This window comes from Castor canadensis, chromosome 18, assembly GCF_047511655.1.
Source record: "Castor canadensis chromosome 18, mCasCan1.hap1v2, whole genome shotgun sequence".
Taxonomy (NCBI): Eukaryota; Metazoa; Chordata; class Mammalia; order Rodentia; family Castoridae; genus Castor; species Castor canadensis.
Window position 1 is genome coordinate 43,272,197 of NC_133403.1, and position 72,089 is coordinate 43,344,285.

Below are 72,089 nucleotides of genomic sequence, written 5' to 3' on the forward strand. Positions count from 1 at the left end.
TCTGCATTTACCTACAAATGGGCAGGAAGCTGGGTTTAATTATTTATTATTTTAATTGTTGTGCTGGGGGTACATTGTGGCATTTTCAAAAGTTCTTACAATATGTCGACTATATCATACTTAAATTCATCCCTCTATCATTCTCCTTTATCCTTCTCCCCATTCCTGGAATAGTTTCGACAGGTCTTATTGAAGCTGGGGTTTTACTCATTGATTTTCATCCCTTACTGGGTGAGGGTCAGCCACAAATTGGGATCCCTGTTAGTAGGTCAGAAAGAGTTTGGATTGCAAAGTAGTAGAAACCACAACTTGTAAATGAACAACTTCAAGTAACCTGGGAGGGAATTGTGGGGTGGATTCTGCAGGTCAGTGTCCATCATCAGGCCAAATGGGGCTTCTAAACTCCATGTCACATAGGCATCAGACCAGCTGCCTGGTGCAGGTCTTGATTGGGATCTGTGCTGTGCCCGGGATTTTGACTTGAACAGTTGGGTGAGTAATGCCTTGTGGCAATTGCTATTCTGTGATGATTTACTGTAAATCTGCCACTGACTGGGAAGAAAGGACTTTTGCTAAAACCATGTACCCTCTTGGGGAGAAGAGGGGCAGAGCTCTTGAGACTTCAACCAGTGTGAATTCTGGACTTCCTTCTAGCATGTGACTTCTGGACTGCCACCATCAGTCTTTGTCATCTTACCAATTGTTGAAGGTAGCATTTGAAGTCCCAGCTCCATTTTTCTATATTACAAGTGAAGAGTTGGGTTTCAGAAGACAAACTTGACTCTTCTTATAAGGTCTTCTCCAGAAGCCTCTTTAAATGATGAGTATCTGTTTCTAACAGACACTTAGGAAATTGAATTTGCTAAATCATCTCCAGTGTTTCCAAGTGTCCAGATCTCAGGCCTCAGGGGGCCTAGGGGGTGGTGTTTAGTGGTGTGGAGCAGACTGGCTGCCCATGGAGTCTCTGGGCTGGAGGAGCACCAGCCATGAAGCACAGTTGAAAGGCTTGAGCGTTTTAATTTTCCTAAAGGTTCAGAAATACATTAAAAAAATAAGAAACAACAGTTACTCAAATTCTGGTATCATTTAAATATTTACAACAAACACATTGGTACTTTAATATTCATATTAACAATCATTTCTTAAACATATGCAGTTTTCAAGGCTGGTCTTGATGATATATGCCTGACTATAATCCTATCCACAGAAAAGGAAGATCACAGTTCCAGGCTGAGCCCAGGAAAAATGCACAAGAGCCTATTCAAATAAATGAATGAATAAATAGAAGTGTTGGGGGCATAGCTCAAGTGGTAAGAGCACCTGCCTAGTTAGCACAAGATCCCAAGTTCAAAACCCCAGTACTGCTTAAAAAAATACAAATTCTAGAAAGTGTTAGGTTGTTTGGGTCTTTTGAACTGGTATGTCTATGCTGCCTGACTTAGACTTGGTGTTTAAATAGTTCGGAGTACTACCTTGGCAAACACGCAGTTCATATCTGGTGATGCAGCAACAGGGCAGAGTTGTATGGTGACTATGTTCTTGCACCAGTTCTGTCAGGATGCCTCTGTAGCCGTGTAACCTGGTTCGGAGACAGATAAATACATGGTAGTGGACTTTGGTCCTCCTGGCTCTAACCTCTAAGCAATAGGCTTTGCTTGGGGATTGCTCTGCTCCTGGGCCTGACCGGAGAGACCACAGGTCAGGAAGAGCTGGATAGCATAGTAGCCAAGAACCCAGTTCCTGAAGTCAGGCTGCCCAGGTTCAAGTCCTGTCTCCTGTGCTACTAGCTGTGTTACTCAGGACAAGTTATTTTCTTTCTCTGAGAGTCTGTTTCCCTTGGTACAGTTTTACAAGTCTGCAAAAAAATGTGTTTGGAGCACAACGTTCTGTTGGGTAGGCAGTGTAACTGGCCATTGATGTGTAACCAGAAGCCGACTGTGTCCCTTTGGGGCTGTGTGAAGGCTCATCCTACAAAAGATTCATTCTTGTCACTCATCACTGAGTGGAGTCCAGGGGCCATGGGAAAGAGGGAAATACTTGGGTCATGCGCATTGAGACAACAAATCACAGCTCAGAATGGCACCTCACTCAAACCCAGCAGTTGCTCAGTCTCATCACCTATGGAGAGACTCTCCAAAACTGTAGCTCAAGAAAATGGGGACCTGCCATGTCCCCTGATGGAAACATTTGGAGTGGGGCAGAATGTCTCATGGGGCTAGATAGTCATGTGTTCACATCTAGGTTCTTCTAATCCCTAGCCCTGGGACCCTTGTAAAGTTGGCCAGATCTCCTGAGCTTTGTTTTCTTCACACAAAAAATTCATAATTGTTTCAAAAAATTCTTCTTTTGTGCTGAAATGCTCAGCTATGTTCCAGGTACAGGGAATACAGCAAAAAACAAGGCAAAATTACTCATTGTTGTGGAGTTTGTAGTGAAGTGCTGTACAATCTGAATTTACTTTTGTTCTTTGGATACTTTTGGTGGTTGGAGGCAGCCTGAAGACCCTTCTCACATTAATTTTAAGTACATTAAGGTAAAAATGCACAGAATTGCAAAAGAGTCATATGAATTATGCTGAGGTATTGTTATCACAATCTGTGAATTAGGAATGTGCACATTTATTTTTGGGAGGGTGGGACTAGGGCTTGAACTCAGCTTCATACTGGCTATTGCTTAGCAGAGACATACCTCCAGCCCTTTTCTTGCTTCAGTTATTTTTCAGATAGGTTTTGTGCTTTTGCTTGGAATGTCTTAGAAATGTGATCCTCTTACTTTCTCCCAGGGAGATGAGATTACGGTATATGGCACCATGTCTCTCTCCATATATATATATATATATATATATATATATATATATGATTATATAATATATATGTACTATATTATTTATGTACATAAAAAATATATTTTAGTTGTACTGGGGTTTGAACTCAGGGCTTTGTGTTTGCAAAGCAGTTGCTATACTCCTTGAGCCACGCCACCAGCCCTTTTTGCACTGGTCATTTTAGAGATATGGTCTCACTTTTTGCCCAGGCTGGCCTCTGGATTGATCCTCCAATTTAAACTTCTCCAGTGTCATTGGAATTACAGATTAGCACTACCATGCCCAGTTTTTTCCCATTGAAATGGGGTCTTGCAAATTTGTTTTTGCCTGAGTTGGTCTAGAACTCTTCTCAGCCTCTGATATAGCTTGAAATGACAGGCATGTGTCACTATGCCCAGCTATTGGCTGAGATGGGGGCTCCTTTACTTTTTGCTTAGACTTACCTCAAACCATAATTCTCCTGATTTCAGGTGTGAGCCACTGGTGTCTTGTTACCTGCTTGTTCTTTGAGACAGGGTCTAAGTAACTTTTGCCTAGGTTGGCCTTGAACTGTGATCTTTCTCTCTCCATCTACCTCCTGAGTGTCTGAGATTACAGACATAAACCACCACACCTAGCTTCTTGCAAATTTCTTTATTACCATACCAGTAACAAGATGCATTGGTGACTCTAATGAGACTGGTTAGTGACTGGAATGAGCCATTGAAGTTTATTTGGAGTCTCCAGATCTCTGTTTGAATTCTATTTCTGATCTAATCTGCAGTCCTTAGTTATGACCTTATAAAGGACACCTTGACTTAAAATATCTACATTCTTAACTATAAAATGAATAAGGTAAATACTATACACAGAGATATTTGAGACATGGATATGGTGTCTAGAAAATGTTTGTGCATCAGGCATGACGTTTTTGCTTACAAGTAAAAGGACTCTCACCCAGATAGGCTGACACTTGAGCATGTGCCAACCCCTAAATCTCTTACTAGGGACAGAAGAATACCAGGTGCTGATTGGATGCAGACCTAGGTCCAGGCAGCACTTCTGGGACTGGGGTGATGTCAACTCCAAGTAGAAGAAGATAAATAAGAGGAAGTGGGTGAGAGAGACTTTCACAGAACTAGAGGAAATTGAACCTAGTAGTTATGAAGTGGAGTCCTCTGTGACCACAGCTACATAGTCAGTGCTCTGTTTTTATGGTCCTTCAAGATTATACATATATACATACATATATATATATATATATATAGAGAGAGAGAGAGAGAGAGAGAGAGAGAGAGAGAGAATGAGAGAGAGACTACTAGAGTTTGAACTCAGGGTATCACACTTGGTTGGCAGGCACTCTTTCACTTGAGTTTCACTCCAGTCCATTTTGCTTTGATGTTTTTTCTTTTGAGATTGGGTCTTGCATTTTGCTCCACCCTGCCTGGACTGTGATCCTCCTATTTTCACCTCCTACATAGCTGAAATTTTAGGCATGTGCCACCTTGCCTGGCCCTAAGATATAATATTTTTAATGCTACAGTTGAAAGTCATTTCCAGATTCCATCATGGTATGCAAATGTGGATGATAGCTTAATTCTGGTGTTGGCAATCTCTAACCTTTACTCTAGGATTGGGAGCTCTGCCTCTTTCTACCAACCATGCTTCATCAGCCTCCCTCAGGGGACACAAGTCCTTAGATTGAAGTCTCACATGAGAGATAGAATTTTTCTTGTCTCATAACAGGATCAGTTCAAATCAAATCAAATAAATTGCTTGCCTGATGTTCCACAACCTCAATAGAATTTACAAGAATTTGTGCCTACATACAACACACTTGGCAGAAATTATAACACTGCTTGTAACACTCTAATTCTTCTAATTTTCCTTCTCTGTATGATGAGAACACAACCACCCTATGCCCTGACATCATAAAACTTTAAGAAGCCACACTAGAGTGGAGAACTGAGCAAAGTTGCTAAAAAAACAGTGTCAATGCCTGTGTCCCAGCTGGTAGCATCTTTCAGAAAAACTCAATAACTGCCAATATATAAGAGTCACCTCTTAGAAAACACTAAACAAACCATATGTTTCTTCTGTGAAAATAGACCAGCACCCTATTCCAGAGTGGAATATTTAAGAATAAGAGCAAAACTTTTAGGATTTCTAAGGGTTTGTAGCTGGCTGAACACTGATTTCACTTGCAAAAAAACGAGTCACCTATCCCACATAAAAATCAAGTGAAAACAGACCAAAGAATTTAATGTAAGACCTAGAGGCAAACCGGGAGAACACATCAAGATGTAGGTATAAGCAATGATTTTCTGAATAGGATTCTAATACCTCATGAAATAATAAGAATGATTGATAAATGGGATTACATCAACCTAAGTAGTGTCTGCACAGCAAAGGAAACAATTAACAGAGTGGAGAGACAGCCTACAATATGGCAGAGAAAATTATCTGCTGTTCATCTGACAGGGGATTATTACCCAGAATGTATGAAGAACTCAAAAATTAAACACCAAATAACAAAAAAATCCAATCAACAAAAGGGCAAATAAATTGAACAGACACTTGAAAGGAAGAAATACAAATGGCAGATGTAGTCATGAAAAACTGTTTACCCTCTTTAGTCTTCTTGGAAATACAAATGAAACCACATCTCAGTCCAATCAAAATGCCACTTGTCAAGAAAAAAATACTGGCCAACGTGCAGGGAGCTTTGTACACTGTTGATGGGGATGAAGATTAGTGTAGCCAATGTGAAAATCACTCTGGAAGCTCCTCAAAAAATAATAAAAATAACAGCAGATTTACCATGTGATCCAGCAGCACCAATCCTGGGCACATACCTAGACAAGTCAGTCAGCGTACACTAGAGACTCCTGAATACCGATGTTTAGTGCCTCACTGTTCACAATAACCAAGTCGTGGGGTCAGCCTATTTGCCCATCAGAAATCATGGCATACATACATAGTTCATTAATAACAATGAAACTATGCCATTTATAGGAAAGTGGGTGAAACTGAAGAGTCCCATGTTTTCTGTCATGTGTGTCACCTAAAATGAAAAGGACATGCAAATTGAAGGGTAAGGATTAGAGAATAGGAATGGGATCGGGGCAAGGGGGAGTAGAGATAAATGAAGCTGATGGGGGATAAGTATAATCAATGTACCTACATGCATGTACATTCTATACTTCTAGTGTCATAATGGAACTCAACTCACTCTTTTGTACAATTAATATACACCCATACAATTTTTAATAAGAATCACCTACATTGGATAATTCATCAATATGCACTTTAAAAGTCCTTTGTAAAAAAGAAATAAGAAATTAAAGCAAATCTATAAATAGGGAAACACAATTGTTTTCCTCCCATTAGGGAGAGATTTTTTGAAGAATGAGGAAAAACAGGTTTTTCTTTCAATAATCATGAAAGTAATAATAACGGTGATGATAATGGTAAAGACATAGCATTTCTCTTGTGTTTGCCTAACAAGGCTGATGTCAGGGATCATTACTATTCATTTTCAGTGGTCATTCAGGTAGTCTTGGGGGAAAACCCCATTCACATAAAACTGGGCTGTCCAGGAGTGCAGCCACTAGCCACATGTGGTCTTTAGAAGTAAATAATTTCAAAATTCAGCACCGTGGTTGCACCAGTCATGGGTGAGGTGTTCTCTGGCTGTGGTGGGCTGTGTGGATCAGCACAGATCACAGAAGGTTCCTTCAGTACAAAAAGTTCCATGTATGCTGCTACTCCCAGACCTAGGTGGATAAATGGTGGAGTTCGGTTTGATGTGACACAGAAAAGCAAAACCAGTTTTGCACAAGCAACTCCATTAATATGGATTCATGTCCTGAAATATTGCATATAGATGTTGGAAAAGAACATCAAGAATGCTGTGAATTATAATAATTTAGTACAGCATCTGATTTATACATTCAGCTGGCTTAGTAAATTAATATTGATTTACTGTCTGTCTGAAGATAAAGCCAGTGAACAATTTTTCAAATGGAAAAAATGACCTGTCATAATTGGCCTTATAATTTTTATTGTGTAAATGAGGTCCTGGGAGAATTCTCCCAGATTCCTTCTGACATGGTATCTCTTGGTTAGCCTGGACATTATACATGTCCTTTTGATGAATCTAATGTAAAAGAAATAGATGCATGATTTAAAATACAGAATCATATGCAATTTATATGTGTGAATATACATTTCAGAAAGCCTGCCTGACATTTTCTTACCCCCAAAGAAATTAAATATATCCAGGGGAATTATAGTTGCCTATGAATTTTCCCTAAAGGACTTTTCTTCTTGCAGAAAAATGGATGAAATGAGAGACCACAGCACTGGTGGAGTGGGGGATTCCATAACAGTAGAAAGGGGGGGGACCATTTGGCAGTAGAAAGGGGATGAGTGGGAAGAGGAAGGTGGTCTTCACTTCCCTTCATCTCCTTTCTCTTCCCTCCCCTCCCCTTTTCTCTCTTCTCCCTCCCTTCCCTTCCCCTTTTCCCCTCTTCTCCTCTCCTTTCCTGTCCCCTCCCCTCCTTTCCTCTCCTCTCCACTCCCTTCTCCCCTGTCCCTTCTCCTCCCCTCCTCTCTTCTCTCTTTCCTTTCTTCTCCTCTCTTTTTCCTTGTTCTTTATTTTTAATTGTGGGGTGTTTCATAAAAGCGTCTTAACTAGACATGCACCTCTAAGATTCATGTTGGATCTTGGGTTGTGTTCATGGTGGCAGATCTGAAATTAAAGAAGGGGATACAACATGTCTGCCCTCCCTCAAGTCACTTTAGCTAAAAACTGTCAGGCAGTCGATTTTATGAGACGGGAGTTCCGTGTGCTGTGTTGTGTTTTGCTTTCATGAATCCTTTCAGTTTTAAGCTTTATACTGTCACATGGGCATACAGAGTTGTTTTAGAGCAGCTCTGTATCTTGAAGGATCTCCCGGACAGTCTGGAGACAAGGTTGGGGCTTGAGTGAGAGATGGGGAATTGAGCCAAAGACCCCAGCCTTTGGAACCTGTGTGATACCAACAAGCCTATGGTTTCCGCTGTACAAGAGGGTTTGTTCAAATAAAGTCTTTATTTCTGGCTTGATAGTTAACAGTTTCATGTCTTCCTCTGAAGTGCTTCTCTCTGTAGTGCCATCTCATCAAGTTGAAGTTTTAATTAAACAGCTGCCATTTGCTTGTTAGTCTTGTGGCAACCTGATGTTTTATTAAATTTTAATTCAGTCCAAGCTGAATAAGATTTCTTCAGACAACAAAGGAGATCTGTTAATGAGGTACAAGTGAGATGAAGCAGAACTTGCTGAAAATGCTGATGAATTCAGGAAGAGAGAAGGAATGAAGATACACACTCAAGCAATTACACCCTCAAGCAACTATTACTGACCCGAGCGTGGGAGCGGGGTGAGCGAGGTCAGACCCAAGTGGTAGGAGCACAGGACAGGGAATCAGGAAGAAGCACACAAAAGTCACACTTGCATGTCTCTGCATTCTTTTCCTTCCACTGTTAGTATTGGTCATTTTGCCCCAAAGTGCATCTCTCTCTCTTTCTCTCTCACTGCCCCCATTGCTGTCTTTCCCTCCATCCCTCTCCTCTCTCCTTTCTGTTTCTTTCTTGGTCTTTTCCCCTCTCCCTCTTGTTAATCTGTAGCTATCTGCCTACCTCTGCTTAAGGTGCTCCTCTTGTCTATTTCTGCCAGTCACAGCAAATCTGTTTGTATTTAATCTTGTGGATTCTCAGCTTTCATTCGTCTCTGTGTCTTTCCTTCTGCTTCATGTCTGTCTGTCTCTCTCTGTGCTCTAATCACCTTCACTCTCTTGCTGTAACTGCTCATCTCTGGCTTTTGTCTGTCGTGGTTTAAGGTTACCTTCTTTCTCTTTCATGTTCTAGTTCTTCTAGTTCCTTGTTATCTGTTTCTCTCTCTAGTTAAACTTGTATGTCCTCTCACCTTTTTGTCTTACTGTCAGTCCCTTTAATTCTCCAGCTTTCTGTCTATATTTACCATTTCTTCTCTCTTTCCCACACAGAGAAGGGATCCTTACTTCTCCCTCTTTGCTTTTGACAAAGCTGTTGCTCTGTCTCTAACAGACTGATAGGATCCTGTCTCTTGAACAGCACCCTAAACTCAGAAGATGGAGACCAAGGATCTGAGATCATTGTTGACTCATTCACCTACTCTTTATCTTTACTGAAGGTAGAGGGCAGGCTATGATGTGGTTTGTTTGAGATCATTGTGCTTTTCTATATACCTTCAAACAAGGTGATTCCAACATAGCAAGAGCCACTTATTATTTATATCTGATCTCTGAGACTGTAGCCATCACGTCTTCTCTGAAAACAAATTCCACCTGGCGTTTCTGGGCATTGGCTAAGAATATGTGCCTTAGAACCAGAGTTCCATGAATGTGGATTCTTCTTACTACATGTGATCTTGGGCACTGTGTGACTCCATGTCCTCTTTTGAAAAACTCATAATTACAGCTCCTTCTCAAGATCTCTGCTTTGGACCCAGTGCTCACTTGGACCACTTTGGTCTAATTATTTCCTCGTTTCACTCATGTGTGTATTACATTGGTGAATTCTACTTCCCTTGGACTTCCAAAACTGGCTTTTCTCCTCATTCAGGTATATCACGATTTTAAAAAATTCTTCATTGATCATTTCCAAACACACACGTGCTCATGGTGGGGGGCGTTGGTAGGCTGTGTGTTATTTCTACTTTTATGGATCAAGAAACAAATTTCAATGTGATGTCGACCCATTGTCACCAAAAATTTAGTGACAGAAGTAGAACTTGAGCCAGGTGCCTGTGTCTCACACCTGTAATCCTAGCTACTCAGGAGGCAGAGATCAGGAGGATCATGGTTTAAAGCCAACCTTGGGAAATAGTTGGCGATACCCTATCTCAAAAATACCCAAACCAAAAAAGGGCTGGAGGAATGGCTCAAGTGGTAGAGTATCTGCCTAGCATGAGGCCCTAAGTTCAAACCCCTGTACCACAAAAAAAAAAGAAGTAGGATTTGAACACATGTCCCCTGACATCCTTCACAGATAGGAGTGGAACATGTGTACAGTTGGAGGAGTCTTTGGTTTGAGGTTTATGATGAAGAACATAGTGCCTTTTGATCAGCAAATCTCTCAATGAGCTCAAATTGTAAAAGATACTATTTTTTTCATTAGAATCCCTTGGCTGGGACTTTTCTGGTTACAAATAAGAAGTCACTGGGGTGAGTTTGAGCACAGTGGGGGTTACTGTAATAGCAGCATACCTCACGTTGCCTACAGACAGGAAAGTAGCTACCCCTCAGAATGTGCTGGAATTAACACTGTGAGTCCACAGGAGGTCTGCTCTGCCTCTCATCTCTGCTCTGTCTGCACACCTGCTTAATCCCACCATCTTTCTCTACTCCTTGCATGTGGGAGGAAATGGCCACTAATGTTTCTGGTGTGGACCTCTTCCTGTCAAGAGGGAGGCAGACCACAATGCTGGAATCCTTTATTTTCTACCCAGTTTACCCATGTAAATAGTTCTTAGGTTTACCTTGTGTCAGGTGCTCATCCATGAGCCAATCAATGGCAACCAGGGAGTACACGCTGACCGCCAGGCACCCTGCTGATGCTTCTGAGCACAGTGCACTGTGAATCACCTTCCAAGATCCAAGCCCCCAGATCTCTCACTTTGGACAAAGCTAGATTCTGTACCACATAGGCATTTATTCTCAGGGCTGCTGGAGGATGAATTTCAGGTTTTCCTCTTGTGTTCATGGAGAATGGGGTTGACTTTTCCTTTGGTAAAATTTTAAACATTCATAGATATTGCTGAAGTCATATTGCCAAAGAGCTGTGTAGATTCTGAAAGTCCTTTCTATTTCATTTCATTCCTTGAGTTGCTTGCTTACTGTCCACCATTTACAAAGCTGAATTCACTGCTAACGTCAAGGAGAAAGTTTTCCTGCTGCTGCCTGCTTGTGTGTTCCGTGTGCTTTGGAGAATCAAAGAAATAAATGGTCCTACAATTTGACTGACATAAAGACTCCCTGGTAATTGGTGCACTTAACTGAACATAAATAAGTTTTTAAAGCATAAAACTCAGACTGATACAAAATGAAGACCTGAATGAAAGATGTCTCCTTTGAGGTTGGCAAACTCTGGCACCAACATTTGATTTAAATGCAGCCTTTAATTTAGAGATTAATTCTTTCTTTGTGCCAAAGGTGGTAGGAGATGTCCTTGGGATTTGGGGGAGGTTATTAGCAGAAAGGCAGGTGCAGCTGGGCACTTGGTAGCTCACACTTATAATCCTAGCTACTCAGGAGGCAGAGATCAGGAGGATTGAGGTTCAAAGCCAGCCTGGGCAAATAGTTCACAAGGTGAACTCAAGGTGAAAGCCCTGAGTTTGAAGCCCAGTATCACAAAAAAAAAAAAAAAAAAAAAAAAAAAAAAAAAAAAAGCAATACAGAGACGCTTAAGGAGACAGTCTTGGTGGAAAATATAGTTTAAAAATTTAAAAATCATTTTATTAATCTGTATTAATTGTACAAAGGAGTTTCATTGTGGTTTTCCCATACACACATATAATGCACTTTGATCAAATTCATATGCATTCTACTAGTATGTGAACATTCACCTCTCTCCTTCACCCCCTCACTCCCTCTTAAGGTTTTTAGTTGGTTTTAGTATGCTACTTACATCCACATATATAGTGTACTTCAGTCATATCCACCTCCCCATCACCATCTCCTCTCCACCTCCGGTCTCTGGCTGGTTCTCCTCACACATGCCCCCTGTCCATTCTTGTTTATTACTATGGATATTTTTAGGCCTAGATTTTCATATGAGCAAAAACATGTGACATTTGTTTTTCTGAGTTTGGCTTATAAGAAAAGCAGAACTTTGGCCAGGTCTCATTAACTATTTCACAGAATAATGTCACTGTCCTTTGAGACTCCATTGGGGAAAATCAGTGCAGGGTCTTCATTGTGGTAGTCCTAGAGGTGGCTGTGGGGGTGTCATGGACATCTGTAGACTGCACATCAGTGGGTGAAGATGTTACTGACACACACTGGGGTTTATTTACACAGCTCCTCTCTGCTCTGTCCTTTTTGTCACACCTTCTTGATTCCCCAGGGTCTTACTCCCCCCCCCATAAAACAGGAGTTTATGAAGTCTTATGAAGTTGTGTGATTTTAATGGGGTTTACCATATAGAAATGGTTGCATTCTTATTTACACCATGATGGCAAAGTACTTTTTTCCAAAAAGTACTAATGAAACTTGCAGCAGAAATAACAATGAATATATATCAATGTTTTAACTCCATTACTAAAATTTGGTAAAACTGAAATTTTTATAAATTGGCTCATGCTTATTCCATTCATTAGACTAAATTTAGAAACATTTTCAACTACAAAAAGTATTCCTAGAGTCTTTTAAAACGCAGTCATGCTTGTAATGCATTTGTCTAGATAGAGAGGGATAGAAATACTTCACTGGAAAATTCACTGTTTCAACTAATGAGTCCCCAGTCGATAACTCCCCTGCTGAAAATAGACTACTGTGCCTGGGTTGTTGAGTAAGTTTTAAGGATCTCAAATTCTGGAGGTTAATGGTAACATAAGTAAAACATCTTATTGATAGTACCTAGCAACAATGTTACTATTTACTATAAGGAAGGATACACTGTTTGAAAAACTGGATACATGAAGAGACTCTGGCAACTGCTGGAATAAATTTTGGTATCAATAATAGATTTTGATATTCTTAAGTCTACTCTAAGTAAGCGAGAACCACAGTGTTTAAATGTATATCAGGCCTTCTATTTGTGTGGTTTTTGTAAGATTACACTGGGACTCACTGTATGCGTGTGAACTTACAGTCTATATTCCAGAACTGACACAGCATTCCATCAACAGAGACATAGAGCATCTCCATGAGGAGGTTTTGGCTTTGCTTTCGCTGTTAGAGCAGGTTATGTTCCAGCTGAGCTTCTGATTCTCTGAAGGACTGCAGGACAGAATGACCTCACTGATGAGTGAATGGCTGACAGCAGAGACTCACCTGGGTCAGGAGGAGGATGTAGCAAGTGATGCTACAACTGAGACCATATCTTATTTCTAATCTTGAGCAAAAATAAGCCTTTCACAGGACAGCATTTTCTAAAGTGCATTTATACACCACCATCATGATTTTTGCCAAGTGAACATAAAACTTGTGCTTTTATACACTTACTATTTTTCTTTAAATTAATTCACCTTTTGACTTAAAAAATAACAAGCAAATTCAGTCATACTGCAAATCTTTATTACCTGAACTCATGGGTTTGTATGAGTTACATTTCTTAAGGCACATTATTATGTTAAAGTGTCAAAAATACCAACTTCATCAACATAAATCATCATTTATCAATGACCTAAAATAATCTTAGTATCAGTGTTGCAAATTGCACAGTTGTGGAAAACTTCTAAAGAGTTTCTTTCATTTTTGGTTTTTATTTGTTTGCTTTTCCTTTAACTATGTTCCACTCAATCTGAATATCACAGGATCCTGTTCCTGGCTCTGCCATGCTATTTGCAGAAGACTGTATGGACTTCATGGTAAGTAGATGAAAAAAAATTGACTTTAGCATCTTGATGTGTATTCAGATTTCTGCATGCTGTTGACACACTGGTTAGACTTGTCCTTTTGTGGCACAGAACATGAAAGATTCAAGGGTAAACATTGCATCTTTAACACCATCTGTCCCCATCTTGGGATCCCTGCAGTCCAATTTATTAATTCTTTTGGAACAACAATAAAGATACTGAATTCTGCCTGCCAACTTCCAGCCCTTTTTGCCTTGGTTCTTAATGCTTCCTGCAGAGCTGGGGTGACAGGTGTGCACCACTATGCCCAGCCATTGGTTGAGATGGAGATTTCTCAAACTTTTTGCTTGGGTTGGCCTTAAAAAGTGATTCTCCCAATCTCTATCTCCTGAGTAGCTAGGACAACAGGCTTGAGCCCCTGTGCTTGTCCCAGGGTGGAGATTTTTGAAGATGACTGTGCCTTAAACCAGAGAGAGCTTTGGGGAAACAATGTTTTTGTGAAATGTAACTTTATAAAAGAGTGTCCTTAAAGAAGCTTCAATTTGGTTTGACCTACTTTCTGGGCTTCAGAAATGAAATTTTGCTGAAAAAGGAAGGACAGCAGCAAAAACCTGCCTACATGTCAGTGTGTGGATGTTCTTTGAATTTAGGATTGCCAGATATGAAGCAGACTCCCTGTGCCCAGTTAAACTTGAAGTTCAGGAATACTGCAAGATTTTTTTTTTTTTTGGCCAGTTGTATGAGACATACTTGTGCAAAAATCATTTGTTGTTTGTCTGAAATCCAAATTTAGCTGAGAATCCTGTTTGTTTTCTAAATCTGATCAACCAGCTTGAAATCCATGTATTCTTTAGGCAAGTTTTGATTAAATAAACCAAATTTTCTTAAGTGTTCAGAGCCAAATTTTAGAAACTCATCTGCAAAGGAACTAGAAATGGTGATGAAGCATTGCACTTGGCTGTCTTTGACAATCGATGTTATTTATCCTTCCTGAATCATGATTACAGATGGAAACAGGCATAGTGATGTTTCTGGAGAGGCGGGCTCTGCGTGCTAAAGTCAAAATGGCCTCAGCAAATCACTTGTCTTTGCCTCTGCCATTCCCAGTGTCTGGAGTAGAACCCCCACCTCACAAGCCAGAGTCGTCCCTCCCCTGCCTAGGGGACTCCACCCACAGAAGGAAGGCCAAACCCAAGGAGGGCTGGGTGCCATGACTGCATCACACTGTCTTACTTTCTTGCTTCTCCTCCACAGAAACATACTGCTGTTAGCCCGTGCCCACCTCTATAGGTAAATCACTTTGTAAGACTGCAGTTATGGCTACTGTTTTATCTGAACAAAGATGGAGACTTCCTCCCAGAAAGCCACTGTCAGGGATTACAGGTGGGGTTCGGACCACCATGCTCACAAACTTTTATAACTCTTTTCTGGGAGAAAGCCAGGCTTGGCAGCAAATCCAAGGACCCGTGTCAAGTGCTAGTATATAATTGATTAACTTAAAAACACCTAAGTATCCCTAATAGGGATAAGTTATATGACAGCCCTGAGGTGAATGGTTCCCTGCACAGCTGTTCTCATCTTCACAGCACCCTGTTTATTCATCCTGAGGATGCTTCATGGGTGCCCTGCAGGCAGACTCCAGCCTACAAAGACTCCACTCCCACGAAGGTGCCTGAAACTGCGTGATGCACAGAGTGGGAGGTACAGGGAACAGGCAAGACCGTTACACAGCATCTGCATAATGTATTGAGAAATTCTGAATGTTCAGATCCTGAATTACCTGGAAGAGATAGTATAAACTGTAGGAAAGTTTAAATTATGACAATCCAAGCACAAAATTCACTATCTTCTTTGTGGGCTGGGATCCCATGCACTCTAGGGAATGAAGGGGAGGAAGAGAGTTAGAATAAGGAGTCTATAGGGCAGAATGTATTTTAATAGACTGGAATTTGGGCCCTAGTTTGACAAGATTAGAAGAAATAGATACAAACAAGTTCTATATTCAGTTCTAAACAAATAAAATACATGTTTGCATATGAATACAGAAGCAAATAAACAAAGAACTTGCCATCACAAGTTTAAGGTCTGGTAAATATAACTTACATAACTTATAACATCTGTGGGAAAAAACCTTGGTCATTTTTATCAGTGGTGGCTCCACACATACCTACTGTTTAAGCAGGTTTTCCAAAGGACCAGAGAGATATTTAGTAGCATCTAGTTAACCCATATTTTCTAGAAGAGGGGTCAAAATATAGCTAGCAGTTTGATTGAAAGCTAGGTTGGCATGTACTTTTGTTTATTTGTTTAATTAGATGTTGGGCATAGAATATTTAAAATGTGTAATTTCAGATAGGAAGCTGGATTTCTTTTTCTATTGATTTTTTTTTTTTTTTGAGGCACTGGAGGATTGAACTCAGGGCCTTATGCTTGCTAGGTAAGTACTTCACCACTTATGACATGCTTCCTCTAGACCCTTGAAAATTTTAAACAGGGCTTACATTCCTACTTGGTAACATCAGGTGGAACTGAATAGCAACAGAATACCAACTGATTGTCATATTCTGTCACACACACACACTCACACACACACACACACACACACACATGCACATACATTGAGCCTGTGGTTTTATAGATTTTTGTGGTGTCCAATTGACCTCAGTCTCCACCTCTCTCTCTTGTCTCTCCGGCAATATGATAAGGGGCACATGACATTTCTTATCAATTGTGCTAGGGCTCTAGGTCTATGATTTATTAATTGCAGAGCTCATTTAAAATTAGAGACTTAATTATGCTGGTCTCTGTACAGAACGAACAGCAGCAGAACGCTGAGACAGCTTTTGGAACAGTCACCCTGAGGAAGTGAGGTCTAAGTCTTCCAGGAAGTGAGCACTAAGTGTTCTGAGGGCCTGTGTTGAAATCACATTCTAGCGGAAGCAGTGAAAGGAAACACCACTGTTAGCCATGGGGTGAAATGGGAAGGAGCCAGGCCTGGCAGGTATAGTCATGGTGGCTATTTCTGAAGTGCCACTCACTTTTTCACTGAGTGGATTTGTTCATTCTTCGTGGATATTGTAAATTGATACTATAATGATATCAGTTCTCACTCATTTCAAAGAAGTAGATATTTTAGAATCAGTGACTTGTGATGGCCAACTTTTTCAGGCACTGGTCTAAGTTTGGCTTCATCACTTTATAGCTGTCTGTGTGTTGCCAAGTTATGTCAGGCCTCCATTGCTGTGATTTCCTTGTGTGGAGTATGGAGACAGTGAAGGTTCAGTCAGTGGGATTGAGCCTCGTGCAGAGGTTGGTTCTAGGTCAGAGGGCACATGGCAAAACCTTCCAATAAGCAGATGGAGCCCCTGAAATTCCTTTAATCAAACTTTATCAACAAGGATATGAAGTTCTCAAACTTCTCAAAATCTCCTTGCATTTGATTCTTGCTAAATTCTCTGGGTCTTTATAGGTCAAATTCTAGTTAAAAAGAAGCATCAAAAGAGTTACAGGAAGGGTTAGTTTTTTTTCCTCACTCTGTTTTATTCTTAGCAGAAAGAATTAAGTTGTCATGTGTTTAATGTGTGGATAATGAATGTCTTTGGGAAGAATAAAGGAAGACAGTATTAATAAAAAGGGCTTCTCAATGTTTCACCTGTAATATGTATATGTAGGTATTTATGTATATATCTGTATGCTTTAACCTCCAATTGATTAGAATCTTCTTGGGTTCTAGGTCTATGATTTATTAAGCAGTGGATTCCCCATTGCTTAGTGGAGTGTCTTCAACATTGTAGGTATATAGTAAATGGAGTTGGAAAAAAAGAGAAGACAACAGCAAAGAAGGAAGGGAGGGAGTGAGGGATGGAGAAATGAAGGGATGAATGACTTCCTGAACCATTCCATGCTTAATGTTTTTTGGGACATCTAGTGAATTCCTATCACTGGAGGTAATCAAAAACAATGGAACCTCTACAATGAAAAGGGCTTTTATTGGGTGGGCACTTTGATCTTTGAACTCAGATGTTTTGCGAAGTTCTTTTGTATTCTCATAGAATGTATTTTCACCACAACTATTCACTGGACATTTACTCTGTGCATTAAATGCTCCAAAATATCTGAGAAATGTAGAAATGGAACACAGATGACTTTGCTCTTAATAGTTTGCAATGTAGTTTGTGACTACTCATAGCTAACCTTTATTATTAGCCAAGCAGTGTTGTAAGTATATTAACAGTATCGATCTAGTTATGCCTTGTCAAAGCTTTAAGATGGGAAATGCTACTACCCACATTTTATAGGTGAGGAATCAGTGTCCCTAATGGTTAATTCGTTTCCTTGAGTTCATCCAGTTATGGGCATAGGAGCTGGGTTCCTGCACTAGTACCTGATCCTGAGGCTGAGCTCTCAAACCCTGTGGGGTATCGTTTTGTCACTGGCGGTGGCTGTGCACGACTTAATGCAAGTGGGTTTTTGAGAAATCACAAAGTGCCTACCATTTCCCATTGAGGAGTGGTCAGCTGGTTGATGAAGTGTTTCTGATGTCTGTAGAGATGATTGTTTTCAACTGGATCACCTGAAAGGCATATTAACTTCTGTTTGCCAAGTTTCTTTGAAGGTCTTCACAGTAGTTATGGAAAAAAGGGATTTTCAGACTGTCAGTCATCTTTATGTTTCTCTAATGAAGTGATGGATTTAGCTTTTATGGGCTAGTAGTTACATTGTTTGTCCATAAATTGTGGTTTCCAGGGTCCCACAAGCGTGTTGTGCATCATTAGCAGGTACTTAACTCTTTTCTTTCTTGGAAAAGAAATCTAAATAAAGCCAGTCTGGCACAGAGTATCCACCAACTCATGTCTACAATGATGAAGTGTCCAGGCTTCTGACTTAAGCTAGGCTAGGCAGTAATGAGATACTAAATACTTAACAAAAATATGTTAGTATGCTTAAGTCTTTTTTGCCCCAGGGAAACATGGTTTATCAGTGCTTAGAATTGTGTGGTTCTTGATGACTGAGCTGTCATAGGGAAATTTAAAGTGGACTGGCTACTGGCTTTAGAAGAGAGATGCTTTGGCTTTGATGTGACATCTTTGGAGCCTAACAGGAAAAAGCTGCTCACTGACCAAAATTTACAGAGAGGGAACAATGACAAGTGGCTTGTTTTGTTTTGTGAACAGGATCCTCTGGAGAGGACACTTTCAGCCACATTAACTGAGCTAAAGACATCATTGAAAATTCAGGTACTGAAGATGCAGACAGATGTGGCAGGTAGTGGGATTGGGCAAGTCTACCAAGTATCTCTACATTAATTAGACTGTTTTTGGTTACAAGTAATGAAAACTCAAGTAAAATTTTATTGAACCTGACAGGAATCAGTTGGATAATATGCCTGAGAAGTATGACTTTTAAAATGTATTGGAATGTTGAAGTGAGGACTTCTCTGTGACCTGGTGGCTTTACATTTCTTAATTCTGGGTCCCCTCTGTCATCTGCATCCCCAAGCAACTTCCTTTTGTGTGGTGGACTCCACCAAGCTGAGGGGTTAGAGCATCCTAGCTTTCAGTCCAGTGCAAAACAGCATTTGTCTCCAGGCATTTCCCCAAGAGTCCCCTGATTAAAGACTATGCCCATTTCAGTAGCACTGAGGGCATAAAATAAAACATGCCACCAGCCAGGCCTATGCCATCATCGTGTGTAGAGCTGGGAGTGACGTCTATCTGAACTACTCATTCTCAGGAAAATGAAGAAAACCTCATATAAAGGCAAAATGACAATTACTCTGGAGTTTTCCCACATTCTCTTAGGAAGAACACAATCAGCCAGCAGGTACTGAGAGAAAGCCTGCCATGCTGGGGGCACCAAGGCAAAATTTCCAGAGGTGCTTGTAACAATTTGAGGAGCATGTTACCTCAACATGCTTCTGAGTATCTAATTGCTTCAGCTATCTCTAGTGATGTAACAACACAACTAATCACCCTACAACTTCACAAATTAGAAACATAAGCATTCAGTGAAACAGAATTCTTTGGGCCAGATGTGGAGAATGGTTCAATGAAATTAAAATGCTCACAGAAGCTGTTACTATTACAAGTCTTGTCAGAGGCTGCCAAATCCACTTCCCAGGTGACTCAACCCACAGTGGTGATCATAAAGCTATCAGGGGCCTGAGGCTTCTTATCACATGGGCCCATGACTTCTCAATGACAAAGAAGCTGGCTTTCTCCAAAGTTAGAGAGGAGAGAGAGAGAGAGAGAGAACAGATAAAAGAAAGTCACAATAACTACAACTGCTGACATTTTCTGCTTACTATAAGCTAGTTATTAAGTCCACCCCATTCTTGATGGGAACTCTGGCCACAGAACATTTATACTTCTTATATTCAAAATATAGACACTTCTTGCAATATTTCCTAAGAACTTCATGCTTTGAAAACACCAGTTCAAATCCAGAATATTAGGATCTAAATCTGGCTCTGGGTACAAATGAGTTTTCTGATCCTAAAAAGCTAGATGTTCTCTATTAGGGAAGCACTTATCCAAGGAAACAATTCCTGTAGATACAGGATGAGAGCAAGGTTTTGGAGAGAGAATGATTTTAGTTCTGACCTTATCTCCATCATCACTCTCCAAGGAATCTGATGTGATTTGCTGAGCATAGGAACCACAGAGCTTGCCTTGGTGCATGATTACATTGATTCTGGTTTGAACTGATCCGGTACACGTGAGCTAACCTGTGCGTCATTATCCTCACAACTTAACCTGCTTAGTCTTCCCAGCAATACACTTATGATACCATTTTCTTGATAGGGAAATGGATGCATAGAGAAGTAACTTATCCCAGTGACCTGATTGTAAGGGGCAGAGCTGGGGCTAAAACCCCAGAGCACATGTGCTTATTCACCACGTTAATAGAGTGCTTCATTTTCCCACCGAACACTGCACCATGTGCACAGTGAGGTTGTTTATTTCAGGGACACTTTAATTTCTTTTACTTTTCTGCTCTTGAAATATCCGCAGAATGACTTGTTTTAAGTAAGATCTGAGAGTTTAAAGCTATTGCATGTCAGAGATAAAAATGTGTTCTCTTTTTCTCTAACACATTTCAAATGACTGAATATAAATCTGGCTGTAGTAAGAATTAAGAAAGACTATTACAAAGATAAAACTAAATTCTTTCCTGAAGCCTAAAATATTTTCACCAATAGAGGCAGAGATGAGAGAGAAAGAACTCTTCTGATTAAACAAAAAATATATTACTTGAAAAATATGCAGAGAATTTAGTAATCCCATGGCTTTTTGTTGGTGTCTATCACTTAGGTAAGGTGGGTGCTGAGAAGGAATTCTGGGCTTTAGAAGTGGGAGGAGATGTAAACCCTAGCTGAGCCCAGGATTATAAAGCAAGGGGAGAATTCATATCTGCAGCCCTCTTATTAGACAGGGGAGAGGTTCCTCCAGTTCTATTGTCAAGTGAGCAAGCAGCAGCAGAAAATGAAGTGCTTTATTCTATTCCGATCCTTTATTACTTCTCTTCTAATTACATCTTCTAAATTGCTGTTAGGATTTAATTTGCCATTGAAATTGCACCAGCACTTACGGACTAAGCTATAATAATAAGAGAATGACATGGATTTCAATGTGCTTCTTTATTTAATTTCTGCTTCTTCCTGAAGTATTGTGTGAAACTTCTTAAAGACCACCTCCTTCAGGTAAGTAAGTTAACAGGTAACAGGTTTCTGTGTTATAGACTACTTTGTTTTCTTATTGTGCTGGGTGGGGACACATTGTAGCATTTACAAACGTTCTTACAATATTTCAAATATTTCATACTTAAATTCACCCCCTCCACCAGTCTCCTTCATCCTGGAATAGTGTCAGCCGGTCTCATTTTCCATGTACATGCATGTGTACACAGTATTTGCACCATATTCACCTCCTCCACCCTTTCCCCACATCCTCCCCACCCCCACTGGTACCAAAGCCCCCAGCAGGACCTATTCTGTCCTCTTATTCTCTGATTTTGTAAAAGAAAAAAATATTTTTAAAAATAGCTTCACAGGGAATTTCCTTGTGTCATTTCCATGTATATATGTACTATGACCCGAATTGGTTCATCTCCTCTATTTTCCTAGTATGGGCTAGTTCTAAAGACACATTTTTTAGCCTCACACATTCCATTTTATTTTTATCATTAAGACATTGATTTCTAGTACTTTCCAATAAAAGCCCCAGCAGCTATTCTTACTAACTAAAGAACCTTAAAATTTCTCAGTGAAGATGTTGCCAGATACAGAACGACCAAGGCAGCAGTCCTCCCACTCCCCATGCATGGGTAATATGTCCTAAGCCCTCCAGTGAATTTGTGAAACTGTGGCTACAATTGAACATTGTGTATACTATGCTTGATAAACTTTCACCCTAAGAATGCATTTCTCTTTGGCATACCTGACGTGCCAGCATCACTGCTCTTGCACTTTGTGGCTAGTGTTAAGTAAAATAAGGATCAGTTGAGCAGAACCCCTGCAATACCTAACAGCAAATCTGATAACTAAGACAGCTCCTCAGTGTCAAGCAGGCAGGCAGCTGGCAGGGGTTGGGTGCAGTGGACACAGGGAAGACTCACACCTCAGGAGGGACGCAGTGGGACAGCACAGGATTTCATCACACTGCTCAGAACAAGGTACAATTTAAAACTTGTGAATTATGTATTTCTAGAATTCTCCATTTAATATATTCATATCACAGGTAATTACAGGTGATTGAAAAAACTACCCAAAAGGGGAGACTACTATGAATCAAATATTTGAATGAATATGAGGGTTACAATCTTGATCTAATTTATTTTGAGTACATTTGTGTGAACCCACATTAGACATCCATTTTCTGAGCTTTGTGTGTGAAATCCCACTCATGGGGGCTCTTGACAGCCTGTGGGGCTCAGAGGAAGTACAGGTTTGCAAGCTCTGCTGTCCCCGTTCTTTGACCTTAGTTAGAACTGGGGAAGAAGGATGTCTAGTCTACCATATTGGGTCTGTACTAGTGGTTTTGACTACAAATACAAGATAGTGAAAATAAAGCATTATATTGAAAAACATTTATCACAGGGTTTAGCTAATGGTAAGCTGTTAATGAATATCAATCATCAGCATTATGATCACACATTATTTTTATATAGATATGTTTTCTTTTTTCTTTTCCCCCACCCTTCCTCCCTCCCTCCTTCCTTCCCTCCCTCCTTCCTTCCTTCCTTTCATATTGAACCTGGGTCCTCACACTGCAAGTGCTCTACCACTTGAGCCATGCCCTCAGTTCCTTTGTTTTGTATTCTTTTTTTGAGACAAGGGTTTTGCCTAGGCTGTTCTGGAACTTGTGATCCTTTTGCTTCCACCTCCTGAGTAAGTGGGATTACAGGCATGTGACACCAAGACCAGCTCTGGACATATTTTGTTTATATGACAAACAACAGACCAGGGTGTCAGGAGAACAAGCTTCACCTCCTGTTTTGCCACTTTGGTGCTACATGTAGCTAGCACTGCAGCTTAGCAATTTGATTTCAATCTGCTCTTAATAGTTACAGTAGGTTTCCTGCCCAACTACTTCATACATATAAATTCTTGTGACCTTGAGTCTATTTAGAATTTCAAAAAGGATCTACCCTGTGTCTATCTATGGTATTACGCAGAGAAACTCTCACATTTGTAAATCATCATGTTCCCATCCTCTGATTAGAGAAGGTCACACTCAATCATTTTTCTATCTCCAGAACAAAAGTACAAGGACAGATTATATTTTCAGAAACAGTAAATGTAGATGACTTGTCTAATTTCCTTATTGAAAGTTAATTGTTTAAAAGTTTCCGATCTCCTCTCTTTATTTTTTTTCTTTTCCAGTTGCTTCCCCAAGTCCTCTTAAATCAGAATAAGAGAATGAAGACTCAAAATTGTCTAATACCTTCCAAGGGCTTGACAGTCTCCTAGAATCTCCTGTAGGTTGGTTATTTCATGGGAAGTTCACACTAGCTCTTTGTAATGAGAAATATCTTCTCAATTCTTTGGACAACAAAATGAGGACTCATGGATATTTGGTGTCCAATAAAAATGGGTCTTGAGTTTGGATCTACTCTAACACTTCAGGAAATGTGTTTTGTTGAATGTGTACTGCCAGCCATGATACACTCCATAAAATGTAGGAAAGGCTGAATTTCAAGTTCTTTTGATTAGGGTTGGGGGTGATGGCTCTTTGGGTGTCCCAATGATGGGAGGGACCCAGTGATTTGTTTGAACAACAGTTTTACCAATGAAAGTTGATTTACATGTACATTATAGTTAATGAAAACCCTAGAGTATGAATCTGGTTCACTAGAATAGTACTTCATTGTTGGACCACACCAACATTCTAGAGTCATTCTCTTTGTAGAGCAATTGCAGTTTACTCTTTTGCTGAAAGACACGAAATGAGTCCTTTTCCAGGTAAGGAACCAGTGGGAGTCCACCTTTATTCTGCATTGATCACTAGTTCACTAGAAACTCAGTGGTTTGCACCAGTTCACAGGCCTTTGATGAGCAAGCCCTGTTGGACACACAAAGCCTGCAGATTAAAAGAACGTAAACATCCTCTGTAATCGAATAATATGCTACTTAAAGTTAAATCAATATGCCCACATTTCTAGCCTGAATAAAACATGAATTACTAATAGAGTTACATCAGTCAGGTCTAATGGGTTCTGTGGTTCCAAGATTTAGCTCTAAAGATGGGATTGCAGTGATTACAAAAATAGGAACAAAATAAAAGGATGAAAGGAATGTATTTGACATTTGCTCCAATGCAGGCGTCTACAAATGAAAGTCAATTTACTTGAAGCAAATCTCTCCCACCCATGAAATATATAGATGGTGTGAGGTGTCAACATTCATTCTTTTCAATATCTGTTTACCTCCATGGGGAGAGTGGAGTGCTCAGTATCACTGTACAGCCCCAGGGTGTGTTCTAGTAGAAGCAAAAGTGAATTAACACAGCTTCTTGGTAATAAGTGGCAAAGTCAATCTAACGCACCTTCCAAAACAAATATGCAAAGACGAATTTATTCACTCTCAAAGCAAATTACAAAGAGTTGGGGCTTTCACAGACAGAGTTACAAGAATGAGACCTATACCAAAAGATGTAGCTTCTGGTTTGGCTCTGTCAATGTTTCATTTTTCCCAGAGAAAATTCTCCATTGGACAGGGATAGGGGCCAAATGCAGAGACAGGTTTTTATTTGTGCAGCCTTGGAATAAGGGAAGAAAATGGTTTTTTTTTTAACCACTCTCTGTTCAGAACTTTCTAGGGAGGAGCTCTGGCTCTGCTTGACCTACTAGCCCAGCCCCTTACATTAATTGCTGGGTGTGTGTTAATTGTGTTTCTCTTTTTATCCACCAAGGCTCCACCAGGAGAGACAAATCACATAGTGATGTGAACAGGAAAATTCAATAGGATTATTACTCATCACAGAATAACAAGAGGTTAGTTAGTAAGAAATGAGGAAAACTTAGAAGAATACAAGGTTGACAGATGTATGGAAGAGCCACCATCCCTAGGGTTGGGACAGAGCACCCAAGGAAGAGCTTCTAGGAGTGGATCCTGTCCTCACTACAGAGGACATGGATGTGACATGGATGACAGAGAAATTGCTGTGATCCACCATCAGGACCTTGCCAGAAATCTACTCTTTTGGGTGTCAGAGGAAGCTTTTCATTTGGAGAGTCTTAGGGTGGTCTTCTACAAAACCACTCTCTGAGAGGCCAGTGGGAAAAGTCACTTGCTGATGTGGGTTCCAGGTCACCATGTACTATGGGAAATAGGTTCTACCACAGCTGTCCACCCTTCAGAAAGATGGCACTGGGGAAGTTGCCAGCCCTGTAGGAGCTGGGCTGGATATCCTTGTATGCCTCTGCTGGAAGGGAACTGAACCAGGGAGCAAAAATACCTTCCTTCTGCAATGCCTGTCTCTCTAGCATTCTCTACTGACAAAGTTTAGCATTAGACCAACTCACAGTGGAAAACCATCAAAAGGACCCAAATCCACTTTTTCAGTGCAGGTGACAAAGTGTGAATTTGGAGATGGCAAAAACTAAGTAAATAAATAACTTCTCAAATGGCTTTCTGGTAGTCAAATGAGATAATTCAGTGTTCTCTAAAGTGAGGTGAAGATGTTTAACTGAGCATTGAACTGAAGTTTTAAGAACTGCAATGCTTCAGTGGTTATGTGTATATATGTGGGTGTGCAGAAGCTATAAATCTATAATGTAAAATGTGCACATTCATAATGAGTGCTTCATCAGTGTATTGAATACAAAAGAGTGACGTTGATTTAAAGGAAATTCTTAAAGTATTAATTAAGATCAAAGGTGATATGTGGATATGGTGGCGATCGAATATGGTGCACAAATGGTGAAGGAGTGGAAACTCCAAGATAATTATACAGAATGAAATGTGGTGAGCTGTATCAGAGTTCCTCTTTAGTTTTAATTATAATTATTATTGAGATAAGAGAGAGTTAAATTAACCAAAGCTATTGGGATTTTAGTACCCAGCAGTGACCTGGGGATTTGGGTGTGAAGTCAAGTTCAAGGAAAGACTATAAAGTAGCAGAATCTACATTTCCTGGATGAGTTTCCTGTGGCTCCTTTTGAAGCAGCAGAATGTGTTCTTGCTGGAGAAAGGGTGTGGCCTTAGGGTGACTGTGTGCTGGAATCCAGGTGAAGGAAAAGCACCTGATTTACCTGGAATCCTTTGCCCTGTATTCTTCATACTTTTCCAGGCCTGGAAGGTGCCCAGCTCTCCTGCCTGTCCTGACACTGCCTTGGGCAGCTAGCCGTTCTGTGGCAGCAGTGATGTTGGTAGGCAACATTAGGCATAGGTGTCCAGATATTAAAAATGATTGCTTTGACTTTGAGCTATACTTCTCTGTGAGAAAGAGGAGAATCAATAACTAATTCCATTTGAAAAAGACAAAGCAAGGCTCACACAGGCTGTGAACTGGTTAAAATAAGCCTGCAATGGCAAGAGTGTAGGTGACTTGTATTTAGGACATAAGACTGCCACACCATCTATTTGAAGACCTCCGTGATGCTCACAAGAGGAAATGCTTTTGTGTTTCTAATCCTGGCTAATTTCACTTAACACGTACTTCAACTGTGTACATTTACCTTCAAACCCCATGTCATTACTCCTTGTGGCTGAATAATACTCTATTGTGTATATATACCACAATTTCATGATCCATCCATCAGTTGTAGGGCACCTGGGTTGTTTCCAGAGCTTGGCTATCATGAATAGTTCTCCAGTGAACTTTGGTGTACAGGTGTCTCTACTGCATCCTGACTTCCGTTCTTTTGGGTAGATGCCCAGGACTGGTAGCACTGGATTCTCTCATATGTGCAAGATAGATCCAAAGATAAACATATACACAAAAACAAGCATGATCATATACAAACTCAGTTGTAGAACATGTTTGTAATAGTGAACCTGCTCTGTGGAACTTGGGGAAAGAGATAAAAGAAAAGAGAATGATAGAGCATCAGTAAAATCATATACCATAAGATGTGAAGGTGGAGGATATAAGGATGTGTATTAAAAGCTGTTGAAAAATGGGAGGTGGGAGGAAAAGGGGTAAGGAAGAGTATTTGAAGAGATTGAACAGACCAAAGTAAAGCACACCCACAGTGGGCATACATCAAGACACTCCTTTGAACATCAATTCAAATATTAATTATGAGAACCAGGACTGTATTAGTGGGAGGGGGGAGGATGAAAGAAGGAGATGGTAAGGTTATGGTATATGGTTGATGGACTTCATACACCTATGTGAAACAGAACTAAAAAACCTCTTGCAATTGCTTTAAGTGGGGTAAGGAAGAGGCTGAGGGGAAGAAACGATGGAGGCAATGTAACTAATGTACAATATAAGACTAATTGGAATTGTCACTACAAATCCTCCCCTGTACAATGAATATATCCTAATAAAATTTTTTGAATAAAAAGGAGGAAATGCTGCATTCCTGTGGCTTCTGTTTAATCATCCATAAAATAGAAATCCTGAAGTCAATGTCATCATTAGAGTGATCGATGGGTCATCTGTGAGATGTGTCAGAAGGCTTTGCAAATGTACACAACCACTTCAAGCGCTGCTTCTTCAAGCATGGCTCCCACGCCTCTGGAGACTTATAAACAGGGTTCTGGTGGGAAAAGGAAGAGACTTAAAAAAATTACATGAATACTTATAAATTTTATAGGAATGCACATTAGAAAATAAAGTAAGTACAATATAAAGCCAATGATAACATATTATTGTTTGAATTCTAGCTATGCCTCAACCATGTCCATGAACAAAAAACTTCAGCAAACAATGCTGCCTTCTGCTCAGAGCCTGGAAGGATAGAGAAGACGGATCTTACCAGTCAACAACAGCACTTCTTGCTTTCTAATTTTAAAACATTCTGCTTTGTTGTGTTCATTCCAGTGACACCTAAAATGTGTAAGTAATTTTTACTGTGTGGACCTGGTCACTAAATGACACTCTTATGTTTAGGGAAATGTGACCTAAGAGATAGCATTGTTTAAATTTTTGTGTAGTAGTAGGCATTTTTTCATTCATCCAACATTCATTCATTCATTCAGCAAAGAATATGTTAATGGAAAAATACTGAGGGACTCACTGATAATTGGGACACAATTTATGACCTTGACTGGGTTCTTATTGTATTAGAGGAGAAACCAATTTGAAATACTCTTCTATAAATATGGGCAAGACGTGTAAGGGAATATAAAAGAATAAAGACCGAGATTCAGGAAAGACACATAGAGTTGGTGATATTTGAATTGAATGTGGAATTTGAGTAGGAGTTCAGCAGACAAACGAGAGCAAGAATGGCATGTCAGATTCAGGTAAAAAGTTTGGAGGTATATAAGAATGTGATGTGTGAGAAATCTCTTCTTGTACACTTATATAGTGAAAGGGAGGCCATCTTAAGTATATTTTATGGAAAGGGAAATGGTTACAAATGCAAGCAGTGTCTTCAAAAGCTTTGGAATGTGTGTTGGAGTTGGGACTTATTACATGCTCAGAAGTAGAGAACACCACCAGCAAGGGTATGCCTGTGGCAGACATCAAATCACTGCCAGCATTCTGTCCTGCTAGAGTCCATTCCTTCCTTCTGGAGACAGAACTCTCTCTGGCTACCTCTACTGACTGTTTAGAAATGATAACTGATATGAAGTCCATTTCTTATTTCTGTTGGAGTCTGTGGAGGTAGAAATGGCTTTTACTAAGGATGAGAATATTATGCAAGTGAGACCTAGGATTGTTTATTTACAGATCTATATATTTCAAGATATATAGATGCAAGGTGTGGCTTAAGTGACAGAGCACCTGCTTTGCAAGCTTGAAGTCCTGAACTTACACCTCAGTCACCCCCTCCAGATATACATTATCTATAAGCAAAAGTTCTATTTAAAAAATCAATCAAGTGAACAAATAAGTAGCAAAACACACCCACTTAATGACACATCTCCCTTAAATGGGATTAGAATCTTGCAACTAGATTGACTTCAGAACCAAGGTTAAAAAGTGTTGGCTCTGATTTGTTTATTTGCTTATGTTGAAAAATTAGGAAATTCTAAACTTGTTGTTTTTCTTGAAAATCTTGAAAATTTGCAACTGTCAAAGCAACAATGAAGTCCATTGGATCAGCAGTTGCTGGTTGCTGGCTAATGCTTGTTTACTCTGATCATGGTTAAAGGCATTTCCTGTTAAAATCCTTTCTCAGTGTCCACGACGGATTGGTTCCAGGAGTAAATTGGATATTCAAATTCTCAAATGCCCAAGTCCCTCATATAAAATGGCTCAACTTTTGCATATGCTTTAAATCAATTCTGGCTGACTTATAATACCCAATACAATGCAGTGTGATATAAGCAGTTGTTATACTGTATTGCTTAGAGAAGAAGGACAGAAAGCCTGAACATCTTAGCAGACATTCAGTTTTTTTACCCCAAGGATTTATGTGCTGAGGTAGGTTGAATGCCTACCCCATGGATATGGAGGACTGGTTGTATTTATACAGAACCTCCATTATTTGTTCCTGGTACTAGCCCACACTCTGGAGGGTCTCCTATTTTCTTTTCTTCTCTCTCTTTTCTTTCCTTTATTTTATTTTAAATTAATTGGCTCCTGTTCATCTGTCCTAGTGTGACCAGTGGGTAGTCTCAGAAGATCCTGGTTGAGATCTCAGGTCCTTGGTGTCCTTGCGCAAAGAACGGAATGAAAACACACAGATTGCAAAGCAGCAGAAAAGTTTTATTGCTGAAAGTACACGCCATGAGAGAGGAGGAGCGGGCTCTGAGCAAGGTGGTTTGGATGGGTATTTATACACTGCAGAGGTGAGTGTGTGTGGGGGGAGTGGCTTGGGTGGTGCTTAGGAGTGGTTTTTGATGACTGACAGGTTGTACGTGTGCGTTTACTCTGTTACAATGAGGTGCAGCCCATGTTCCTTAGGCTATAAGGAGAGGCCCATGTGAGCATGCTCCACTTTGGGTCCAGATGAAAATGCTATTTCAAAAGGGGCCGTTCTGGATGGAGCCAGGCCATCTGTTCCCAGTGAGATGATCTATGGTGTGAGGAGGCTACCTGTCCTCCAGGACTTTCTCTGAATTTCCTGCCTCAGTACCTCATAAAATATTCCCAGGTAGTAGCCCTAAAAAATCACAAATAAATAACATTCATATGCAATGAGTTATGTTACAGACATATAAATGAAATATGGTAATGTTCTTTTTTTTTTTTTCTGTCCTCACAAAAATCCAGGATTTTCCTTATGGGAACTTTATGAATTAAGTAACGCTTAAGTTTTGTTATGCAAGGGTGACTTAGGTGATGCGGAACAGGAGTCTGTAGAGCCTGGATTCTGAACAGCTTTCTAATGATAAAAGATGTTGAACAGAAAATCTTAGGCTTTCTGCTTTTTTTTTAAATGCATATAAAAGAGCCTTAAGAGTTCCAGAGCTTGTTCTGATTCTAGGGATGACACTGGATTGAAGTGTCTTGGATCGGGTGCCAGGCCCACTCTTGTAATCCCAGCTACTCAGAAGGCGCAGATCAGAAGGACTGCAGTTTGAGTCTACTCCAGAGAAAAAGTATGTGAAACCCTATCTCAACCAACAAGCTGGGCATGGCAGGTTGCACCTGTCACCCCGGCTATGTGCGGGAGACTATAAGTGGAGGATTGCACTATGAGGCTAGTCTAGGCGAAACCTCAAGACCTTACCTCAAAATAACTAATGTAAAAAAGTGCTGGAGGCGTAGCTATCGTGGTAGAGCCAAGAGAGAGGTCCTGAATTCAAAGTCTAGTACTGCCAACAATTGTGTCTTGAATCAGGAATTTAGGAGGCAGCAAACGGACAAAGAAAAACTCTTGGTGCAGAACCTCTGTGCTACGTTTTATTCTAGTGTCTTACTAACACGAACCTCTTCTCTTTGGCAGGTGTGCCTGTAGGGTACTGTAAGCTCATCGTCAAGTTCTGGTGCCTGGTCTCAGTTTCATCACTGTGCACCCCCAGGTTCAGGGCTCTGGAGGGGGTGCACAGTTCCTGGGTGAGGTTTCCTGCATCTCTCTATGGTGCCCAAAACACAGGCATTTGTTTGGGCTCAGCATCTTTTTAGCATCACAGGCTGTTAGTGTAACAAGAAGCCAGTCAGCTGCTGCATTTTCAGTTCTTATAGAAACTCCTGTTATCATTTTTTCTTTGATGATCCTGGGCACAGTAATGAGGTCTTAAATCCTTCAAACATGCTCCTACAGGCAGTTACCAGTTCTGTTAGTGTGACCTTTTCAACAGTGTATGATTTAGGTGCGTGATCATTTGTCTTCTGTTTTTAAATAACAGCAATCAAAGAGAGGGGCGAGGAGCCAACAGAATGCCTTGATGGCCTATAAAAGGTTCCTGGACACCTTTGAGCCCCCATCTGCCAGCCATTCGATGTTTAAATGACCACACTAGGTTTGATTTGGCTGGAGATTGTTTTCTTAAGACATATGTCAACACAAAGTTAGGAAAACACTCATGGCCTCTGCTTTGAAGTTGGATGTGTTGGGTTTGGGATCACTTTAAGCCATTCCCATGAAGTCATCAGGGAGGGTAATGGCCATACAGACCTGGTGTGCTGATGAATATTGTGGTAAATAAAAGAGAAATGTCCAGAGGATTGTGACTTGCAAAATGGACTAGGTGTGGCATTATTCACTGGTGCAGGGAGCCATCCCAGCAGCCCAAGTTCAATGTTACACCCCTTGACTCAGTTACCTCACTACTGTCTCTGCATCCATTAGACATACAGGCACCTTACAGGCTGTGATTCTGCACTGAGTTGATGCTGATTTTGTGTCTCCTGTTATGAAGTGATCTTTAACCCTTCCATTTACACACCAAGGCTCACAATGACATTTTCCTGGAGTGTTTCATAATGTCGTCAAAAATGACATGAGTTTAAAAAGAGAGCTTCTATTGTCTAAATCTTAACCTGCTAGACTTTGCATCTGAAAGGTCTTTCCTGGCTCCCAGACCTGAATCAAGAGATCATCAAAAAATGATGTAGTCTCATTTTGCAAAATTATGATTCAGAGGATAAATATAATTACCACGTTTCATTGCATCTCCAAGCACTTTGCCAATTAGGATGTGAATCACTCCACATCCCAGCAGTTCTGGGGGTTTAAAGCATTGTCTTTGTAATTGGAAAAGAATGTAATTTTTAGGAACATAAGGTCAACTTTCATGCAACTTTAAATATAGGATGAAAGTAATATGGAATGCACACAAGGTTTCTTATCATGGGCATTGAATAGATAGGTTAATGGAAAACTAATACACAAAAAAATCCAAAGGTCAGATAACTCCACAGATACACATTTACGCTTTTTCCTTATTAACACTGGGTAACACAAAACTGCTTTTCTGGGATTCCATTTATCAGTCTGTGTCATCAGTCAATGCCTAGACATCTCTCGCTATACGATCATGTTACTTTGCCCTGGTGTCCAGTACGTCAGGGCTGTAGCCATTGAACTGCATGAACTCTCATTGTTGTTGGTTTTGGTTTATGTTCTGCTGATGCAGCTCAAAGTTCTATCTCCTCCCCAAAAGTTTGTGAATGGGAAGAGTACAAGAAAAGTATACGTGATAGTGAAATTAACCTCATTGCTCTTCCTCTCCCAGGTAGAGGTCACCATCTGCCTGTTCTGAGTCCCCCGTAGACTCGGACCTTGGACATGAGGTTGAGCCTTGGGAATTCTTTCTGTTCCTAGTGACCCAACCACTGCTGGACACCGTGCAGGAAGGGAAGAGATTCTGGTGGAGAGCTGGTGCTTCCTCAATCATTCCCTTTATTAGCATCTGTGATTCTAAGATTCTGTGGTCCTTGTGTGGATAACGGGTTCCTGTGTTGAGCTCTCAGAACCTGACCAGTTCTCTGAGACCTTTTGAAGTTCTGTCACAGTTCTTTCTGGGAAAGATATGCTAACCTGACCTTTGAGTCAGTGGTTAGGAACACATAAAATTGTGTTCAAGCACTCAGTTGTGAAGCCCGTCAATGCATCCACAGACCAATGGAATGTCATTCTCATATATATATATATATATATATATATACATATACATATATGAGAAATATATATATATATATACATGAGAAATATATATACATATATAATATATGCTTATATTATAGAAAATATATGGAAGTAAAAACCAAGCTTGCACAGATCAAAGAAAATACAATTATTTCCCTTACAGTGAGATTTGTCAGTCAGTGTCACTGGCAGAAGTCTTCAGGGGCTGGGTAAAAAAGATGAGATAAAGTATAGATTTTAGGCTGATAGGTTTTCATAGTGTTTGCTATTATTTAGCAACTTTGCCTCAGGTAAAGTATATTAGCAACATACCTCAGAAAATATGTTTGTTATTTGAACTTGAAGAGATATTTTCTCCTTGAAGAGAAAGCCTTAATGGAATCAGGTGAATACAATCTGTCTGCAATGGGAAAAGCCTCATTGTAATTAATTTCGTCCTAAGTAGTCCAGGAAAGTGAATTTTCTCTGCACCCTGACACTGCAGTGTTTAAGACTGTGGTCTATGGCCTGAAGGAGGGAAGGGCAAAAAATATTCCTTGATGTTTTTAGCCTCAATTTAAACTTTTACCTTCAAAATAAAATTTAAAAATATATACTAAGATAGTTTATGCCCCATCTATGACCCCTGTGTTCTTCAATCTTAAAGGAAATCATTTCCATTAATTTACTACTAGTCCCATTGTTTTACTATGTCAATAAAATCAAATATATGTATGCTTATATCTCCAAACTCTAGTTCTTACAAAAAAAAGTACCATCCTGTACACTGCTCCGTACTTGGCTTGTTTTACTTCATAATATTTTCAGGAGATCTTTCCGTGCCTACATAGATAAGACCTCATTCTCCATCATGACTCATGATTTCCCATTGTGGACTATGGCAGAGCTGGCTCCCACTTTTTAAATATCCTCTGTCAATAAAATTTGTTCATGTATTAGTGCTCCAAGCAGGACATGCCCTGATATTTGTTTAACAATTCACCGCTTTCAAAGACTCTCTACTTTGAAGCTTATAACAGTTTTGCAAAGACAAAGGTTAATATCTATGTTAACAGTGGTAACTGAAGTCACACACCCTGTTAAGTGACACCAACATGACCACAATGTTCCCCCAGAGCTATTCTGTGTCCTCCAATCTTGGGGACACCAAGGTTAAGCTCCCAATAGCAGGTGTTCCTATCTGCGAGCAGCTCACATTCTTCCACCTCTGTTCTTAGAATGTGATTTGTGACTTATCCTTGAGATCTCCTGCTCTCATGAATGTGATTTTGGTTTTTGACAGCAAAATTTCCAGAATAGGCATGAAGACATGCCTTGACCAGATTATCAATTTAGTAATAGTGAAATTGAAAAATAGATGCCCTTCAATATCCAAATTCACTAAAGACTGGGAGAAATGGAAAAAAAAAACAAGAAAGTCATATTGAGTCAATTTTTAAATTATTAAATAAAACTGAAATTATGCATACATATAAAAGTTGCATTCCCTTCTGCCACACACACATACACTACCAGCCTCACAATAGCCAGACCTGAGTCATGTTTACCTCCAAATATTCTCTATGCAAAGCATAGACAAACCCTAATGCCCAGTAGGTCTGTTGATAAATAACTACCCAGTGAATTAATGAGACCTGCATGGCTGGACTCAGCCTAAGGAGAAGGAAGCAGATCACTGACCCTGACTTCTGCCTGTGATGTGACAACATTCCCAAGAAGTCCAGACTTCTAAGCAGAACTACAGAATCCGTGTTTTCTTATGAGGCTGGCCGACTGCAGGTCAACAGGTGTCACATGGGATTTTACTTCTTGCATATCTGTGTGTCTTTGTGTGGCCAGTTACTCCAAGTACTTTCAAAAGAAAGTGGCTGTGCTATGTTAGAGGGCATAATGATAAAGAGTGCATCTTGGCAGGTCCTCCAGCATGGAAAGTGGTATCTTTAGGGTTCACTAGGAAAGCCAGGAGAAAGAAGCCATACATCCAGGAATGGTAAAAATCCGAAGTCAAAGGAGCTACCACAGTACTTCCTTTCCCAGAATGCTGCTGTGCAGATGTTCACAGCAATGCAATGTATTTAATCAATAGATTTAACTCATTTTGAGCACCAATTAGACACCAGGCAGTGTTTTCCCTAAACTTGCAGGCATGAATAAAAAAATGCAGTTATCAATCATCTCTGGAGTTGTCTGTATCACAAAGACATACTTCCTGCTCTAAACCAATTAATACCATAAAACTAAACATCCATGAAATCACTTTTGGTTTATAGCCATATGCTGACACCACCTGTATTGTTATATACTTTGCTAATTTTATTCAGATTATTTAAGGGAAACTTTCTGTTTCACTATCATAAATAGATAATCATCTTATTTTTCCATAAATTGGGGATAAATTAAATGCTAATTTTATTCAGATTATTTAAGGGAAACTTTCTGTTTCACTATCATAAATAGATAATCATCTTATTTTTCCATAAATTGGGGATAAATTAAATGCTAATTTTATTCAGATTATTTAAGGGAAACTTTCTGTTTCACTATCATAAATAGATAATCATCTTATTTTTCCATAAATTGGGGATAAATTAAATGCTAATTTTATTCAGATTATTTAAGGGAAACTTTCTGTTTCACTATCATAAATAGATAATCATCTTATTTTTCCATAAATTGGGGATAAACTAAGAATTAAAGCAAACAAAGTAATTAATGTTATTGATTCCCTTTATACCCTGCTGTTCCCCCTGTAGCTGTACGTTTTCCATATCTGTTAAATATGGGTGATTACCCAGGGTTGGGGGAGCACTAAAGGATGCTAGCACCAAAGATAATCTCCTCGGCCATCAGGTAGTTGGAAAGAGAATAGAAAAAGTAGCAACCAGAACCATAAACCTCAATGCTACTTAATTCCTATTTTTTGTGCCACCTTATATCATCCTCCAGGTATATGACCCTGGATATTTTCACTGTGAACATGTGAGAGTGACTTTGGTACCTTTTGAGAGCCTTGTGATATATTCTAAAGAATGTGGGTTTGAAAGTCAGAAGGAATAACGCTCACAATTGCTGCCCCCATGCCACCATATTCACTTCAGGGATATTGAAAGGATCAATACAAATCAGCTGTATACAGGGAGGAGACATAACCAAAGAAGGGAAAATGGCCTAGGCTTGAATCCCACCTCTGCAGATCACTGGGTGACCTTTGGGAAGTTAGCTCACCTCTCTGTGCCTTGGGTTCCTCTTCTGCACAAGCAGCAATAGTAATGATATTGATGTAATTGAGTCTTGTGTGACTATTAAATGAGTTAAGTACATGTAGCTGTCACCCACTGTTGGTTCTCACTACAATATGTAGCATAGAATGGGCTCCAGAACAAAGTAGGGATATTAAGCTATCTCTTGGACTGAATCTATGTCCAGTGGTGGACTTCAGATTAGTCAGCTTATCAGTAGACAAGGACCTGTCAGAGTAGGAGGCAAGGCAGGCAAGTTCAGAGGGAAGATTTGTAGAGTTAATGCCCAGAAGAGCCAGGCAGAACAGAATTTCATGGTCAGTAGGGTGGGGATTATGGCTATTTCTCATGTGGGTGAAAACACTGTCAACAAATGAGGAGGGATGGCTCTTCCAGACTGAAGGAAGATGAGAGAGAGTGAACAAGGGCAAAGTGACTTTGTAGTTTCCGGTTGGGAAGTTGTAGGTGGAGTGAGATTCCAGGAGGAGATGTACCTTGTGACCTTAAAGACTATTACAGTCAGAGAAGATATTCTGTAGAGCTAAAAATGCAACTCAGTGGAACAGAAGGTTGAAGCAGCCCTTAGAAATGATGAATATTTCCAGAGGTTCTAAAATATTATTCAAGAGGTCACTGGACAGTCATGCTTTCATTATGGGATATTTTAAAATTTTGTTTCGGTGGTACTAGGGATTGAACTCAGGGCTTCATGCTTGGTAGACAGGGGCTCTATCACTTGAGCCATACCACTGGCTTAATTATGGGAAACTTGACGCCTTAGAAGGAGAGAACATTCCAGAGGGATGTCTAGGACCACTCAAGAGTCCCCGATCAGAAATCAAGGAAACAGTTGAAAATGATGGGGATAGAAGGAAGAAACCCAGAGAGGACACAGATCAGCTAACCGAGTGTGAGTGTGTGTGTGTGTGTGTGTGTTGGAATAGAAGAGGGAAAATGACTATTACTCACAAGAGCTGTGAAATTAAAGGAATCAAGTGGAATTAAACAAATTATACTTGAGACACTTCCCTCAGGAGAGTAAGCCTTCCCTTCAGGTATTCTTCTTGCTTCACTTTCTTTTCTCCTTCTTTCCCCCAGTTGTACTAACTGTAGGTGAGGTCATCCATAATTATTTGCAGTTCACACAAAGACTCCTCTTGTGTGACTCATTTGATCTAAATGATATAAATGTGAGATCTGCAGGGGTCAGTCATTGTCCATTCTTTTATGTGATACAGAAATTTAGTAGTTTCAGAGAAGTATGCTATTTGGCTCAGGTCACATATGTAATTGGTGAGGGACACAAAAATCTCAGCAAGCCTTCCAACTCAGAACCTTACGTTCGCCAGATAGACCAGAGCTTCTGAATTGTTGGCACCTGAAAAGACTTATTCATTTTATTTTATTTTAAATTAGAATCATCTCTAGTAAGTCTTATGCAAGCAGTTGGAGGTGGGTCCCTAGAAATGATAGGCTTTTCTATATCCTCTGGTAATGATAAGACTTGGAAATCACTGAATTGCCCAAATCTGTCCTGCAGTTGAAATTGGATGGAGGAACCATTTCTCCATTCAACCACAGAATGATGCTATTATGGCTGACATTCTCTTTCACCGCATATAGAGAAGAAAAGGGCAATTATTTTGTGTGATTTCTTACTGGGCTATTTCTCTTGTGCTTGTCATTCCTGGGCTCTGGGTCACACGGTCTTTATTTTTATTTTGTTTTCTGTTTCATAACATTCATCACCTCAGCCATTCAGTAGTAAATATTTTCAGCTATTTCTAAGAGGAAACCATTGTGGCATGCCTCAGAGAGATACACCAATAAATATCCAATGCATGCTTCCTGTGCTCAAAATCTAAATGCATCATGTCTATATATTCTGTAACCTCCTCATTAGGGTTGGGAAATAGTGACTGTCTTACAATAGACTTTTAACCCTGGGAATGAGCCCTCTGAAGGTTCTGCACATCCCTGTGTTTGAGGCATGCTCTAAAGAGTTTATCCAAAGGAGTATGGTTTGCCAGGCTGGGGGAATGTGAGTTAGGAAAGGATGTAGAACCAGGGGCAAGTGGACACAGCCATACAGAGGACCTGAATTCCCTAGAGATAGAAGTGATTTAGCAGTATATCATGGTTATATCTGGAAGAAATAAAAGGATCTGGATGTAGAGAAAGATGTAGCAAAGACAAATGGAAGAGTTTAACTGAAAAAGGGCAAGAATGAGAAGAGAAAAGTGGCCAGTATAAGGATGACTTCTACAGCACCCAGGAGTATGTGTGCACATACACACATGCACACACGTGCTGGGGAAGAAGAAGCAGACATGAGACGCAGGAAGTGGTATGGAGGACATTGTCCAATGGAGGGTGTGCGCTCCCTTCCAGGCATCCTTCTTATAGGGTTGTATTTATTGGCAGGATAGGCTGTACTGGGCTCTTTGTGTATGTTGAGGGAGGGGAGATGGATTCTCTGTTTCTTTGGTGGGAACTTAGGTAGGTCAGGAAATGAAATGCCTTCCAGCAGACTGAGCAGCCTATGAAATATCACCCTTCTGAGGCATCAGTATCTTTTGAAAAGATGAAGAAGGGAAGCTGGGCAGGACTTATTGGGAGATAATCATTTCATTTTTGTTATTTCTGTGAATGTTATGCAAGAATTTTTGTGCCTTATTAGAGTTACTTCACTTTGTCTTTTAAAGCTGCAGGGACAGAAGCCTGGCTATATGGGTTCCCCAGGTTGTCCTGTTGGGATATCATGCTCAGAGTCTCCCTTTACCAAGAGAACTGAGCATGGGGCCAGCACGATCTGCCATCACCTGACTCAGAGAGGAGTGATACTCAAAGCTAGGAAGGTTGCTTCGATCAGAAAGCACATTTGAAAATCTGTGCTTTCTGCCTTTGCCATAAACCAATTTATGGCAATCACAATTCACTTTTATGACACTATTTCCACAACCAGTGTATCAAAGAGTCTATAAAAGAGAGGTGCATTGTAAACACATTAGGAATAAAAGAAAAAAATGTCAGCAAACACTATCTTTTCTTTTAGTTTTGGAAATCATTATCTGCCAAAGAAATTAAGTGTCTTGAAGCAATGAATCCCCAGCATGGGGGCATAATGAGAGAAAGGATGACTGCCTATGGGGAAAATCTGATTTTCAAGGCAGACTAGAACACTGGGACGAGAGGGACAGAATATGCTCTCCTGCGGTGCAACAGTGAAGTGAATTAAATAGGAAAGTGTTTATGTTGAATAATGTCTTTTAACTCTACATTTGGTTTGCATTATGTGGGAAGATGGAGTTTGCTGTTAATGGCTGCTCTGTTCATCTCCCAGTTTAGCAGCTGCTCAGATTGTGGAAGGAGAAGAAGAAGAGCCATGCTTACCTGTCAGGTCATCCCTGATGGCTACCTATTTCTTCCAGTCATGGTTCTGCCACCTTGGGAGGTGGTGTGTGATCAACGGTAAGAAATGAGTACCTTCCAGCTAACAGCTGGGATGTTCCCCAGAAATTACCTGTGGGTTATTCCTATGCATTCTGTTTGTATTAACTTACTGATCACCACAATAATCTTAAACAGCAACTATTTAATTAGCTCCATCTTATAGATGGGGCTCTGGGGCATGGTACCTGAAATACCTTGTACAACTCATCTGATGCAAGCGTGTGAGGCTGGAATGAAACTCAAGCAGTTTGGGGCAAATTGCTCTGATCCTTGGTCCTAGACCTTTCCAAGGAGCTCAGGGATTGATCCTGGCTCCTGGTTTTCCATGGATTTGCCTTCCTTCCTACTTCTTCTAATGTTTTCTCTGCCTGAGCTTTGCCTTTGGACTTGGTTTTCCAAACAGATTTAGAAAATATACTTGCTTTTACTTCCAACTTTTCTGGAGCTATTACTCAGAATGCTTGCTGGGGAGCATCCAGAGTACTTGCAACCCATCTCAGAAGATGACAGGAGCCCATATTGAGATTCACTGTGGGTTTCTTTTCTTTTCTTTCACTACGTAACAAATGCCAAGGCTGGCTTCCAGCTCTCTGTTCTCCTGCCTCAGTATCCCAAGTGCTGGAATAATAAGCATCTGCCTCCAGGACCACTCTACCCTGATTTTAAGTTTAAATCAAAACATGTTGGGAATTCCCTGTTTCCCTAAGAGGCTCCAGTCACATTTGGCATTATGCAGTTTGAGACAACCCACGTGGACCATTAGAACTCTCGTTATAATGGGAAAATATAACAGCCCATATTAGCAGAGATGGGGGAGGGGTGGAGATGGGACAGGTGTGATAACAATTTTAGTCTGGGTCTCAAACAGCATTTGTAGTTTTTCTTCCTTGCCCCCTTTCTCCCTCCTCTCTTTAAAACTGCATCAGTCTACACTGTGAGTAGACTCACTTTTGCTAAGCTGCATAAAATGTTAAATGGCTTTAGACAAGACTTTGTAAGTCTGGAGATCTTAAGGGTTTGGATGAATCCAATGAATAGAAAAAGGTAGATTAGTCTTTTCACTTTTCAGTTCTGTGTTCTTTGCACTATAGCAGTGCTTTTCAACTCTTTTTATCATGACTCATAGTAAAATGTCTTGTTTTGTAAGTCATTACAAACACACATTCAAATGTACATGTGTACACAAAATAAACAAATGTCTTACCAGAAATAATTTCCCTTACTAATGCAACTACAATAAAATAATTTAATACCAAATGTGATTTTATTATTAGACTATTTCACTTTTGTAAAAATTCATTGATATTCATTGATTGTGACTAATTAACTCAATGTAAAGAACCATTAATGATTTTCTACCCATAGTTTGAAAAACACATTGTCTTGCCTTTATATATATATATATATATATATATGTATATTATCATCAAGTCCTTTACAGATGAAGTTCTCCAGCCTCTGGTGTCCAACCTCAACCTCATTGTCTGGATCATTCCAGAATGCAGCCACAGAGTTTGATGCTGGAGCTTGGGGTTGCCCATCCATCCTCATTCAAATTCAGGTGCCTAGACCTGCTTATATGTTCACTGGTCTAAAGATTCATGGGGGACCCTGCCTTGTCCTCCACTGTCAACTCCGTCTTTGGATCTGCCACACAGTAGGGTAACAGAATGATTACACCATGCTGAAAATAGTGAGAGTTTCCTTACAGATTGGTTTTATTTTCATACGTATAAAATATGTGGGCAGATTTATCATGTAGTGTATCCCTGTTTTTATACTTCATTACTTAGGATGGTTAACCAACAAACTTATCTTTAAGGTGACTTGCCTTATTTTCCCTTTTAAAGTCTCATGTGCCATTGAAGAGTGTCATTTAAAATGTGTCCTTGTATGTGATCATAAACACAGTTGGTAATCCTATTATTAGTACAGTTTATTGCAGTAATTAGTGATCTTAAGGCATTACATACCTGTGTCAGGCTAAATACACAGATTGTAAATGTCTGAGTGAATTCTGTCTAAAATCTGTCCTTGCATCGAACTCAAAAGCACATGCTAACCTTTAAACATATTAAAGCAATGATAAGTTCAAGAGGGATATAATTTTAAACACCTCTTGTAGAACTTCTAAAATTAAAGTTGTAGAGAGTTAATAAAATGATCAGAAATGTGCAGCATCTTCTCAGTAGCCACTACTTACCTGTAGCTGTCAGCATCTGCATTCGTGACTACCTGGTGTGGGTTCCATGCTATCTCAAGATGCTTGTAAAGGGCTGATAGAGTGGTTCAAGTGTTAGAGTGCCTGCCTAGCAAGTGTGAGGTCCTGAGTTTAAATCTCAGTAAATCCCCCCAAAATATGCTTGTAATCACAAGATAACCTCATGTAATGAATCCCCAACAAAACATATGTTCATGGTTTATATAAATAGAAGGTTTCTTGCTAGCTGCTATGCTTCTTAGACCACTATGGGAATTTTTAAAGCACTAAATAATCTAGGCATTCATTGCTAGTGAGAATAACCTTTTTGCAATTCTTTTTCATATATACCTTCAGATGTTTGGAAAATGGTGTGAACCTGCAGTAGGCTTATTTTTGTCTGCTGACAGTTGGAAATCATGGGGAAACAGTGGAGCATATTCCAGAGGAGAGGAAAAACCTCCAATTGAAGCAGCTGAATTTATGCAACCACTTCATAGTCAACGTATCTCATTATCCAAACCAACCTAGAAATTACCACTGATATGCATGAAAGAGGAATTGCCTAGGAAATAACTTCCCATCAAAGTTGTCAATATACCAGAAACAAAGAATGATGATTCCATTTCCCTGCATGTAGAACTCCATCTATCAAATGATCATAACTGTGACTCTGGAAAAGACAAAACTTTTTTCAGGTGTGCACTGAGGCATAAAAGCAATGGGTATTTTCAAAATCACAAAACAGAACTGTGTGAGGTGTAGTTATTATGAAAAACATAAAGAATGAAAACTCAAAATATAAGAGGAAAATTCAAGATACATAAAATTGTTCAATAAAATATATTTATGTGAGTATAGCATTACATATTCTAAAGAATGAAGAAGGATTCCAGATTAGGGACATAGTACAACCCATCTGTGACTTACAATATGGCAGCCTCTAAAATGAGAATTGCCCAAGAATGGCTTGTTCTAGCCTCTGGTGAGCTGTTGGCAGCTCTGAGACACAGAATATGATGGGGTAAGAGGTGGGAAGACCATCAGGATGGCATCCGAGGCAGTTTTATGACTCGACATGGGCCCTGGGTTATACAGCTGCCCACTTACAATTCATTTTTATGGACCAGAATACAACGACTCAGTAAACTCTTGAGTTTTTTTTTCCAGTACAGGAGTTTGAACTCAGAGCCTCACACTAGCTTGGCCGGTGCTCTATACTCCCAGCCCTTTTGCTATAGTTATTTTTCAAATAGAGTCTCACATTTTTGCTTGAGACCAGCCTTACACCATGTAGCTGGCATTACATGTCCCACCATACTTAGCTCATCGGTTGAAATGAGTGTGAAGGGGTCTCACTAACTTTATGCCTATCTGCTCTCAAACTGTGATCCTCCTGATCTCTACCTCCCAAGTAGGTGCGAGTTACTACCCCTGGCTCTCTTGAGTTTTGTCATATTAACACACAAGAAATTCTTTCTCTTTTTGTGGAATTACAATGCATTTGTAAACAAGATACAAATTACAGGTGATGTGGGGTTACATTCAGTAGCTTCTGCAATGTTACAACTAGAATGGGAAACTGAGGTGGATAATATCAGTGGATTTCCAGTTTGAGATAAGCTGTGGACTTAAGCTTAGATAGTTTTGCCCCCAGAAGAAACATCTTTGATGTCAGAACTGTCAGGCTGGGATTGGGGCACTGGCATCATCTGAGTAGAGATCAAGAGAGCAGCTAAATAGCCTACAAAACATAGACCAGGCTCCTCTTCCTCTCTTCTTGCCCCCCCGCCCAAAAAAAGGGAGTCACACCGAGCTGGTCTTTCCCAGACGGTGAGGCTTTGGTGGAAGAGGAGCACTTTGCCTAAGGAGGAGACAGTGGGAATTACCTAGAGATGAAGACTCTGATTGATGAAGTGTGACACATACACAGCTGTATGCACGATAGGACATGGAGCAAAAAGCCAGCTCACAGCATTGCTGTGCGGCAGAAATTTTCAGCAGAGCAGAGGGAGGATGGCTTTGTCTATTTCTGTTTTTACTTTGCTTTTCTTTTGGGTGGTATTAGGGCTTGAATCCAGGGCTTTGTGCTTGGTAGGCAAGTGCTCTACTACTTGAGCTGTGTCTCAGCCCTTTTCATTTTAGTTTTTTCAGGTTGGATCTCCTGCTTTTTCTCTAGTCCAGCTCAGACTGTGATCCTCCTACCTATACCTCCGGAGTAGCTGGGAATCAGCAGGTGTTGAACTACTGCCCCCTGCCGTCTTGGTCTCTTTAAAGTGAAGGAACAAACAGGAGTGATGAAGATCAGAAGAAAAGTCCATGGAAGGTAGGGTGACTTTAACAGGTCTCAGATCCAGCGTGGATAATAACCAGCCATACCAAAAGTCATTATCAGTTGATCTAATTGTTTCCAGCTAATTAGGTTCCAGATTTGAACACATCCCTTTTGTTTTTTTCCCAACTCATCAATATAAAACAGACCCTGTACTGTGCAGTATGTAATGTGAAGATAGAGACAAGGACTCAAATGCAATTCTTTAATGCAGTTCACTGGAAGCCTTAGGTCTTTATCTTTCTCTTAGCTTATTTGGAGTTTTAGTGGCTAAGCTGTCCAGTTATTGATTGGACAAGTCAATTTGATCCACCCACAAAAGGGATAGGTAAGATCCCTTCCTTTGCTGTGGGATGAAACGTCTCTTATCAGTCCTGAGGCAGGTACTAAAATCCCTCTCTTTAGAGGACAGTGGTCTCCTTGTGTCACACGGTGGCAGGTGAGATCACACAGTCCAACCACACAACCAAAACCCTGGGGCTCAGGAGCTCAGTTTCCATGACTCAGAGACACGACTTCAGAGGCCATAGTACATGGATGGAGAGGTGGCAGTCTAGGTGAGCGTCAGCTCATGGCTGCGTGAGATTTGAGGAGAGAGCAAAGCAGAAAACACTTGATGGTTTTGTTTTACAGGAATGGCAGCATATTTAGAAAGCCACAGGAATCTGAAAGGCTTATTCTCATTTCCTGTGCTGGGTGCAAGAATTACAGTGGGGACTGTGTCTTTCAGAGAACAACAGCTCATTTCAAAAGCAGCAAACACCTGGGGGTAATTTCATCGGGATTCTACACAATTGAGTTAACTTATTTTTTTCTTAATTAAAGTGACAATTTTATTCTTCATTGTCTGTGTGGACACAGTGAAAGTGGTTCATATGTCATATGACTCATTTCATTTATAAAACAGCAGTATTTTAAGAGGATGTTGGAAAGTAATGCTAAAATATAAATTAGAGTTGCATGTATGTAATGTAGATAACACACTGAACCACCAAGAGAGGCACTGGATAGGAACTTCTTTAAATAAAAGCATGGAGAACAAGTGTCCTGGCTCACATCTGTAATCCCAGCTATTTGAGACATGGAGATAGATGGGAAGGATTACAGTGCCAGTTCAGACTTGGAAAAAAGTTAGTGAGACTCCTTCTCAACCAAAAAGCTAAGCATGGTGGTACATAACTGCAATCCCAGCTATGCCCTACACATAGGTCGGAGTGCTGCCTGAGTCCAGCCCCAGGCAAAAACATGAGATCCTATCCAAAAAGTAACTAAGGCAAAAAAGTGCTGTGGGTGAGGCTCAAGTGGTAGAACACCTGCCTTGCAAGTGAGTGGTCCTGAGTTCAAACCCCAGTACTGAAAATAAAAGCATGTATTGGCGAGAGAGGCTTCAGGCTAACTCCATTACTTGAGGCATTTGATAACGTTTGACCTAAAGTAATTGTGACCTGCAAGGAAAGTACTCCAATGAAGGACAAAACTTTGTCTTAATATAACCATTACCCTCTTACTATGCTTTAGCTACATTAATCTTTTAACAGTTTTTAATATTTTTGTTTTATTTGGGGTCATAACAAATTCACTCTCAACATGGGATCTTATTACTGGATGACTTATTTGCCTGGGGCACCTGCTACCTGAGCAATGAAACATATGTTGACTGGAAGTCCTATACAAGACTGTTCATGTCAGCCTCATTCATAATAACCCCAAACAGAACAACTCAAAGAATCATTAGGGTTAAACAAATCATGGTGTGTACATGGGATATGCTGCTCAATACTAATGAGATAAACTGGTGATCAAATGCATTAATTATCCAACGCTGTGTAACATATTACTCGAGAATATTCTGTTGTTTTAGTCACTTAAAACAGCTCCACTACAGAAGGAATGGCTGTCACCTGTGGGCTGGGGATTTAGAAGCTGCTCTCTGAAGTAGCCTCTCCTGAGGTTGCAGGAAGGTCATCAGCCCAGGTTACAGCCATCTGAAGGCTGATGTAGAACTGGAGAATGAACACCTACCCTCACTCACACTGCTGGCAACTTGGTGTGTGTGTGGGGGGCAGGGGGTGGTTCTTCCTACATAGCAGTTGGTTTTTCCCAGAAAGAGAAATCCAAGAGAGCCAGGCAGGAGTGGCAATGCTTTCTAAGATCAGTCATAAGGGCACATATAGTTTTGCTACTGTCAAATTTTATTTATTCCAAGTGAGTCACTGAGTTCAACCTACACTCAGGAGGAAGGGAATCTCTCTGTTATTTAAAGACAATCCTGGAAAAGGATTTGCTGCCAAATTGTTAACGGTGCCACACACAACCATATAGATGGGAAGACAGATGCTCTTTGTTTAGATAAAGTGTGACTTATACATATATTGCCCTTTTCAACTTTCACTGAAGACTGTAAAAAAAGGAGAGATCTATGTAATTCTCTGTACAAATTACACACTTAAGTAAAATGGTAACATCAGGTGAAAACTTTACCTTCTGCACCTGGACCTGAAACAAATAGGCAAGCTTTCTGGAGAGGGAGTTTTCTAAGACCTTTATAAGCAGGACCAGGTGTTTGAAAGTACAAGAGGAAGAGTTTCAAAGGGGAGTAATGTTGGACAATGTCAGGAGCACATGTGCCTCCCACTGTAGGGTGTCCTGCTTCAGGGTGTCCCAGGAAGTTTTGACAGACTCACCTGCAGGGCATGGGGGGGATCATGGCTTAGCTTCGGTACCCTCGGCTTCTTATCCAGTGTACACTAAGAGCAGAGCATGGTCAGAGCCCCATTCCTGGGTGGTGGTTTGCCATGAATGGCTTGGTCTTGTTTTTGCCAGTATTCCGCACAAATACTTTCGTGAGTGGCTTGACAAAGAAAGATTGGTCAATACTTTCTTTCTGATCCTGAAATCTTTCCCCTGGCTCCACTGTGGGTCCTCGCCAGTGGGTGGCCAGGGTGTTGTCGGGGTCCTAGTGGACCACTCCACAGATAGCCTCATAGTTTGTTGTAACCCAGTGGGAGAACCTGGAGAGAATTTGGTGGGGTTTTGGGGGGACTTGAGCCAAGTTTCTCTGTTTCTTTGAGAGATATTGGTGAGTGGTGATATGATTATTTTAAAAAGTTGAAACCAACATAATTTAAAGTGCAAAGCAAGGTGAACCAATGGTTTTCTGCCTGGGTGGAGAGTATCCTAAGATTCACAATGAGTTTGTAATGTATGAAGGCATATGGTGACCTGGTGTCACTTTCAATGACATCTATGTTTTAGAGGGACTTAGAAATCTCTCAGGAAAAAGTAGAAACCTAATAGATTTGCCTCTTTCCTTGAGGACAAACTATACCTCAATGATAACTAGAAGAGAGTCTCTTAGTCTTTTGTTCCAGGTGTTCTTATGTCTTGCCCTCAAAGTTAGCTACAGTCATTAGAAGATAAAACAAAATAGCTCCAATCTCAAGTGTTTAAAGTAAAAAATCTCTTAAAAGTAGATAAGAGGAAAGAAAAAGAACATCAGGCAAACCACTGGGAGGTTTGGATGGAAACTCATTTATTTAGGAAAATATAAAAGGATTGCCCCAAGAGGTGAAGAATTGAAGAAAAAGTGAAGGACCTAAATGAATAGAAAAGAAAAATCTTCAAAACTCTAACATACCTAATTACAGGAAGGGTGAGTTTAAGTCCTTCATGTAACTTTGCTAAAGGTGACAGGTTTGCCTCCTGATTTAATAGTGTTACATGGAGTCTGAGTGGCAACTCGGAGTTGCATATAAAGATTGGATCAGAAAATGTATACTAGCTGGATAGATGGGGAAAAGCTGTTTTGGAGAAACTAATCTGTGTGTGAAAATTCAACCAGAACAAGCATTTTACATTTAGAAAATGCCAGTGTGCAAATGAGATGTAAAACTTACCAAAAAAAATTAAAAATACAGCCTGAACTCCATCAAGTCTATGTAAGAAAATCCATTGAAATTATAGAACTTAGAAATTTATTGAGTATTAATAGAAGAAAAACTTCCCAAAATACCTGAAAATGTCAGCCATGTTGATTACAAGACGAAACTCACCAAGAGCTAAGGGACTGGAAGAAGAATTGAGGGGAAAAAACAAAACAAAACTGAAATAAACTACACTAAAAATACCTTTCCTTTTTTTGATTGCTTATAAGGAAAAAGAAAGAAAGAACACTGGAGAGAATAGTTCTGCAACTCTGTCCACCAAGAACAAGTTCAAAGACTTAAGGGGGAAATGCACACAGCAGGCACAGATGACCTGGGCCAGAGTTTAAATATGAAACTTTATCAAGCTGCCCTCCTGTTCCTGCATTCCAGAGGCAGCTCTGGGCAGGGCTGGGGGGACTGTGACTTGTACTGTAGGCTCAAAACCGAAGGAAAATACGTTAAGCACTGAAGGATCACTCAGCATTTAATGTGTGTTTGGTTCCTTTTTCTTTCACCTCAATTCACTAGAAAAAATTCAGCTTTTATGAAAATCCTTTGTAGATACACTATTTAATGCTTTATCTTTTACTTGACATAGGAGGTAGGAGGAGAAAAGGAAAATTAACATTTCAAATGCAGGACCAGCACTCTCCTGCAGCATATGTGTGTGTGTGTGTGTGTGTGTGTGTCTGTCTGTCTGTCTGTGTCTGTGTGTCTGTGTGTCTGTGTGTGTGTGCGTGTGTGTATGATGTATATATCCTCTGAGCAACCATTCCTCTTTATCTTTGTATGATTCTACTTTTTTCACAGTGAAGGACATTCCTCTTGGTGGTAAAAGATAACAAGATATGCCTCCTAAAACCTCTTCTTAGAATTTCCTGATTCACACTTTAACCTGCATCTCCACATTTAAATCAAGACAACATGGCTAAAGCACCAAATCCAAAGCCCATGAGGTAAATGTATAAGAAAGAAACAAACAATCCAACTAACAAAGGAGGTGAAATCCATCATCACCCAATCACCGTGATCACCAATGTCACCATCGTCCTCACTGTCATCATCTCTAGCTATCATTATCAATACCACCACCACCATCATAATCACCAGTGCCATCTCATCACCAATACCTCTACCACCATCATTAATCACCAATATCACCACCATCATTAATCAACATTATCACCACCATCATCTCATCACCACCACCACCATCATCATATCAGTATCAGCATCGTCACCAATGTCATTGTATTAGTCAGACTGTGTGTCACGGTGACAAAATACCTGACATAAACAACTTATGCAAGGATGGATTTATTTTGCCTCCTATTTTCAGAGACTACAGTTCACCATGGTGGGGAGGGTGTGGCAGAGCACAGAAGCTCACAACATAGTGGCCAGGAAGCAGAGGAGAGCACCTATGTAGCAGGCTTTCTTCTTTTCCCCTTCCTATTCCATTCAGGCCCGTTGTCACTGGGATGGTGCTGCTCACATTCAAGATGGGTCTTCCCCTCCTTAGTTAATGCTGTCTGGAAATGCCCTCAGAGACACACCCAGGGGTGTGCTTTACAAATATCTTAGGTACTTCTTCTTCCTTGTTTTTATTGGCAGTAGTGGAGTTCACATTTGCTAGGCAGTTGCTCTTACTACTTAAGCCATTCCACCAGCCCTTTTTTGTTGGTGATGGGTTTTTTCAAGATAGGGTGTCGGGAACTATTTGCCTGGGCTTGCTTCAAATTGCAACCCTCTTGATCTCTGTCTCCTGAGTAGCTAGGATTACAGGCATGAGCCACCAGTGTCCAGCTCCTAGGTACTTATCAATCCAATTAAGTTGGCAATCATATAAGCATCACCATAAGCATCACCACCACCCTTGCCATCACCATCACCATTACTGTCATCACTATAATCACCACTATCACAATCACCACTGTCAACACCACCACCATCACATCATCACCACCATCACTGTCACCATCATCACCACTAAACATCACAGTCATCACCATCACCAGCATCATCACAACCATCACCATCACCATCACAGTCAGGATGATTGTGTCAGCAATATGTAGCATTGCTCTCAGATAGAAGATAACAACATATCATATTTTCCATCCATTTTCTCGGACTGTCGTTGCTTTTAACTCTACCCTTCATGCATTAAGAATTGTCTCAAATGCCATCATTTTTATAAAATCACCCCAATCCTTCCCTTTCTTTGCTCCTCTTCATGGTTTAGCTCATGTGCTATCATACATTTGTGCTCTTGTTTTATTTAACTCTCCCGTACATCGTAGTGAGTTTCTAAAAGGTAGAATTGGCATCTTACCTATCATGGCAAAACCTGTACTCACTGTTCAAATTGAACAGTAATTTAGAATTTAAAATGTAAAATGAGTTTAGAATTTTAGGTAGAAAAATAGGAGTCTGTGTATTTACCCATAGAGGAAATTCAGCAGGGGTGATTTGAGTTTTTGTATTAGATTCTCATAAATGTATTAAGTAGACATTAATTATGCAAATACGTATATACATATGTATAGTACCTACCAGTTATTTTCATTTTTCCAGGAATTGAGAGGCAGGTCAAGCAACCAGACAAGGTCCTTGCTCTTAGGAAGCACACATGGTTGTCTTTGTTGGCAGGGGCAGGGAGAAAGAACAAATCAGCTAGTATCAGGTTAGAGGGTTGAATATGTAATATCCCTCACTAAGTCCCCAGCTGGTGGAACTATTTTGGGAGGTGGTCGAAACTTGGGGAAGCGAGACCAAGTTGGAGGAAGTGTGTCACTGAGAGGGAGCTGTCTTTGAGAGGCATATCTTGCCCTGGCCAGCCCCTTTCCCATTTTTCTCTGCTTCCTGGCTGCTGTGAGTTTACCAGCTCTGCTCTGCCATTCCTTCTCTGCCATGGTGGATAAAACCTCCGAATCCATGAGCCAAAATAAAGCTTTCCTTCCTTACATCGTTCTCTCAGGTATCTTGTCATAGTGGTGAGAAATTGACTTAGAATATTGGTATCAGAGAAGCGGGGTTGTTACTGTGACTACCTCACTCTGTGGTAGAGTCAGGAACTGGTTTTCCGGACAAATTTGAAAGAGCTTGGTGAAATGAGCTAGCTAAACCCTAGAAGGATATAAGCAGAGCCTAATGACCCATTCTGGTGGGATCTCAGAAGAACAGATGCTGACAGAAATGTGGACAGGAAAGATTGCTTAAGAGCTATTCTGGCAAAGAACTTGCTTGTGAACATTTCGTCCCTGTCCTGAGATTTTGTGGGAGGCTGAGCTGCAGGGTGGCATATTAATTAATCTGGCAGAGGAAGTTTTGAGGCAGTCCAGCATTGGCTCTGGCATGGTTGTCGATGGCTACTTTTAGTCAGGTTTGCAGTTAAAATTGGGAGCAAAATACAGAAGGGAAAGGTTTGAAAATCTTGTAGTTTGCCCAGAAAAGGAGCACATGTAAAGTTGAGGCCAAAAAGTAGGGTTGCTGAAGAGACTTGTTTCATTAGAAAGAATATAAGTACTTTGCATCAGGGCAATAGAAAAGATACCTTGATGGCAACTCGGGTATTGAGCAGACTCTACCCACTGTAGCCTCAAAGGATAAAAGTGTAAAAGCATTGAGACTTTCCCTTGAGAAGAGAGTATCTCCAGAGTAGGTAGTCTTGCTTGCAGAGGCTTCCCAGGAAGTTGTTTTCCCAGGATTTGTTTCACTGTCCTCAGCTACCCCCAGGCACCCAAAGGCCAATGTAACCATGTTCCAAAGGTGCTCAGGTGCTATTCAAGCTGGTGGCAGACATTGACCTCATCCATATGATGTGATTTTGCAGAATGCAAGAGGCACGCCTGGGTGGCTAGGCAGTGTGTGGCAGAGTCAAGAGCCCTGTAGGCAGCCTCTGAGAGGGCCATGCATGAATCCATGAGAGAGAAATCTAAGTTGCAATGGATGCCCAGGATGTTAGAAGTGCCAGAAATGTGTAACATCTGCTGAGGGAAGTCACAGACAATGAGAGAAGCCGGGCCAAGACAGAGGCCATGTGTGCTTCAAACAGCAAGTGTATACAGGTGAGACTGCCCAAGTTCTTTGGAGCTTATATTACACCACCCTCTGTCCTGGATTTCACAGATGGAGCTATAAGATTTAATGTTTGTCCTGCTGGATTCCAGCTTTGCTTTGGTCTCATCTTTCTTTTCTATCCCTCATTCCTTTCTTTGGAACGGGAATGTTCGCCTTGTACCATTGTATGTCGAAAGCATGTAACCTTTTAAAAAATCATTATTTTATTTTGCAGGAGAATACAGCCAAGAATTTGCCTTGAGTGTGAGAGGAGAGTTTTTTTTATTGACTCCATTGTGATATCCTATACATGCATATGATGTGCTTTGATCAAATTCACCCATCTATCTTCCTACCTCTTCTCTCCCACCTGTATTTTTTTCTATTTTAATGGGTTTCATTATTCTGCTTTCATACACGAATATAAAGTAGTTTGATTATATTCATCCCCATCACCTTCTCCTTTCATCCTCCCCATTCCCACTGCATCCCCAGTGTGAACTTGAACTCTTGAGCAATGCAGGAACTGTTAAGACTTTGGTCTAAATGCAATTTGCGTTATGAGGTGCCCGTGACCTTTGGGGTCCAGGGGTAGAATATTATAGTTTCAATATGAAGTGTCCCTATAAGCTCATGTGTTGAATACTTAGTCCCCAGTTGGTGGCACTATTTTGGGATGTGGTGGAGAAAGTAGGTAACTGGGTCTTATCTTTGAAGGTCATAACCGGGCCTTTGTCCCTTCTTCTCTCTTCCCTCCTTTCTTCCCTCTTCCCTCTTTTCTTCCATGAGGCCAGTTGTCTCTGCCATGGCTTTCTGCCACCATTATATTCAATCTCACCACAAGCCCAGAATCAACGGAGCCAAGGACTGTGGTCTGAAACTATGGAACCATAGCTAAAATAAATAATTCTTCCATTTCTGTTGTTCTCTCAGGTACTTTGCTCACAGCTATGAAAAGTTAACTAACACAGTGGCATAAACTACTATTAGGAAAAATAAAAGGAAGGAAGGTGCCTGGAGAGTGTCTGTTAGTGGGTACTAGCTCTGAGATGGGAATAATCAGCAATGCCCTCCATAAGCTAGCATTTGAGCTTGCACCTCAGACAAGTGGACAGGAAAACCATGGGATATTTGAAGGAAAAATGTATCCCAGAGAGGGGAGAGAAAACATTGCAAGGCTCCATGAGGGGAGCATGATTGCTGTATTCAGGGATGGCAGGAGATGCAGGGCTATGCTGACAGAGAAGTTATAAAGATGGACTTGGATAAATTGGGGAAGTGATTCTAGATTAGGCAGGATTTTGCACCCTTGCTGATTGGTCAATGATGAGAGTGCTGTAGGTGGTGTAAGACAATGGTCATTTTTATATACCCACCATGTATTTACCCTACCTTACATCATACACAGTTGTGTGGAATTTTATGTAAATGGAATGATTCAATATATACAGTTTTCACTCTGATCTGTTCCACACAGGATGATGAGTTTGGAATTCATACCTTTTGTGTGCCCCAACTTCATTCCTACTAATTGCTGAGTTGTAGTGAATACACCACAACTTTTCATTCAATCACTTGTTGGACATTTGTGTCATTTCCATTTGGGGGCTCTTATATATAAACCTTCTGTCAGCATCTTTGCACAAATATTTCTGAGAATGTGTATTTTCATCCCCTACTACAGGTAAGGTCTTCTAACTCAGTACATTTGTCAAACCCCAAGAACAATTCACCAAAAGAAGTGCATTTTACTGAATGCAAATGCAAAAAACAAAATGCACTATTATGATGCTGTCGTTATCCTCGCTCTTTTCTGCTTCCTTTCATTCTCCTTCTTCATCGTTGAGCTGAAACACCCATTTCGCCCACTCAGCCAATCACTTGATGCTCAGAAACAGAAGAGAGATTGATGGCCACATCTGCCACAGACAAGCAAAGCAGTTGAGTTCCTCACACATACAAGAATATTTTGATTTATACTCAAAGCTATAACTGTAAGATACAAGAAGATGATGAATTTAATATTAAAAATAACTTTATATATTTGAATCACAAGGAAGCATTTCTTCTTTGGTCAGCAACCAACACACTCGTTCATTTTTTTGAGTTTATATTCATGAGCCTGTACAATTATTTTGGGTCTGATGGAAAATAACATTTCTTTGTAGCTCTTGGTCATCAAATATTTTAGGCCCGCTCAGAGAAATCTCCACCTATAACCACGTTCTCTTTTCTATCAGGTATAATGTCAAGGAGGTTCAGAAAGGCTCTGCATAGCTCAGCCTAAGAGTCTGATTATAGACCCGAATAATTGGATCAACAGCCAGATCTAATTATAAACCAATAATGGAACGATATCCAGCTGATTAGCTTTACAAACCCACTATTTGCTTTGGTGGAAAGTTCACATTTCATTTCATGAGCAGAATTTTGTTCATAGAGATGTCCACATGCACCAATTTCCTGCAGACTGTAGGCCCCTCAGAGCATTTTGTGTTTGCTGTCCTGTGGGGCCAAGGAGAGCAGAGCTTAGTGTAATGTGAGATAGGCATTAATTTTGTCTTTTAAAAATACTGCATCACAATATTACTTATCTAGATATGCCTAGCCTATTTCCTTACTCACCTCTTCCTAGTCTTGAGAGGAGGTTCTGTGCTGTGTGGGCTGGATGTCTGACCTTTACCACAACAGTATCAGAAAGACACAACAGCTGCCTCAGTGCATCCTCTGGACTCACAGTTGCCCCAGAGGGGCTTCCAGGAGAGCTATGTCTTATAGTCATCCATGGCTAGGAGCAAGCAGGGTTTCCATGCATCTTGTTTCCTTTGAGCCAGATTTACCCCATCAGGATAGAACTCTCTTACATTTCTGGTTGTCACATGTGACATTTTGGTGGACTCTGCATATGCTGACCCCAGGTCCCCATACCCAACAGGAAGGAGCAGGAGGTGTCAGAAATTCTAGGTGTGTCTCTGCAGTGACAAAGGGGAGGTTCAGGACTCCTAGCACAGGTGATGCTTGAGCTCCAACAGTGGCCAAGTGGCTTTTAAGAATATAATTCCTTCTCAAGAATTCCATATGTTTTATAGTTTGTCTAGTTTTAATTATAATTTGTGAAAAATATAAATTGCCGTGGATTTACTCTGCCTTCTGAAATCTTAATTATGAAAGAAAAAGTATCAGTACCTAAATTAACCAAAATGTGCTCTATTATAAAACAATGGGCATAAATGCCACAAGGTAGGCTGAGCTTCTCATGGAGGCTGAGGGGAAAATCAACACACCGGGAATGGGTGTGAGGAGAAAAAGTTGGTTTTTTCCCATGCTCCCCTCTCTGGACCTGCCCTTACACCTCCCAACCCAGCTGAGACTAACTCCCACCTCCCCTCTGTGTTGGGGGCTGTTACAGGTCAGAGGTGTCCACAGTTCAATCTTATGGCTATTCTGCATCTTTAGAAGCACCTCCACAATTATCCCCTTTGACTTCTCAAAGTCCTTGGGGAAGGTCATGTTGCCATTAGCATTGATTTGATGATTTGGGGGTGGACCATGCAGGTATATCTTGACCAGTGACCCCCCTGAGCTGACAGAAGATCTGTGGTTAAAGTTCAACCTTTTGATTCCAGTTCTACTGCTCCTTCCACTGAGCCTAAGGTGTGACCCTTTGCTGTCTTTTGTCCATGGAAGATAACACTGCCATGATCTGAAAGTTAGGGCCAAGATAATTTAGTATCCTTCTCTGTGTCACCCATGAACCACTGGCTGGAAGAAGGAGTGGGGGTCATAGTAAGGATGCAAATTAATTAGAATCTTAAAGGTAACATCTTGAGTCTAGACCTTACCATACAGCTATGAAAATTAATGAAAAACCCATCAACTTCACCACCACCAAGGAGGGAGGAGAGACTCTGTGGTTGGGAGATGGGCCTTTGAGATGCTCCTGAAGGTCCTGAAACCACAGAGTCAAACCACAGTCCAGCACTCATGAGCTCCATCCAACCAATGGTCTTAGATGCAGTCCATTTAGCACTGGAGGAAGAAGAGCCTGGAGAGCTCATTATGACGAACTGTCTTAGAAAGTTTGGAAACAAGTTCTGAATTAATTAAAATTTCATTTGAAAAATGAACACATGATTATTTATTTTGTCCTCAAGCCTGTCGATTGTAATGGACAAAACTCTCTTCTGTGACTGCCTGGTGGCAGTGGGCCTGCAGCTCATCACTTGGAGGAAGTGAGAGTGTTATTTTTAACTTTCCAATATTGGAGGAGACACACACATCTGGAACACTGTGGGGGTGGCTGTCAGCTGTTCTAATGAGAAATGGCCTGGGGTCTGCCATACATCATTTTCTATCTACTTGATACTGCTCAGTGCTATAAACACTGTGGGGGTTTAAAATATGGCCCATTTAATCTCCCTAAATTATGTACACTCAGTCATCTGGAGTGATTGTTTAATGCAGTCTCTACTTTTATCAGGCAGTGGAACCAAGATGGTAGCCTCTGTGGGTGCAGGAGGTGAGTCTCAGCAAAGGCTGATGGGCTGTAACCTACAGACTGTCTGGGAACAAGCTGTGAACAGGGGTTTTGGGGAAAACATGGGCATTTCTGAACAGGAAACAATTATTTGTTTTTATACTTAGAAGAGGAAGCTTGGAGTTCTTACAGACCCATTTACCAGCTGAGAGAAAGCAGCTTCTGTTGTGTATTTTCCATATGAACTTCCCACAGATGGTGGCATAGAGCAATTGCACCTGCCGCCCAGGATGGAAAAAGTGAGCTACATTCTGGTACCCATTCATTTTTCAGACTCCTCTGGTTTTGTCTGTATCTGGCAACCTTTCTTCACTAAAGCTGTCCACCTCATAAACCCAAACCAGAGCCTGAATGATGAAACATGTGAGGTGCCAGTCTCCTGTCATGAATTTGTGTCATGAGAACATACACCATCACTCACAGAGACTCACACAGGCAGGGGACCGCACCTGGAAATCACAAGGGAAATGTGGCTACTGGGCTGGAGTCAAGTTCATGCTTAACCTACACAGGCAATGTTCTATATTTCGCATTTTTAAGGTCTCAAGGAAGGCCTCAGGTAACTCTTGTCTATGTTTATCAGCCACTTTAAAGATTTTGACATATCACACTTCAAATCTCAGCTCCTGTGTGAAACTTCTGATGCCGTCTTGTAATAACAGAATGTTCAACCAGAAGGCTTTCAACAACTTATTATTTTACTTGTCAAGAAGTCTAAAGGTGGGCATTTCATGTTTGGTTCAGCAGTGCCCAAGTTTCCAGAGATGCAAGCTCTGTCTGTACTACTATAAACATGGTGAACTGGTTTTCCTTAGCCTTGTCTCCTCATGGTCACAGATGGTTGCCAAAGCTCCTCACATCATATCCTCAGCTCGTTACACTTGGAAACAGAATGATGGCAAAGGTTCATCAGTTTCCAGTTGTTTGAAGGACACAGCTTTTCAGAATTCTTTGTTGGTGTGTTCTTCAGTCACACTGGGTAATGGGGTCACATGTCATGTACAAGAAGCCAAGAAAAGTGGATCCATATCCAGTATCCATAGAGGATGTGGGCTGTGTCAACAGGAAGAAGAAAGTAGATTTTGGCAGGCACTTAAGAGTGTTGTCTTAGGAAAGACATTTAGTCCCAGCCTCTTAGAGAGAGAGGTCATTAATTAAGCTGTTAACAGTCATCGTGTGTGTGTGTGTGTGTGTGTGTGTGTGTGTGTGTGTGTGTGTAATTTGATCCCACACTCTTCTTTACTTCTGAAAGCATCTTTAGGTCCAATGAGGTGGGGGAAGGAATTTGAGAGCAGTGAAGCAATTAGGGCACTTGGGATGGGTCCCAGGACAGGTCCTTTTACTGTCAGAAGGATTAGAATGTGCAGAATTGAAGCTCAGAGGCCTGAGGACCCAATGCAAAAATAATTTTAAAATATTTTCCTCAAGTAACAGGAACTGTCAATCATATAATCATAAAAAATCCAGATGTTTAGTTTCATTTGGTAAATGAGACAGGAGACAGAGGGTGGAAACCTGGGGTACCAACCAGGGACTTCAGGTGTTGTCTGGGCTCCTGGGCCACCACTGTCTCTCACCCCTCACACCAGCTCCTCCACCTCCATCTTAGGGCTCTAAAGTCAGGCTCCTCTCCAGCTCTGGTTGGAGGAACATCAAAAGGGTGTGTTCCTTTCTGGAACACACATTTGGAGGAGATGGGACATGTGGAGGAGATCAGAGCTGAGCCCAAAGGAGATCTCCTTCCTTGCTCCTGAGCAGAACCTCCAGTCACTGAGCCAGGGAGGAAAATGATGTCACCCATAGAATCAACAACAGTGACCTTCCTGCAGTGCCCTGCGAAGTTTTCCCAACTAGTGTGTGTGGGTCCCGCATGATCTCTGTGATCCTGTGGGTGGGTCCCTTGTGATCCTTGTTGACAAGTGAGTGGGTCTCTCATAAGCCCCACTCTGAGATGAGGAGGCTGAGGTGTGGAATTACGCCCCTTCCTCACTGAAGAAGACTCAATCTCAGGCCTGTGAGTCCTTCAATTCAGAGTGTTGTCCAAGAAGTCTGTGCCAGTAACAGTGTAGACAGGGACTTCGGGCTCTGGCCTTGAAGGGGTGGACATGGGTACACAGTGGGGAATTCCAATCTCCACAAAGTCTGCTCTGGAGGGTGAAGTGAATCAGAGGCCTGGGAAGAGTAAGCAGGCTGCACTCCTGTGCTCTGTGTGATGCCTCCAAGCTAGTGGGCACCCATGTGTGAAGAGAGGGTCCCATCTGTGAAGAGGGCACCCTGTCTGTAAAAAGGGTGCTCCAACTGTGAAGAGGACACCCCGTCTGTGGAGAAGGGGCCCTTTCTGTGAAGAGGACACCCCACTGGTGAAGGGGCCATCATCGTGCCACACTTTGGTTGTCCTGGCCATGGTTCTCAGCACAGTGTACAATTAGCGGTATCTCTTTTCATGTCATGATCCTGTTGCTTAGGAGGTCATCAGCCCAGCAATTCAGTTGCCTCGACGTAAGTCCACACTAAGTAAGAGGGCCACACTGTCAGTTCCTTAAGGAGATACCATGTAAGCAGATCAAAGTTATCAGTACAAACAGGAGCAAAGAGCAGGAACATTGCAACATCTGCAGGGAAAATAAACAGGCAGAGGAACATAAAAACAGGCCACCAATTATAATTACATTCACCCAAAAGATCAATGATAGTCATTCACTATTAGCAAGTCGGTAAAGTTGATCTTTCAGTGTTGTTCAACCTCGTTTGAATTATCGTAGCTATTCTATACAGCAGTAAAGATCATCTTTGTTTTCAAGATGTAATAGTTCAAGCTTTAATAATTGTAGTTTTGTTTCCCTTAATTAACAGCTTTGAAGCAATTTAGCTGAACTTCTAAGTCTTCGGAGGAGTTTTCTTTGAAAATAAGACACACTAGACCCCAGAAAGAGGGCTCTGTGTTTCTTCTAGTAACTGATTCTTGGTTTTATTCTCACTTGCTTGTCATGAGTCACCTCTTCCAGAAGGACCTCTTCTCCTTCTTTTATTGAAATTTTGGATCTTTGACCAGCCACGGGTGAGACTTGTCCACCAGTCTGTGCTGAGGCAGGAAGGATGTCTGCTTTTTCTTGGAGAGGTGGTGAAATGTCACTGCCTTTTCCAACTCATCTCATTTTGTGTTTGGGAGGTCTCACCTTGGAAGTTTTGCAGCCACCCATTTTGCGGCCACTCACAAAAGGCCAAGGACTTCAGTCTTCAAGACCCTAAGATCTTCCAGCTGCCAGAAATCCCCAAAGCTGCCCCACTTAGGCTGCTCCTCAAGTGAGGAATTAATAGTCCCTGTTCTGGTGCTGGTTGTTAGAATTTTAACTGGAGTGACACAAATGGAGCTGCAACAAACACACACGGTGGGTGTCTCCACTTAGCATCTTATACTGGCTGATGGTTTGGGGCATGGAGCCAAGTCTTTCTCGGTTAAAAAGGACATTAGCAAAAGTCAGAGCTGTAAAGCTTTCAGTCCTCAAAATGAAATTGTTTTCCTTGTTACAAGGGCAAGGATTGAAAAAGAACTGAAGGGGAAAGGAAATTCCTCACTCTGTGAGTCTGTGTTCTAATGTGCTATCTGGGGCCACCTAAAGTCACACCACACATACCCCCTTGGGAGCCTTCACAGTTTAGCAAACACTGTTATAACACACAGTGAACAGAATCAACATTTAAATTTTTTTTCCCAAGGATCTAGGAGCTATTTAGGCCAAAACAAAGTTTTATCAGGTATTGTTATAACCATCATTAAATAATAAAATGGAATTTTGGTAATTATGAAAATTACAACACACACACACACACACACACACACACACTAATGCTTGTGGGTTCCTCTGTCATTACTTATCACTATATTTAAAAATCAAGACATCATCATTCCTTTTGTTGGTTTGACATTTTTGTTTTTGTTTTTGACAATATTGGGGATTGAACTTGGGACCTTGTGCTAGTGAGGCAGGTACCTTACCACTTGAGCCATGCCTCCAGTCCTTTTTGTTTTAGTTATTTTCAGGATAGGATCTCACATTTTTGCCCAGAGCTGACTTGGACTATAATCCTCTAATTTATACTTCCTACATAGCAGGGATGACAGGCATATGCCACCATGATCAACTTTATTGGTCCCTAATTTTTGCCCTGGCTGGCCTCCATCATGGTTCCTTCAAATCTCCACCTCCCAAGTACCTGGGATTACAGGTGTGAACCACCACTCCTGGCCAAGAAATCAGTAGGCTGTTAGTCATGACCTCAAACATCTCAACTGATCTTTGAAACAAAAGTAATTGTGGCACCATGTAGAAATAGAATGTCAGTGAGAGATGCCAGTGTGGCCCTTTACCTCTGGGGATTCTGCTGCAGATGATCTTGAGATCAGCAGGGTGGTGCTGGTGGGAGTAAAGTCCATACAAAAGCTCAGGCTTCCTCCCAAGGAACTGACCCGGTGCAGCTTCCAGGTTTCTCTTATAGGCTCTGGAAGCAGGTGCTGTTCTCCCACCTTAATAAAGATAGTATTTACTAAATGTTAGCATTTTGTGTAACACTCATGACTTTCTCTGTATTTACAATAATATAATGTTCACTACATTACAATATAGAATGGTACTTATATTACTTAACTACAGTAATATTTTCTGACAGGCCCATTTCACTTAAATATGTGCATTTTAAGAGAATATGACATTAATCCCACTGATGGAAAACCATTACCACTTGCTGCAAGGAGACCAGTGTAACATAAAGGAAGCCCTCACAAAGCAATGTACTTAGATTCTAGCTTTAACTTAAATTAAAACTGACAAATAAAAATTGTATATATTTATGGAATACTGTATGTATGTTGGTATCTGCAAACATTGTGGAAAGTGTAGGCTATCCATTATCTCAAACATTTATCATTTCGGGTGAGAACATTGAAAAATCTCTTCTAGATATCTCAATTGTATGATACTATATATATATATATATATATATATATATATGTATATATATTTTTTTTTGGTGAGACTGGGGTTTGAACTCAGGGCCTCATCCTTGTAAAGTAGGTGCTGTACCACTTGATCCACTTTGGCAGCTCTATTATTCTTAACTATCACCACCTTCTGTGTGTATCACTACACTAGAAATTATTCCTCCCAGCAAGCTGTGTCTTTCTACTCATTGACCCAATGTCTGTATGTCTTTCCATAACCCACAACTTCCCCCATCTCTGGGAACCACTGTTCTGTTCTCTGTGACTTAGTTTGTTAAGCTTTCACATATGAACAAAATCGTGCAGTATTTGTCTTTCTATACCTGGCTTATCCCATGTGACATTATGCTGTCTAGGTGTATCTATGTTGCTACAAATGATAAGATTTCACTTTTTTTGTTGCTGAATATTATTCAGTTCTGTGTATGTATCATATTTTCTTTCCATTCATCTATTGATGGATACTGGGTGGCTTCCATTTCTGGGCTAGTATGACTAGTGTCATGGGAGCACAAATGTCTTTTCCACATACTGATTTCATGTCCTTCCAATACATAGCAAGTGGTAGAATTAGTAAATCACATAGTAGTTCTATTTAAAATTTCGAATTTAGTTTCTGTGCCTCCTTAAGGCTTTGGGTTTGAGTTCTACTTCTCCTTAGTGAAAAAACAGTTTAGGAATCACAATAGCCAAGTTATGGAAACAGCCAAAATGCCCCACCACTGACAAATGGATTAAGAAAATGTGGTATCTATACACAATGGAATTCTATGCAGCCATGAAGAAGAATGAAATGTTATCATTCACTGGTAAATGGATGGAATTGGAGAACATTATTCTGAATGAGGTTAGCCTGGCCCAAAAGACCAAAAATCATATGTTCTCCCTCATATGTGGACATTAGATCAAGGGCAAACACAACAATGGGATTGGACTTTGAGCACATGATAAAAGTGAGTGCACACAAGGGAGGGGTGAGGATAGGTAAGACACCTAAAAAATTAGCTAGTATTTGTTGCCCTTAACGCAGAGAAACTAAAGCAGATACCTTAAAAGCAACTGAGGTCAATAGGAGAAGGGGACCAGGAACTAGAGAAAAGGTGAGATCAAAAAGAATTAACCTAGAAGGTAACACACATGCACAGGAAATCAATGTGAGTCAACTCCCTGTATAGCTATCCTTATCTCAACCAGCAAAAACCCTTGTTCCTTCCTATTATTGCTTATACTCTCTCTACAACAAAATTAGAAATAAGGGCAAAATAGTTTCTGCTGGGTATTGAGGGGGTGGGGGGGAGAGGGAGGGGGTGGAGTGGGTGGTAAGGGAGGGGGTGGGGGCAGGGGGGAGAAATGACCCAAGCCTTGTATGCACATATGAATAATAAAACAATAAAAAAAAAGTTTAGGAAGTGTCAGATTGATGTTATGGACACAGGCACAACAAAGGGAGGGAGACATTTTCCTTGATGCAATCAGAAAATCCCAGCATGTACCTGAAAATAACTCCTTCATTGGTATGCTCTGAAATGTTACTTGTTTCAGTTTTAGTTACCCTCAAGGCCATTTGGCTTGCCATGTGAAACCCATGCAGGCTCCATTTGGTTTCTGATGTAGCTGGCTGTCTGAGGGACTGGCAGCATCAGTCCCAAAGTAGCTGTCATTTATGGTAATGACTGATCCCGTGATGGGGCATCAATCACAATTCTGGCCAGAATTCTCGTGTGAGAATTCTTGGAAATTCTTCTTCCATGATAAAAGCAAATGTAATGCAAGAAGATAACTTCTTTGCTTTTTTTTCTCTTACCCCCTTTAAGGCTGAACTGTGGGGAGCTGGTGTCTGGAGTTGCTATCATGAGATGCTGATGACAGAGGACAGGAAGAATGGAGAGAGCCTGGGTCCTTGATGACACCTCTGAATTTCTGAACCAATATGGAATTTGCCTCCAGTACCTTACTAAGTAAATATGAAGTACAACTTTGGCTAAAGGACTTGTTTAAAAATGTTTGGGACTACCTTTCATTCATTCATCCATCTGTCCATTCATTGATAAACATAGTTAATGATTACCTAACTTCTATATCACTGTTTTGTACTGAGGTATAGTAGTGTAAAACCAGACACCATCCTTGCTTTTGTTTATTGTGGTTGTTGCTGCTATTTCTCTGCCCTGTAAACGCTGACTGTACCTTATATTTGTGTGTAGAATGAAGAGTACAGCCCATCAATGGCTGCTTGCTGTGAAGAAAGCCCATTTTGTCACACTTAAATATATCATTTTATCTGATTTCAAGGTAGGTGGGATAATGGAAAAGGATGGAAGATGATATACAATGTTTGAAAAGGAAAGGAAAACCAAAGAAAGAGGAAAGAGAAGAAAAATGAATGAAAAGAAAAAAGAAACAATACTGCTGTTAACTCTATCCGTTGCCTTTCTCTTTCTTCCCTGAAAGCAGGCTTCAATGACAACATTCTCTTCCCAGACTCTGGAATGCCACCCATGTGACGACAGATGCAAGATTGTTAGCTCCTGTTCAGAGCTTATCAGTTAAAGGTGACAGAACTTAGAGACTAGTTACCACATTTGAATTTTCCTCTGTGTTTCAAGAGTTAGTTTTGACTGCCAATAAGCAGTGTGAGCCTAGCAAAGCAGCTATATACGCAGTTTGACTTCTCTGTTTTGATTACTATTTGTTAGGACAAGCTACCTTATCCTCTGTTTTTTTTCCTCTCTAGAAAGACTTGTGACAGAAGGTGGTGGCTCCTTTTTAATAGGAGAGGGAGTAATGTGAGTGGGAGTGATCCACATTGCAGTATAGGAGAACAACAACACTACACAAGAAGAATCACAGACACAATTCTCAGGCAGGATTTCTGTGTTTGTTTGGACAGTTTTACAGCTTTCTTAAGTACTTGCTGCAGCAACACCTGTATTTATGCTCAGATTGACTTGGAAGAATGGAGATTTTGAGAGCTGTAAATGGAGGATAGCTCCCAATGAATTTCAGATTCTTAAAGGTTTTGCCTTAGTGGATTTACAACACAAACAGTTTGAGGAGAAACATATTACAGATGAAACTTATCCTAGATGGGAATGACTGGGGTGGAAGGCTCCTGCCATTTGTGGGATTAGTCACAGCACTGCACACAGCCTGTGTCGTTTGTTCTGCTGTGTGGTATGACGGGTGGAATGAAAGGGCAGACTTCCTTTTTTTCTTTCATTTTCTTATATTGCTGGGAGGATTCTACCAATTCAGAGATAGAAATTAACATCACACTCATTTAATATGGCAAACAAAAAGAAGGTTATGAGTCAGAGACATTTTAGCCTCAGAACAATACCTTCATGGGTTGAGTCAAATATGTTTAACTCCAGCAGGGAGAAATTTCATCTTGGAAGTAAATGGGAGCACATGCAAGTGTTGACCTATGGGAAAAGCAACTGGTCAACCAGATGTCCCAAATCCCTAGGTTTAAATGTTATAATTATTCTGGACTTCTCTGTGACTATTGGTGAAATGACACGGATTGACAGGTCTTGTAAGATGTTTCCAAAGTCTCCTGGTTCATTTATAATGGAAGTTAAAATTTCAGTTAGGCAGTAAGATTGGAATGCCAGCCAGCTACTGGATCTATATGTGTGCCTTGGGGAAAATTCCAAGACAATTTGCTGAACATTAAAAGTACAACCGATCATGTTTCTCTCTATATCCACACTAGCACTTAGTGGAAGCATCTGGGATTGATCCATCTCGCATCTGTCTAACCACATTTATTCAAATGTGATGAGTCCAGCGAGCCTATGGACATGGCAACAGATCACCATGGGTTGAAATTAAATCAGAATTTTGCCCAAGAGAGAGATAAAGAGGAAAATGCACATAGATAATTGGTTCAAATAACATAGTCTTTTTCTAGAAGTCCCAAAGAGTGGGGATTAGAACACTTAAATTAAACAAAAGCAAGTTAACGGTTCACCCCATTCCCTCAGTTAGGTAGGGAGCCTTGTCCACCATTCAAGACAACCACACTCACTTCTCTTAGATATCAGGCATTTCTCAATGATTTTCTAAGCTGTTGGAGCTGTTGTTTCTCAGTGAGGAAAACTTTTTTTGTAGGGGCTACTCAAGAATATTGAAAGATGAAATAAATCATATTTTCATAGGGAGTATGAGAGATGTTCTTATGGGTCTGTAAAGCGAAAACAAAAACAAGACTCTAGTTCTTTCTCTTTTGGTTTCCTAACTTCATTTTATGCTATTATTTTATTTCTGCAACCACTTGACAATTAATATATAGAGAGAAGTCATAGACTGAAGGTCATGCTCAACTTCAAGGCCAGGGTATCTTTGCCCCTCATGAGGAGAGAACTGGAGGAATATTAGACTATTACTAGTATTTGATATATGGTATTTCTCTCTTCTTAAGACTCAAGGCCACTATGGGAGGCCATTAATTTGTGAAACCCTGATGCTTCCTCGAACCCAAGAAAAGACATCAACATCAGTGGCAGCCTAAGGACATGGGGGCTACTGATGAGAATTTGGGAGATGCTCCTGTGGGGTCTTAATGAATGACCTGAATCTCAACCCTGTCTTCACACCAAAAGAGAGGTGGGTTCTAGCCAAGCTGTGATTCAACCCAATAATTAAATACTGAAAAGGTGTTAAAATAGTTTAGGGAAATGAGGATCAGGAGACTATAAATTCATTTTCATAAAGCAAGTATAACAATTCTCATTCTGTGCCAAGCATGGTGGTTCCCAGTTACTTGGGAGGTGGAGACAGGAGATTTGAGAATTCTAGATCAGCCTAGGGAAGAAGGTACTAAGAAGCTATCTCTAAAACCAAATAAAAGTAAGCTTGGAGGCATAGCTCAAATGGTAAAGCTCTTGCCTACATGTGGAAAGCCCTGGGTTCAATCTCTGGTACCAACAAAACCAAATATTTTCATTCTGTGACATAGGAAGCAAAAGGAGTTAGTGAGGGAATCTGAAGGCGTACCCAGTCTTGACTTTTATCCCTATGGAAATGGTATAGGGATGATACACACATAGCTGTTCCTACTGCACCCATCTCAGGTGTACTAACTGCCTTCCCACTGTTCTTTTCTGTGACCCAGAACCTGACTCCTGCAGGATAAATTTCTCAGGACCTTCTTCTCACTGATTTCTGCTCACTGATTTTTTGGGAAAGTTTGACCAATGGTGGGAGCCAGGAGGGGAGAAAGAGAAAGTCAGTTAGTGTATTCCTGTGTTCATTCTCTGCATTGGACATTGTTGCTGGTATTGGTTTTCTTTTCCTTTCCTAATGGTTCCTTTATGGTCTTAGTTGTACTTGGAAAATTCTCAATCAGATGTTCATTCAGGGTTCTAACTTCTTCCTATTGGTTCTAACTTCTAGGTTTGAGTACATCTCCCCATCATTCTTACAGTACTAGAGGTGGTCTAGGGGTGGTAGTTTTCTGTGGTTATTAATCGCTGGGTTGCATCATCTTGCTTGAATTTCAGCTGTCTGTGACTAACTCCACATATCTAATTCCCTCTGTTGTCTGACCTATGGTAGATCCATTTTCCTGAACAGGTCCCTGGTATACATATCTACTGCATTAGCCAGTTTAGGTTAATGTAATAAAATATCACCAGTTGAGAGATTTATGCAAAATAAATTCATTTTTCACAGTCCTGATCACTGGGAAGCCCAAGATCAAGGTGCTATTCATTCAGTTCCCCAGGAAAGGCTCTTTCTGGCTTTCAGATAGCCACCTTCTCACTGTGCTCTCATGTGGGAAAGAAAGCAAGCAGGCCTTCTGGGGAATTTTCTTATAAGGATAGTAATCCCATTATGAAAGCCCCACCCTCACGATTCCATTTAAACCTAATTACCTCCCAAAAGCCCCCCCCTCTCCATATACTATCACTTTGGTGGTTAGGGTTTCACTATATTATTGAGGGGCACAATTCTGTTCACAGAGTCTACTAACACACTAACTGGTGAATATTGTTTGTTTATTTATTTATTTATTATTTTGGCAGTACTGGAGCTTGAATTCAGGGCCTAACTCTTGAGCCACCCCACCAGCCATTTTGTGTTGGGTGTTTTTGAGATAGGGTTGCCGGGGGCTGGCTTTGAACTGAGATCCTACTGATCTCTGCCTCTTGAGTAGTTAGGATTACAGGTGTGTGCCACTGGAACCCAGCCATATTGCTTATTTTAAATAGTAATAGTGCTTCAGGAAAAAGATGGATGCATTTACTCACTCATCCATCTATTAAGAACTTACTATATATCTGCTTTGTGACTAAAAGGCTTTGGACAACCCAATCTCTCACAAACTATTCTATTGTATACTTACACTCTAGGATCAGTTCATCCAATTCTTTGGGAATATCCATCAAAGCTGCACCTGGGCATGTCCTAAGATTCAGCAACTTTACTCCAGGGTGCACATATGCTCTAGAAATGAACATGTATGCCCTCCCATTGGTCTTGGTATCTTTATTTGCCATAGTCAAATGACCACAAACTGTAGAATGAGTTAACTGTAATCCATTTATGTAACACAATAGTATATTATGGTAAGAATAAAAGAGATACAACTATGCATAGTAATGGAGGTGTATAATAAATAAAATATTCAATGAAAGAAAGCCATCACAAAAAATGTTCCATGGTTCCACTTAAAAAAGTATATTTTAAAGGAAACTTTCAGCCCTGACTAGAAAATGCAAAAATAGTATCACTTGCAGAAGCAAACAATCCTCCCAATATTATTAAATCATTCCATTATATAATGTCAAATCCTATTAAAATTTCATTGCCTACCAAAGGTCCCAAGCCTGAGATCTGCTTTTTCTTTCTTAAATAGACTTTCTAATACAAGAGAGATGTCATGGGTTTAGCATGAGAATCAAAATGGAACTTTCTTCTGACAGTCATGAGAGGCACTGAAAGAGAACTGAAAATGAATTGTCTAATGAGTCATTGGAAAAGTCAGGAACTGTGATGACGATGGAGACTGGCTCACATTCCACCGCGGTGTGAACTGCGCGTCTGATGGAGGAAAGTTAACATGGGTGGTTGGGACTCACCATAATAAGATCCAGAGCATAATGGTGATGAGGGTGCAAGGTTATCACTGATAAGCAAATTAGTTCCGGGTGCCAAAGAATTACTTTCAATCTGCAGAGAATCCTACTATATATTATGTTCTAAAGCACATTTTAAAAATGCTTTTCAAAATCAGTTAGGATATAAAACATTTTGAAGATCTTTTTCCTGTGGCAGGAAAACCAAGACGTCAAGGAAATCTTTAAAACTTATGTTTTCATGCTTTTTTATAAAAGCTTCCTGCAGTACTTAAAAGAAAAATAAAAAGCACTGCAGATAAAAATAAATAAATAAGAAATAGAATCAGTTAAGATAAAATCCTGTGGGCTGAACTCATTGACTTCTAATCAAAGAAAACAGTGGCAGTCATCGAAAATCACTTCTGAGACAGATTAAGGAAAGACCATGGCTTCCATTCTGGGTGTTCACTTTTTTAGTAAGGAGATTCAGATGTAATGGTTGCCCTGTGGAGAGGTCCATGTGGCTAAGGACCTGAGGGAGCTCTCCCGGTGGCAGTCAATGAACAACTGAGTTCAAAATTTTGGAGAACTTGAACCTGCTGAAACTCCTGAGTGAATCTGGAGATGGATCCTTCGGATGAGACTGGACCTGCCAACAGCATGACTGAACTTGTGAGGACCAGGAAGCTGGAAGCACTCAGTAAGAAAGGTACCTACCTCTGAGTACTGACCTATAGAAGCTGTGAGAAAATAAATGTTTTTAGCTATTAAAACAAAATAATAAAAGCAATGATTGAAACAAAACATTGCATCTCTCTCTCTCTCTCTCTCTCTCTCTCTCTCTTTCTCCTTATCTCTCTGTCTTTCTGCCTCTCTTTTATCAGTGGGACAGACTATTACCTGGTATATTCCTCCTATAGAAAAGAAGTTTATTTTGGCTCATGGTTCTGAAGACACAAGGTAGAGAGGCTGTATCTGGTGATGGCCTGAGACAGGGACACACACCTGTGTATGCACCCTCTAGTCTGTCCTCCCTCTTGTTATAAAGTCAAAAGTAATCAAACACAGGGACTCCACCTCAATGACCTTATTAGTATCCTAATCACTTCTCCAAGGCTCCACCCCTAAGCATCTTAGGCAGATTAAGTTCCCACTCTCTGGGATTTCTCTGTAAAAGGAAAAGTGACATCAGGGAACTTCAAAGATGTATCTTTAGGGTATTTTTATATGGCCGACTGAAGATGTGTGCAGTATAGGAGCATCTTCAGTTACCCCGTTTGTCTCTTTAGGCAGCTGTCCTAACCTGGCGATTTATCACTGAAACAATTGTGCTTTTAAATTACTTATATATCTTATAAAATACAAAGTCGGTGCTGTTAGTTGGAACCCCATTTCTTTTCCTTTATTGCTCAATTTGTCTCTTTCTTTTCTTATTTATCTATCCCCATAGTTGAATCCTAGGAGTAATCTCAGGGCAGTTTGGAAAACTGAAGTCTAAGGAATTGTTTTTAAAATAGGACTTTTCTAAGTTTCTCCTGATAAATAGCAGTGATTCCTATAACTGCTCTCTGCTATTCATTGATGAGTTCAGAAGTTTTCTCTAGGGAATACCATTTTATGTGTTATATTAAGGGTCAACAGTAGGGAGTAATATTTAATAATTTTCAGTATAAGTAGCGGAACTAAGATATAACTAAAACCTTTTTAAAAATAAAAATGAGGTGTTTACATAAATATGCATGCATAAAGTATATCTTTATATTTACACCCTAATTTTCTTGTTTGTATAGTAATTATATAAAACATTAAATGTCAACAAGTAGGTGGATGGGATAGACTCTGCTAGTTACAAAATAAGACATTCCATGGTTCACACTTCCACCATAGTCAGTAGATCAATAGTGAATCAATAAATGGAAAAATAATTAGCTAATTTATAAATAAAGATGACAATAGCAAAAGGTCACACAGAGGTGTCTGAATAGCTACTTATTGATGTCTGTGGAAGATGCAAATTCTGCCCCCCGGTTCACGTCTAAACTCCTGCTCCTCCCCATGGGATGGAGTTACAGGGACACACGCCTCTCCCCATGGGAGAATCCAGGACAGTCTTGCTCACTTTTCTACTATTTGTCATCCCATCTCTCCCTGATGATGGTGGGCCACTGGGGGCCATTGTCTTTGGGTGTGTTATTCATCTGCTGTAAATGTGAGCGAGGTGGAGGGTGAGCTCTTGTGAGAAGCTCCAAGGAGATGACGTATCAGTGGTTCCTGAATGCTTCTCCAAAAGGATGACTTTGGTTATTTTTCTCCATGATCTGCCCATAATCGTAACAATGATACTGAAATTATTTACTGAGGATTACTGTGTGCCAGGAATTCCTTTAAATGCTTTGTAATTTTCACTCATTTTAATTTTATATCAATTCTGCCAAACAGGGGCTCTTAGTTTCTGAAAGATGCTGATGAGGAAATGGGGAAGTTCTACGACTCTCCAAGTCACCTAGCCAAGGAGAAGTAGGAGCAGCTCCTCTAGTTCTCTGCACGTGTCTCTGGTTGCAGGAATGTATCTCTCCTCCACTGTGTTATTGGAAAGAAACCGCGACCTTGGACTTTACAGCTTGTACCCTATTGTCAGGCTGCCAGGGTCCATGCCTGCCTATAGCTTAGTACTTGTGTGCTTTGAGCAAGGTGCCCGAAATTGTCTCTTGCCTTATTTTCCTACAAGTGAAGACTCAATGGGACAAACTATCAGGACAGGTGAATAATAAGATAACTAAATAGGTGTTATCATCAGCAGCACTCTTATCATAATGATATTTATTCTTCTGCTTTTCACTGCTCCTGAACCAAGTTGTTCAAGCCGCACTTGGCAAAGCCAGTTCAGGCAGCAATAACAAACTGCCATAGATTGGGGTTCTTAAACAAACAACAAACATTTATTTTCTCTTCGTTCTGGAAGACAGATGAAAGTCTGAGATCAGAGCGCTAATGTGATGGAATTCAGTTCAGGTTCTTTCAGCTCTGGCTTCTTCTTGGAAGGGTGCTAATCCCATCATGAAGGCTCAATCCTCAACACTTATCTACTCTCAATACGCACAATACTCCACTCCAGTACCATCGCTCTGAAAAATTAGGAGAATGCAATCATTTAGCCCATAACAGTGTTCTCTGGAAGAATTTCCTGCCTCCTTCATTTCACACTTCAATCCCCA

General features: G+C 40.5%; 1 long non-coding RNA gene across 1 annotated transcript; it reads right to left on the bottom strand.

Moving 5' to 3' along the window:
- Nucleotides 1–27,424: 27,424 nt before the first annotated feature.
- LOC141418829 (uncharacterized) lies at nucleotides 27,425–50,858 on the bottom strand. Its single transcript, XR_012443466.1, has 2 exons — nucleotides 50,766–50,858; nucleotides 27,425–27,611 (listed from the first exon to the last, which is right to left on the bottom strand). It is a non-coding gene; the product is annotated as an uncharacterized lncRNA (long non-coding RNA).
- Nucleotides 50,859–72,089: the final 21,231 nt, after the last annotated feature.